The 70,979-nt window shown below is 41.2% G+C and overlaps 5 protein-coding genes across 9 annotated transcripts in view; 2 read left to right on the top strand and 3 right to left on the bottom strand.

Moving 5' to 3' along the window:
* Window positions 1-793: 793 nt before the first annotated feature.
* On the bottom strand, window positions 794-28,077 carry ndrg2 (NDRG family member 2). The gene is made up of 17 exons (XM_044021442.1): window positions 28,018-28,077; window positions 27,613-27,876; window positions 11,725-11,810; window positions 9,855-9,896; window positions 9,086-9,191; window positions 8,868-8,988; window positions 8,506-8,568; window positions 8,087-8,147; window positions 7,847-7,933; window positions 7,323-7,379; window positions 7,034-7,137; window positions 6,499-6,537; window positions 6,355-6,406; window positions 6,194-6,241; window positions 6,040-6,075; window positions 5,063-5,114; window positions 794-4,740 (listed from the first exon to the last, which is right to left on the bottom strand). The coding sequence occupies exons 3-17, from the start codon at window positions 11,797-11,799 to the stop codon at window positions 4,577-4,579; spliced, it is 1,107 nt and encodes a 368-aa protein (XP_043877377.1). The 5' UTR covers window positions 11,800-11,810; window positions 27,613-27,876; window positions 28,018-28,077; the 3' UTR covers window positions 794-4,576.
* Window positions 28,078-39,625: 11,548 nt separating this feature from the next.
* Window positions 39,626-51,694, bottom strand: LOC122766631 (heterogeneous nuclear ribonucleoprotein C). 4 transcript variants are annotated; one of them, XM_044021653.1, is made up of 10 exons: window positions 51,575-51,694; window positions 50,090-50,123; window positions 46,735-46,794; window positions 44,705-44,979; window positions 44,187-44,259; window positions 44,040-44,087; window positions 43,085-43,242; window positions 42,777-42,995; window positions 42,283-42,425; window positions 39,626-41,503 (listed from the first exon to the last, which is right to left on the bottom strand). In XM_044021653.1, the coding sequence occupies exons 3-10, from the start codon at window positions 46,737-46,739 to the stop codon at window positions 41,405-41,407; spliced, it is 1,020 nt and encodes a 339-aa protein (XP_043877588.1). In that variant the 5' UTR covers window positions 46,740-46,794; window positions 50,090-50,123; window positions 51,575-51,694; the 3' UTR covers window positions 39,626-41,404. The 4 variants fall into 4 exon arrangements, with proteins under 4 accessions (XP_043877588.1, XP_043877591.1, XP_043877587.1 ...); XM_044021656.1 differs by having other exon boundaries at window positions 42,882-42,995; window positions 46,735-46,797; XM_044021652.1 differs by having other exon boundaries at window positions 46,735-46,797.
* Window positions 51,695-52,507: 813 nt separating this feature from the next.
* si:ch211-63p21.2 (FH1/FH2 domain-containing protein 1) lies at window positions 52,508-58,140 on the bottom strand. Its single transcript, XM_044022205.1, has 9 exons — window positions 56,098-58,140; window positions 55,363-55,503; window positions 54,984-55,166; window positions 53,818-53,937; window positions 53,566-53,727; window positions 53,229-53,464; window positions 52,919-53,141; window positions 52,723-52,834; window positions 52,508-52,629 (listed from the first exon to the last, which is right to left on the bottom strand). Exons 1-9 carry the CDS (start codon window positions 56,554-56,556, stop codon window positions 52,601-52,603), a joined length of 1,665 nt encoding a protein of 554 aa, XP_043878140.1. The 5' UTR covers window positions 56,557-58,140; the 3' UTR covers window positions 52,508-52,600.
* Window positions 58,141-60,071: 1,931 nt separating this feature from the next.
* On the top strand, window positions 60,072-67,482 carry si:ch211-63p21.1. 2 transcript variants are annotated; one of them, XM_044020318.1, is made up of 7 exons: window positions 60,072-60,292; window positions 61,553-61,658; window positions 63,295-63,387; window positions 63,576-63,650; window positions 64,145-64,215; window positions 64,320-64,491; window positions 65,253-67,482. In XM_044020318.1, the coding sequence occupies exons 2-7, from the start codon at window positions 61,563-61,565 to the stop codon at window positions 65,472-65,474; spliced, it is 729 nt and encodes a 242-aa protein (XP_043876253.1). In that variant the 5' UTR covers window positions 60,072-60,292; window positions 61,553-61,562; the 3' UTR covers window positions 65,475-67,482. The 2 variants fall into 2 exon arrangements, with proteins under 2 accessions (XP_043876253.1, XP_043876254.1); XM_044020319.1 differs by having other exon boundaries at window positions 60,075-60,292; window positions 61,553-61,634.
* A 2,052-nt stretch (window positions 67,483-69,534) lies between these two features.
* The window catches only part of LOC122766121 (kelch-like protein 22), a 5,407-nt gene continuing 3,962 nt past the window's right edge, over window positions 69,535-70,979 (top strand). The window contains exon 1 of the mRNA XM_044020760.1: window positions 69,535-70,979. This exon is cut by the window's right edge and continues 401 nt beyond it. Coding sequence (XP_043876695.1) covers window positions 69,763-70,979 — 1,217 coding nt within the window. The 5' untranslated portion in view covers window positions 69,535-69,762.

Raw genomic sequence — 70,979 nt, forward strand, 5'->3', positions numbered from 1 at the left:
ACATAATTGTGGTTTTCAAACTGTTTCAATGTGTATAAGTTGTTTTAAATAACAAGTTAATGTGACAATTTATTTTCTTTTTGTTTTACAAGCACAAGCTATTTTTGATTGAAAGGCTTTTATTGTACTACAAATGTACACTTTACTATTTCAATTAAATGTCTTTTATAATAATAATAATAATAATAATAATAATAATAATAATAGACCAAGATTACATTCTCACACCGTGTCCAAATGGTTATTGTGTCGTTTTTAAAATCCCATGTTAATTGACATATTTAGTCATGTTTATTCTTTTTACACAGTGATTACAAATGAGTGCTTATGAACAAACTCTTTGGTCAATTCATTACTGTCACCATGTGGTAGAGACGTGTTACTTCAGTTGATGACTTGGTGCAGAAACAACATTTATTTGCTCACTCAACATTTTCAGTTCAAATTGTTTACATTTGTTAAAACAAAATGCTAATAGAGCTTCAAATTTCAACAGAGGTTTAACATTGATCATTTTGGATGAATCCATTACACAACAAGACTAATTTTCAACTGTATATTGTTCTCTCAAAAAATACTATTTTCATTTTCAGACATTTTTTAAAAGCTGCAATTGGAAAAAAAAAATCAACATAAAAAAGCAAAACAGGACACAGGATATTTTTTTCATTCAATCATTTATTTATATTTAAGTTTACTTTTCAGGGTGCTTATTGTGTTACATTGAGAATTTAACCACACAATTAAACTTGATTGTATTCTCTTTACCTTTTTAATTTTTTTTTAATTTTTAAATTTTTTTTATTTGTTAATTATATTATTCTCCCTTATCGGTGCTAATGCTAAAAAAGTTTCACAAGAGCTATCACACAGTTAAGTAAGTTGTGAGCACACTGGGACGGTAAACTGACACTTCACATAGAGCAGAAAAGAAATCCCCCCCGAAAAAAAACACAAGGGGAAAGGGAAAAAAAAAAATAAAGTAAAAATTAAGTGAGACAAAAAATGGACGAGCATTTACAATCACACAGCCCAACGCTCCAAAAGAAGCTCTGCTCCTTTTTCGTTATTTGGATTTTTTTTTTATTCTATGCTTCCCTCCTTTATCCCATTTCTGATACAAAAAAAAAAAATTCCATCGGGGAGGGGCAAAAATATTTACACTCTTCACTCTGGACAGCGGCGAAAAATCCATTTCAAAGACCTTCCAATGACTTAACCGTCACTCTCCTCATTCATGTGAACTTCATCCAACAGGTTTGTAGGAACAGAAGAGTTAGCATGTGGAAAAAAACAGGACATAAAGATGATACTGCTTTTTTTTTTTTGTTAAAAATGCACAATTTGCTCCACGGATACTGGATTGTTTTTAATTTACGGGTCCTTCACACGTACGGTCAAGTCTAACGGCTACATGTACCCGTCAAACGGCAGTGGTTAAGCTTTGTATTGATCTTCTGTTGAAACATGAACGACGATTCAGTGACAGAGACGCAATAACTGATGCTCAAAAAGACGCAACGTGTTTTGCTCACAGCCTTTCTGCCGTAGAAATTTTGAGCCTTAGGTTTTTGGCAGTTGAGTTTGGCAGCGATTCCAGGTCAGTTGCTTCAGATACTGGCTGATTATAGACCTTTGCGGCAACACTTCTTCTCCACCTGGTGGCAGTGAACGGGCTGGTTCATGGTCAGGAATACGGCCTTAGCCACGCGGGAACATAACGTTCCCTGTACAGACGTCTTAAAAAGCTTTCTGGAAACACAGAACAATTTCAAGAAATATGCCAGACCTGTATGTGGTGCTGAAACACCATGTTAGCTTGTGTGCTAGCAGTCGAGGTGCTGCATTTTTAGCTAAATTGAATTTAAAGTGAGACAAAACTAATCTCACTAGCTACACGTTGAACCACAATGAGTGCTAGCTTCAGTCATTAGGGCAACATTTGGGCACTTGTTTGCTGGAGAGTAAACTACGTAGCACCACGTCAAACATAATCGCGTTATGCTAGTCGCGTCTCATCATTAAGGTATGGTTGGGAACCAGAAAATGTCAGCAAAGATGGAATTAACGTGACATAAATACTGATGACAGCACCGTTTGTTCTCTTCCCGATGCTAATGGATTCTTGACGCCCATCTGATTATCACTAAACCTTTGTAAAGGTCCCAGACATTTGTCCACTTCTGGCTGCATCTGTGCTAACAAGACGCACACGCCGCACACTCTTTTTTTAGATAAACTCACACACAGACACACACAAAATTCTCTTGAATTATCTGAATAAAGTCGCTTGTTGCTGGAAAGGAGTGCATGTTCATTTCACCTCTTGTCGCATGCACTTAAACTCAAGTATGCTGGGTTTGTGAGGAGGTATCCATGTACGGGCATGGCTAATGTCAAGTTCACGCCGAACGTGAATTTTTCGCGCTTTTGATGCAAATTCTGGAAAAGGTCGTATTTTGTAATGGGTATTTCTTTTCACACCTCAGTACGCCCGCAGAGAAGAAAACCGCCGTTTTGTGGGGTTTCATAACACCATCCGGAGCCGGAAACAACTTACGGATGAGAACGATACTTTCGTATGACGAGCAGACGCTCCACATATGGGACGAAACGCCTGGAGTTGGTATCACTCCGGGAAATCCTGGCCCGGCCGCGGAACGAAGCTAAAAAGTACGTGACCTCATCCGGAGAACCTCAGTGCTGATTGGTCATCGCGTCAACGCAAACTCTTTGCCAAGGTTGAACATTTCCAACTCGAGCGTCGTCACGCCATTCGCACAGATTGCATCCACTCGCGTCTGTGTGTTGACAATTTTTTTACCGACACTCACGCCCTGTGTGAACACAGAACGGGAGCACAGTGACCCCTTCTGGCCACATCGGACACTACAGTACAATATCCATCCTCGCATTACCACTCGGTGATGTAACGCTCCCTGGTAAGTAGCACACGAGACTGGATATTAGCACGGCCAGCAGTGTTGGAAGCACTATTCAGCGTGCAACTAGCGTTAGCAACAGGGTGCTATCTAGCTAGCTAACGCGTGCAGACACCCTCAGTCTTGCGTCTTTGCGTTTACCTGCCAACACTTTCATCACGAAAAACCCCCAAAACACACCTGCATTTTCAAATCCACGCAGCTCATATAAAAGATCATCTGGTCAGTATTCACATGGGCTGATGCCACGCATGCAACTTCCAAACTGAAAGACAAAAAAAACAACAACTTCTGCTTATACTTCCTCGAATCCAAAGGGAAAACAAGACAGTCGCGTACAAACGGGGCAAATGGAAGACGTAAAGAACCAGGCAACGTTACGCAGGAAGTACGGTCACGGATAACGGGTCCCCCATGTGACCAATCAGTAGCTCCCTTTTCTTCGCTGAGGCAGGTTTACAGATTAGAAAATAGAATTTAAAGAAAACAAAATAAACATAACACGATAATTATAAACTAGCTTAAAAAGTAGTAGACACACATTGTTATAAGTATCTCTGCTATAGTATGTTTTTTTTTTTTTAAATCTAAGTTATTTTTTAAACTCGTTGAGTAATAAAGAGAAAAGTGTTGTTATTTTTTTTTCTTCTATTTCATCAACATCATCATTAATATTATTATTCGCTTCAGTATCATGAACAATAGAACCATCAGCATCAAGAGCTATAACATTTTTTTCTATTGGTTAACCCAAAGGCGAGCAGTCTCTATCGACTGCGACCTTCGTCTTCGTTAAAGGGCTTTTCCATTACACGGTTCTAGCACGACTCGTCTTTTCCATTCACGATGGTACCTGCTCTGTTGAGGTTCCAAGGAAGAGGACCCGATACTAAAACGTGACGTCGACAGACTGCCGGCTACGAGTGTCGTCACTGGAAGAATCATGAGCGCGACGTCCGCCGCAAGAATCAAAGCGAACAATGCCTCGATCGCATGCGTTAATCTCCGACATTTAGCAAAGGAACTGTCTAAAATCTCAATATTTAACAGAGGAGTCTGGTGTATTTAGCGACGGCACTGCTGAATGCCGGCGGGCCGTGAGCCGAATCACGACCCGGTCAGTGCTATTTCAGTTTTGTTCTGTGAACAAATCTTTTTAATGAACTGATTCTAACGATTCAGTTACACCCAAAACAACTGCTTTGACCGTCACTGACTGTTTGTGTTGCGTATTAAAACGCCGCGGCGGCAGTTTCGCGCTATGATGGCCCCGCCCACGTTGAGGAGGTACTATGAAGTCATGGGAAAAAAATGGCGTGACTGATACCAAACGAGCCGAGCCGTGCTAGAACTGTTTCATGGAAAAGCGGAGCCTCCAACAGAGGGAGGGAGAGTAGAATGGCCGCCATTCTTTCCCCACCTCCACCATTTGGCGTTCAATCTCTTCTCAACTAATATTTTCAGGGATTTGCGGAGAAAAGAAAGTGGAGGATTCACTTCCGTCTTCCTCTCTCCCTCCGTCTGTAAACCCACTCGTTCTGGCTCCTGTGTTATTGTCGTGCATCATCAGCTTTCCCTCACTCTCCCTCTCACTCTCCATCACTCTCTCTCACTCTCTCGCTTGCTATATTTCTTCAGCAGGACACCTCCATGGTTTGGGAGGGGCTGGACGGCATCTGGCCGCCCTGCGATCCCTGCGACAGCGTGCGGGAGCGGGAGCGAGAGCCGTCCATGGAGTAGGAGGAGGAGAGGGAGGTGGTGCGCGAGCGGGACAGGCGGGTCATGCAAGATGACGCCACTGTGGAGAAGAAGGAAATGCAAATTCAGTTATTATTGTTGTTGTTGTTGTTAAGGAGATAGGGAAGGAAGCAATGTAGCTCCCTTAATTTTAGCGCCAGGAACCTAATCTTACGATTCAGGTTAATTTGTTTCGGGATGTGACCACAGAGAAAGACAAAAATGAAGAGGAGGAAGATTTTAGGAAAGCAGAATTTCCCTGTTAAGACTGAACCCAGCAGGGAACAAGACATTCTTAACAGAAAGATGCATTCAAATACAATCAAATTTGGTAGTAATTATTTGTTATATCACTCAATTCTTTATCTTAGAGGTCAACTTACTGTAGCCCATGCCCTGGATGAAGTACTTGAACGCCTCGGTCAGTTTAGCGGGCTGCAGACACAGAGATAAAAGACGGCATTTAAAATGTCTGTCACTTATTTTTATTTGTATGACGACCTGAACTGTGGCAAACAAGCGGAAACAGCATTAAATCGACGGACTTTCCACTTAATCGTTTACAGTAAATGTGAACTTGAAGTTTTAGTTCTTTTTTTTGTGGTTTTTGGGGACAAGAAAAGTTTCCTGTATTAGTGGGGTGGTTTTTTGGCAATTTTTTCTTTTTGTTTTGAGGCCAAACTTCACGTGCAAGTAGATATTCTGCTGTCTTAAAGCTGTAGTGTGTAACTTTTAAAGATAAACAAAATTTGACTCAAGTTTTCAGTGTTCCGTTAACTTCGGGACTTGGAAGTCGGAACTTTGAGTAACATAATTTCCGAAGAAAAAAAAAGAAAAAAAGCACGGACGAATAACAAATAACATCTCAGGCTAGCCAGAGTTAGCTATACAAGTCAATAACAATGCTCTGCGTTTACAGAGGGGGCCTTTCCTGTGTAAGAAACGAGCCATCACCTCGGAAATTCCAAGTTCCGATTACAAATGGAACGCATTGAAATCCTTCCCGTCCCCACCTCTCCCTGCTCTGCTGCTGTATACACACAAACGCTCCCTCCGTCAGACCTGATTGAGTCACAAAGACCAAACCGAGGCAGAAAAATAACCAAAAAAACTGCAACAAAAAAATGTTGTCAAAAGTTACGCACTGCAGCTTTAATCTGCTTATTCGGACTAAGCTAATCAGAACATCCTGTTTACACATCGCTTCTTACACAGATTATTGTCTTAAACGGATTATAATCTGAATATTGCTCTTGTCTTTTGTTTATCTTATACAAATTAATTTATTTTAAGCAGGAAAAGACAACAAATCAACAAGAAAACGACAATTTCTTTCAGCTGTGGTGTTAACCCCTGTTACCTGTGTCAGCTGTGGGAGACCACCAGCGTCGGCCATCTGTGGAGGAACAAGAGAGAAAAGGCACAAATATTTATATATATCGATGTAGATATATGAAAAATGACAAAATTAAATACAAAAACAAAGAAAGAGAGAGACAAGAAGAGGATTTTACCTTCAGGAATGAGGTGGTTGTTGGGTCCAGTTTGCTGTTGCACTCCACCTGGTGGTGACAGAAGGAAAATCAATACATTTTTAACTACAATTAACACAATAAGTGTCAAGGCACATTAAGAATATTTGACGTTTCGGGCATAAAAACATTAAGAAACTTACAGCGGCTTCCTCGTACGGAGCCTGATCACCCACCACCAACATCACTGGGCACCTGAGAGCAAAGAAGAAGGAGAATTTATTGTTTATTTAAACGATAAACAATTAGAATATGTGTAAATAAGGAAGTTAAAATCAAATATTTACTTGAAGGTGCTGCTGCGGTCGATGCACAAGTCTCTGCGGCTGAACGTGAGTGAAAAGAAGAAGATTATGTCGTTTGGCGTCGGAAATATTATGATTAACTATTTGATTGACTTATATTTTTTTATTTCTGTTCATTTTTTTAATAGAAAAAATGCACATACAAAGAAAAATTAACGTCTGTGTGGTCGGGGTTAAACAGAAAAGGGACTTTACACCACATATTCATATCTTACTTTAAAGAAAATGGTACATTTCTTTTGACACTAACTTTAGCACTTATATTTCTACATAGTATACATGATCATTTTTACCATTTGTTCATATCTTTAATTTTTGTCCATGTTTTTGTATTGTATTTAACTAAAATGTAAGGTTTCTAACATATTTTTGTAGATTTACAGTGAAAAAAACCCCATGGTTTCTGAGCCGAGAGCCACAGTTTTAAATAATCGTGTGACTTTAACTTGTTCCTGTCCCTGATTTGACTGTTTTTGCCCATGCAAACAAAATTATTATTACAACAATTTGTTTTTACCTGTTGTAAGTTTTCCAGAAAAGCTCGATGTTGACCAGATTCGACGCTTTATTGATCCTGTCTCTGTGAGTGTGCACCAGCTCTGTGTTTGAGCACAGCTCCTCCTGCAGGACAGTCAGGGAAACAATATATCATTATTATATTTATATATATATATATATATACATATACATATATTATATATATATGTATATATATATATACATATATATATACATATATACATATCTATATATATATATATACATATCTATATATATATATATATATATATAAAAAATGTCAGTACCTGACTGAAGAGGTGAGACAGGATCTGATCTGTGAGCGATGATGTCACTGAGCTGAGCTGGAGAGAGAGTGAGAGAGAGAGACAGATAACGAGGGTTAATTATTTAATAAAGTTTATTGAGTCAACAGTTACATAATCAAAGCTTCTCTGAGGAAAGGATGAAGTAAGAAAGGAAGGAAGGAAGGAAGGGAGGAAGGAATAAGGGAGGAACCATCTGACGGAAGGGGAAGAAGAAAAGAATGAAAGGACAGAAAGGAAAAAAGGAAGGCAGAAAGAAAGAAAGAAATTAAGAAAGAAAGAAAAAACATCTGAAGGAAGTGAGGAAGGAAAGAAATAAGAATGAAAGAAAGACAGATAGGATGAAGAGAGGACGGAAGGGAAGAAGGAATAAGAGATTGATGGAACAGAAAAAAGACAGAACTCCTGAAGGAAGGAAGAAATGAAGAGAGGAAAACAATCATAATGAAGTGTAAGACAAGAAAGAAGATACAAGAGCAGAAGAGAGAGAGAAAGAGAGAGAGAACCTTCTGAGTGGCCCAGTCGATCCATCCTCGAGCGTTGGGGTCGATGTTGACCAGAACCAGACCTTCCACTGAATCTGGGTTTGCGAGCTGAAGACAAAACAACATCAACAACAACAAATAATTCATGTTTTCACTTTTCAAATGACTAAAAACTCAAATGACAACTGTTCACAGTCTGAAGATCGGACACGTTTAAGTCAGTGACTGAGGCGCAGAGAAGTTTTATTCAAATGAACTCACTGTGAACTTGGAGAGGATGTACGCTCCCGCTCCAACACCGATGCCAATAACGGTGCGGAAGCTGAACGAAGGAGGAGACCACGACTTAGTTACACACACACACACACACACACACACTGCGCTTACTGGCCACTTTATTAGGTACACTGCAAGCAGGAAAACTGCTGCCCTGACGATATTTTCTCTCTTTTTTTCCCAGACATGTGTCTGTAAACATGAGACATGGTGATAAATAAATAATAAAAGAAAACATATATAAGATTAAGGTTCAACTTTAATCAAGATGGACTTTGGGGGTAAAACGTGTTTGCAATGGTTGAGCTGTCACTCATCGTCCATTTCTAAACGTTCTGACTTTTCCTTCAACACATCACAATAAAATTCCCAATTTCTTTCGAAAACAAACGTCCTTAACTCACTTGAAAAACTGGAGGACGGCGGGAATCATCTCAGCTATGGTGTCCATGGAGGGAAACTGGTAACTGTGAGACAAAAATGAAGAGCAATAAACTCATGACGACAACTGCTCTGGAAACGATCGCGAGGAGAGGTAAGAACGGGGTGGAAGAAGAGAAAGAAGAGCGCCGACTTTCTTTAAACCTCTGGACAAGAACGTATTAGACTCAGATGCGAGAGAATTCTAAGTGTTTTTGGGAAAGCGATTAGGTTTAAGCTAGAGAAGATTAAGATTGTTTTCCACTTCTGAGGAGATTACGCTTGAGGAAAAGAAGGTTACTGCGGGACACGTCGTTAATACGTCATTTTTTTTGGGTTTTTTTACCCCGTTGGGTAGGCAGCGGCGCCCTCTTCTTGTCCCGGAGCGTCGACGTGAATCACGGTGAAGTGCTTGATGATCTCCTGCATCTCCTCGAACTTAAAGAGCGGCGAGAAGCAGCTCTTACCTGACAGAGAGAGAGCGAGAGAGAGAGAGAGGGAGGAGCAAAAACATGAACAACATGAACATGAGTGAGAGATTATGAGAGATGAGTTCTCACGTACCGTCCAGGCCCACGTCGTGGAAGGTGAGGATCGCAGGTCTGCGGGTGGTCCGCGTGCCGTGAAGGGTCACGTGCAGAACTCCATGAGGCGTCTCAACGCTGTGCTCCTGGAGAGAAGAAGGACAAGAGTTAGAGGGCGATAAGGGAGAGGAAGACGGAGTGGGAGAAGAAGCAGTCGTGGAAGTAGAACAACAAGGAGGAGGAGAAGATGCGTCAGAAAAGAAACAGGAGAAGAGGAAGAAGGAGACAAGGAAGAAATAGGAGGAGGAGAAAAAGCAGGAGGTAGAAGAAGACGTAGGAAAAGTAGTAAAAATAAGTAGGAAACGAGGAAGAAGAAGAAAGAAGGAGAAGGACACATTGGTGTAGAAGGAGAAACAGGAAAAGTAGAAGAAGTAGGGGATGGGGAAGAAATAGGAGAAGATGCAGAAGAAGAAGGAAGAGGAAAATAATTAGGAGAAGACGATGTAGAAAAAGAGAAGAATTTAAAGGCTGATGTTGACATTTGAGATTTATCAAGTCAATGTTTTTGCTGTTTTAAGTCTCTGAAGCAACTGTAACAAAACTACACTTAGGAATCAATAAAGTTATTCCGGTTGTGATCAATGAACAGTTTTTGGGGGAATTTCCTGGGGGAAAGACTTAACTATATCCTCTATTACAGTCATTTCCTTTGTTCCTGATTCTCTGTCCGATGCGTCGATGCGTGTGGCTGCCGTGCTGTGCGTCACCTTAAACCGATAAACCCTGATTCTGAAAGGAAACAGTCTCACCTGTCCCTGGTCCAGGAGAATCCGAGCCGCCAGCTCAGCATCCTGTAACGATACGAGGGTGGACTTTTAAACAAGTAGACTTTGTGGCAGCTTTTAAACCTCGTTAAGTTTATGTGGTTGGAACGGGAAACAACAAAAAAACTAAATCCACATCCACATAAATTCGTTTTTATATAAAACATATAAAAATAAACCTTATTCACAAGCGATCTGCTTCAGAGGAACAGGTGGTTATCGAATGGCAGCATTGGTTGTGAGGAGAAGCCATTAAACCTGCTAATGAATTCTTATTGGTGTTGAAAAAGCTCTTAGAATGTATGAATGAGCAGTTTGGGATGTTGCTGTTGTGTGGACGGGCGGGAGAACTTCTGCAGGTTCTGGTGATGAGACATGACTGGATTATATAAAGGTCGCCGGTTCAGTCAATAGAAAGCATATTTTTAAACTCGATTATGGAGCTGAACGTGCGTCATCAGGCCGACGGGGATTCTGAAAGCGTTTCCTGGGGAACAAACAGTGAACCCTAACCAGAGAGGTCTGATTTGTGGTCACATGGAGCCAGAGAAAACCGTTGTCGTAAGAAGCATGAAAAACAGATGTTGATGGACAGGAACGTGGCCCTCTGGTGCTTTTCAAGAGCATCAGCATAAGAATTAGCATTAGAGTTAGCGTCAGATTCTGTACCAGAGATCTGTTGCCTTTGGATTCCCATCGCTCAGTCTTCTACGTTCACTTTAAGTGTGTTTTATGGAAGTGTCTATTGTCAGTGTTGGAGTTCATAGCTCTCGAACAACAGCTAGTTTTACTTAAGTTAATGCATCTTAGTAAACGGGAGTTTTCAGGTGAGATCGGGGCAATTCCAAGTCTTCCGTTTTTATCACTATTGCGCCAACGTCCTCTATTATTTCCGTTGTAAGCCAGTAGAGAGCGCTGTGGAGCATGTGAAAATCCATCTGTGGTTCAACCACATTATCTGGGTGTGTTAGTCAGGCTAACACAATGGGTTTTTTTTTCTAATGTGACGTGTTTACCTAACTGTGATCTGCAAGAACACGCAAACACGGAAAGAGACTCACAGGTTTGGATTAATGCCACAAAATTCACAGCGTTTCTACAGAGCTGTAGTCCCCTATTTGTCCCCCAGGTGTCAGCGGTAAAGAAAGAAAAAAACGTCTCCATTCTGCAGCGGTGCATCTGCACGGCAACATCATCAGTGCAGCAGAGCGGAGGAGCTGCCCCTCGGCGCCTCTGGCCTCTGACGTCAGCCTGATAAATGTGAGCCAGAGCTGCAGATATATGCTCACACACACACACACATTTATAGACATAAACATGTGCACTTGCCCAGCAAGGGCATGACTGCTCACTCACACACACACACACACACACACACAAATCTGCTTCTGAGGACACAGTATTGTCTTAATATTAAAAGACAATACTAATTTTATTGTGATATGTATGTAAAACGAGAAGAGTTCCCCGTGCTATTAAATAAGAAACGGAAATAAAATAAAATTGTAATTGTGCACTGCTTTGTCTCTTACTCTTAGCTTAAAGAGACAAGTTTAATGAAGTGGGTGGTTTTAAAGGTCCTGATACAGAGTCAGTGTGCTACAGTCGGCACAAATGAAAGCCCAAAAAACAAGAAAACAACAACAGTTAGGTTGTTTCCTTTCAGCTTTTTTTGGCCCCAAATCCGATCGTTTTACAGCAAACCATCTACTGATACTGAATCTTGATCTGATTCTTCTATCTGTCGAGATTCAGGGATGTCCAAATGAATAGAAGTCAACGTAGCGAAGAATAGCTGCATAAACCTGTATGTTTTGTGTGTGTGTGTGTGTGTGTGTGTTGCACAGTCGCTGACCTTGGTGGAGTCAGCCTGACCCGTAAGTAAAGGCTTGTCCTCAGTGATGGCGATCTCCTGCATTTCTGTTGTCATGGTGTCGCTTCCTGTAGAGGTGAAGAACAAAACCAGAGCATTAATGAAAACAGAACAAAATAAAAAAAAAACTGCTGCGTGATGTTCTACTGTCTGTATCGCAACATCTAAACAAACAAGTCGACTCTGTGGAACACACACGCGGAGTGATTAAATACAGTGTGTAGCTGTTTCTCCTGGGGGACATGATGAAAGTTAATTAGTGATCAGCAGCAGCAGAGAAGCGCTCGGAAGGGTTTGGGAAGAGGAAAAAAGAAAAACAGGGAGGAGAAGACGACAATGTTTAGCATATTGTAGAAGCCAATTTAAGTCTGATTTAAGTCAGATTTAAGTCTGGAGAAGCTGCTAACTGATGTTCACAGAAGTTGCTAACTTAAGTCAGACTTAAGTCTATAGAAGCTGCTAATTTAAGTCTGTAGAAGCTACTAACTGATGTTCACAGAAGTTGCTAATTTAAGTCAGACTTACAGTAAGTCTGTAGAAGCTACTAATTTAATTCCAATTCAAGTCTGCAGAAGCTGCCAATTTAAATCTGTAGAAGCTGCTAATTTAAGTCCAATGTAAGCCTGTAGCTGCTAACTGATGTCTGTAGAAGTTGCTAATTAAAGTCAGGTTTAAGTCTGTAAAAGTGGCTAATTTATGTCCAATGTAAGTCTATAGCTGCTAACTGATGTTCAAAGAAGTTGCTAATTTAAGTCGTACTTAAGTCTGTAGAAGCTGCTAATTTAAGTCTGTAGAAGCTGCTAATTTAAATCCGTTAAAGCCGCTAATTTAGGTCTGAAGGAGCTGCTAACTGATGTCTGCAGAAGCCAATTTATGACAGATTTAGTAATGTAGAAGCTGCTAATTTAATTCCAATTCAAATCTGCAGAAGCTGCCAATTTAAATCTGTGGAAGCTGCTAATTTAAGTCCAATGTAAGCCTGTAGCTGCTAACAGATGTCCGTAGAAGTTGCTAATTAAAGTCAGATTTAAGTCTGTAAAAGTGGCTAATTTATGTCCAATGTAAGTCTATAGCTGCTAACTGATGTTCAAAGAAGTTGCTAATTTAAGTCGGACTTAAGTCTGTAGAAGTTGCTAATTTAAGTCAGTTAAAGCCGCTAATTTAGGTCTGAAGGAGCTGCTAACTGATGTCTGCAGAAGCCAATTTATGTCAGATTTAGTAATGTAGAAGCTCCGAATTTAAGTCCAATTCAAGTCTGCAGAAGCTGCCAATTTAAATGATGTCCACAGATGTCTTTTTTGCCGTTATTGTACATTTGTTTGTACGACCGACTACTCTACAATAATAATAAAAACAGAAAAAAAAAACAGCACTTTTATTTGGAACAACTGCGATCAAGTACAGGACGTTATCGTATGTGACAGCGCTGAGCCCATTAGGACATTTAAACCTGAAATGTGTCGTCTTCTGACGTCACCTGTGTGTTACTGTGTCCGTGCCCGTGCCACAGTTCACGCTCTCTTGACCCGATGACTGTATGTGAACTGCAGATCTGGAGCTACATCAGAGAACAGGACAAAACCGCTCGATGTGCGTAGAATATAAAGTGCCGCCCGGGGGAGAAACAACTCTTGTGCGCCTTGAAGTCGGAAATGATTAGTCACTAAAGCAACCCCCATCTCCACACACACACACACACACACACACACACTGCTTTTAATGCCTGCCATTAATCTCTCCTGGCCACACACATCTATTTATTAACATTGCACATATTGTACTTTTCAGTATTTCTCTCCATCAATAAAATCTATTTTTCACTTTTTCACTCGCTGAACAACAAAATCGATATAGCGAAATCGTGACGTTAATGCTTTCGAGACAGCAAGTATCAATGTTTTTTAACATATATAATTTTTTTAACCGATACTACAAATTAAAATGTTACTTTGATGGATTAGCGAATAAAAAAAATAAAAAGTCAATTGATGTTTCAGTCCACTAGATGGTGCCAATTGCTCACTCGTTGTACACGACATAAATAGTCAGTATTTTGCAATACTACGATAATATTGTATCGTGGTGTCTCTGTCGAATCCCAACCCTAGTGAGTGCGTCCTGGATGCAACAACAGCTTATGTTGTTTATCGTAACCATAAATAAACAAGTTCAAAGTGTGCTTCAGTTTACTCGGACTGTTCTGGTTCTGCGTCTTCGCCACCACAGTTGTGTTTGGAGACATGCTAACAGGCTGTGGCAGCTGTTTGTTGATGTGCAGCCTCTGACTGATGGTCAGTGTCTGTCTGATACTATTTATACACGTCTGGCATGTTGTGAATTGGCTGCAGAGTGAAACTGTTTATACACACACCTCTCTGTGTATTTAGAAGGCCGCCGGTGTGACGGTCGTCAGACAGCATTTTTACCCCATTACGTCACTTTAACCCTCTTATGATGGATTTATTTTGATTTTATGGCTGGAGAATTGTCCAAAAATGCTCCTTTTTCCAAGAGAACATTCCCTCTCTGTTTAGGAACTGCGGTACTGAGAAGCTGACGTCACTTGTCTGCGATTGGACGGTCGTTCCGCGGAAGTCCTGAGGTTCTACCGTCATGACAATATGAGCCAATCTCAGCTGACACAGGAAAGGCAAAAGGCGGGGTCACACCACGGACAGGTCGCCAGTCCATAGTTTTTGAATTTTCTAGATGTCGCCAACGCCAACGAGAAGTACGCATGCCAAGAAGGGTTAAACAAGCGGAAAACAAAATGCACAAACAATGAATCAAAGTTCTATCATTATACAATATTTTTTAAAGCCAAAATTATATATATACACATTATATTGTACTGACTTATACACATCATATTCTAACACATCTTTGTTTCTCACAGATCTGCACAGATATGACCCCGCAGTCATTTTAAATATGTTATTCTAAGGAGTAAAACATGGAATTATCATTTATCGACATTATATCATGATATGAGATTCACTCATATTTAATCTATTTGGTTTAATCGGCCTAACACTCTCCATCCTTCCTGTGTGTGTGTGTGTGTGTTGGGGAGCGTAATGACTGTTAAACTGCACAGGAGGCGCCGTCTGTCACCGCGGAGGGAGAAACAGAGGGACGGAGAGAGTCGAGTGGAGAGGGAGACTGAAAAGAAAGAGGGTGTGTGTTGTGTGTGTGTGTGTTGTGAGCTGCGAGGAGGAAGAAAAATCCACTCTACTTCCACCTTTCAGCTGTCACATCACAGTTGCCCAAGTTCATCTGTTGCACGGAACAGGCTTCACGTCTCAAATATCAGACGGAGCCGCATAATTAATCCAAGCTTGTTTTTTTTTTTCTTTCTTCCCCTTATCATAATCACAGACTGCGATGGCGCTTGTTTCGTCTGTTGTTGTCAATCCGTCCCCGTTATTTACCCCCTCCTCCTCTTTCTTCTCCTCCTCCTGCTGCTGCTGCTGCTGCTGCTGCTGCTGTGTCACTCAGACTCGTCTCTTGATCCTTTAATGTGATGCAGTGTCACCACACAGTAACTGTGGGTTCAGGCTGCACTCGACTCTCTCGAGGCCGATTACCAGCCTTTCCGCTTTAGCACCGGCTATGGACAATAAAACATTTCCACAGTGCACGACCTTCTTATCGAGCCGAGTGACCTTCAATTTTTACAACCTCAAAACTCTTGTAAAAGTCTTTTCATTCATTAAATAATAAATAATTTCAGGCAGTGGAAGTCTGGATGTTATAGCAAGGCTTTGTTTGTAAACTGATCAATTAATTAATCAACAACTCGTGTGTGGCGTGATGTAAAAATGCACATTTACTCTATGGGGTTTGGTGTGGGAGAGTGAAAAGGCCTCCTTATAGCAAGATAATGAGGCAAAACATGTTTTTTTTAAGACTTAAATAAGTCGAAGCGACATCTTAAACTCTCCAGGCTGCATTTTCAGCATCTATGGACTAATCTTCCTGCTTTATGGTACAGTAAAATGTGAAGACTGAATCACCGAGACAAAAATAAAACAGCCTCACCATCAAATAGCACCTTTTTTTTTGCTTTTATCAGCTCATCATTAGACGCTGTCAGACTGCAGAGCCTCGTATCACACTCCTCTCCTCTTTCTCTCCACTTCTCACATCCCTGCACCTCATCACCCTCCGTCGTTTTGTCAAAGCTGCTGACTTTTTCTTTGTTGTCTTCCTCTATTTTCTGCCAGTCACCACTCCTTCTGCAGCTCTTTGTCTGTCTGTCTGTCTGTCTCTCCCCTCCTCCTCCTCCTCCTTTCTTCTTCTCTGCACCCAACAGCAGGTGAGTTTTTACATTTCCCTCTCCTCACTCTGTTTACCAGCTCTGAACAAAGAGACACACGCAGATTCCGACACACAAACAGCGCGCGCTAAAGTGGGGCACTGAGCATTCAGGGCACCTATATTGAGAATGTAGGCTGACGGCGGAAATGCTGAGTGGTTAAAGCCGTGGCACTCAGGGGGACACGAGCGGCTGCTGCAGCATCTGAAGGTGTTGATGTCGAGGTGTTTACGGCTGCATAACATGGGAGGGTGTAACGCTGAGGAGGTGTTAGTACAGACGTCTAAAAACTCAAATGACCAAAAAAAAAAAAAAACATTTTGAGAAAAATATATCACGAAATAATAATATTTATGATGATATTTCCCGGAATTTCAAAATAAAAGTGTTCGTTTTGACGTGGAATGATAAATGGTCCACAATGTAAACATATTCAGGAAGTATTCATTTATTAAAAGAAACACGCAAAAATAACTCATGTTAACTTGATATTAAGCGGGCCCCAAGTTTGAGACCCCATTTATGAGTAATATAAAGTAAAGAAAGCCACTTTTTTTTTACGTTCAAGTCAACGAGTAATCATTTTAAATAATCATGATTTAAATTTTGACCCAAATAATTGTGATTATGAATTTTTTCCACACTAACCCGGTATTATGCACCTGATTTTAACTCAGAGAGAGTTCCTTGACTTGCACTTGCTCCAAAATGTCCACTAAAGTAGAAGTTCGACAGGAAGAAGTTTAGATAAGATTGACTGGAGCTGTATTATTTTTCCCCTCGACACATTTATCACCTGTCTAACACACACACAGTAGTGAGACCCAGGGGCTGAGGACATAAACACTCTCGAGAGAGATTCTGTCTTCTGCCCCTCAGTAATTAATGTGAGTCTGGAGCCTGTCACTGCTGTCACACCTGGGTACCTCTGTGTGACTCTGCAGTCCAGTCAACGGCGTTAAAAAACGTCGACACCTCCGTGGTTAACTGGTGTAATTTGCAGCTAAAATGACATTTGACATTTTAAAAAAATGGAGCGACACGCTCCTGAACATAGACACAAATATTGCCCCTCTTTACGAGCAAACAAACAAATACATCACAAAGTTGGTTGACATGTCTTCTAAAGTACGCAACAACCGCTTCCCGGTCGACTCGCTGATGCGTCCCAATGGCGCCTGTTAATCCCTCAGACTACGGGATAATTTGGCCAGATAATCTGTTCAAAATCAGTCTAAAATCAGAAGACACTCAGAAGAATTCAATTTCTTCTAACATCATATAAACCAACACAACTGAGTTTTGACACAAAAATCTCCTTCAGACACTTTCACTAGTTTGTTTGTTTTAGCAGGGGACTTGTTGCTAGGTCTGCTGGAAAAACAAAAACACAACCGAGACGACAAATGTCTGGAGGGAGCGGGGGCTCAGTAGTAGCCACCATGGAGACCCAGAGACGGGCCAAACCTCCTCTCTATTTCTTTTTTTTGCTAACTCTCCGTACTCCACACCTCCGCGCCGCTTCCCACGGTGCTGGACGGGCACACGTTGATCACCTCGGGCTCTCAAACGGACACAAGCACACACTCGCGCTCGAAATAAATGAGCAGCTTAGAAAGGCTTGTTTTCTCTTGGCACATCACTCTCGGTCCCTTGTCTCCTCAAATCCTCGGTCGCCCGTCACTCAGAGGATTAGCTCATTTCATTTCCAAAGACCAGCTATTATTCCCTCCAAGCATGACCTCACCTCCACTGAGACGTCCAGACTCTCCGTCTGCCGACAAAGGTGAACTTTGACGAATGTGATCGTTTTCCCTTTAAGAAGATATATTAGAGGCTGTTGCACTTATAAATACAATAAGTATTATAAATTTAATAAACAAAAAGCTAGTTTCACAAATTTCGTAAAAGAAACCAAAACCCCACAGAAAATTTCTGTCATTTTCTGTTTTTATCTTTTATTTTCTGTCACATTGTACAATAACCAGGCATCCGTGTCCTGTTTCAACGTATATATGTATATATGTATGTATATATGTATATATGTATGTATGTATATATACATACATATATGTATATATACATATATATGTATATATACATATATATACACATATATGCATATATACATACATATATATATACACATACATATACATATATATATATATCCATACACACACACACACATATACATACAGTATATACACACATACATACACATATATATACACAGTATATGCATTGATAGCTCAATAACTCTGTAATAGATCGTACCGGAGCATTAAGTAAAACAGTGATAACCTCGGCTGATTACGTGAGCTTAGAAAAGTCAATGGTTTGTTTTGTTCGGGGTCCGCGAGCGCGTTTCCAGCTACACAAGAGGAAAGAATGGAGAGAGAGAGACTCAGACGGCTGCATCGACTGTTTTGATTCAAGCTAAATGCCAACAGATAATCACAGACACACAGATTATCAAGCAACACACACTAAATGACCTTCAAGCTATACTAAATTGATATGTTGGGGCTGTTGTGTAAGAGCTGATACCATGACAAGGAAGATATGTATTATTTCTTCTATCTTAAAGTTTAAATTCACTTATTACCTGTTGTGTTTTTAACCACAAAAATCTTATTTATCCAAATGTACCCCAGGGGTGTCAATTTCAAATGACCTGCTCAAGAGGGGGCCAGACGAAGGAAAAAAACTAGGGGGTGGGCAACATCACATAACATTGCGGTATTTAAAAGAATTTCAAAGTAAAATGACGCTTAATTAATCCAAATAACAATCTAAAATAACGTAAATAAAAACTGTAATAGAAACACTAAACAAATTCAATATTCAATAATGAATGTTGTATATTTGATATTGTGGTGAGTGTCAATGAATGCATTTTTATTATTAATAATAAAATAATACTGCTAACAAACATATTTAGTATTATAGTCTGTCCATATTCTAACACCTCAGCATACGCACTGTGTTTACTGGGCATTGTTTTCGTCATAACATGATATTAAATGGCGTGCTGCATAAAATCAACTAAGGCGCCACATATGGGCCGTGAGCCACAGATTTGAAACCTCCGATATACTCCCTTACAGCAGCTCAACTGGTTAACCTCCATTTTTGGCCTCATGGTATGGTTAACTTGGGGTTAAATGCCTTGCTATAAGGCAAAGGAAGTCATTTTTCACATCCATGTATGGAAGTAAATGAATAATCCTGTATAATTGTTTACAAAAAGGCAGAAATATTAAATTAAAAAAGTCAATAAAACAGCCATAGCAGCCTGTGCTATAACTGTTCTGCATTATCCACACTACTATCTGTTGTGGTATCACACCGTCGCCATCGCGACAGAGTCACACGGCGCGTCCTTTATTTCCACTTCCTCTTTATCTTGAATGAAAGTGATGGTTATCAGAGGAATATTAGCGCACTTCATGCAACTCGGTGATGAAATGACATCAAACCCTCGCTGTTGTGAACATTCCGATGACTGTATTGTCAAAACTGTTGATGGATTATGTGGATAAATTGAATTTGGACAAAAGAAACTGGACTTAGATAAACAGAAACTACACATGTCTTTGTCAGTGTATTCAGAGATTAGAGGAGATGGAGTGAACGATTATGAGGCGGCACCACGTTGTATCGATCGCTGAGTAAAAACCAACAATGAGAAAATGATTAGGAAAACGCAGTTCCTCTGAAAATTGATTCCTCAACGTCCTGTGGACGTAAATGTTGTTTTGGGATCAATCGCTAACTGGATTTTAATCCAGTCTTTGTCAGAGTCAGAGTCTAGCGATTATTTTCACCATTACTGGTCCAGTTATTGTTATCGCTACAAAGTTGTTTACTTTAATTTCTTTTTCTTTGTAAATTGTGTTGAACAAGCACTTTTCAAGTAATGGTGAATAATTTTTCATTACCTCAGTAGATGATGGCAATCCCTTGTTTGTTGTTTTTCTGGATTAATTGTAGCATACATACATTTTGATTAATCGATTCATCATTTTATATAAAATATCCTAAACTACGCCCGTTATGTGGCAAAAATTAGTCAAACTATCAGTCAGTCGTGAATGATTTTATTTTTTATTATTTGGTATTATATTTGGCGAAATTGGAGGCTCAGTGATTGTTGACACCAATTTACATGATAGTTTTTACATCACGCTTCCAAGACAGTGAATTCAACTAAGAAATGAAACTAAATTAAACATATAAATGTTCAAGAACTAAATAAAAATTGTCCGTAAAATGTTGGAAAATAGTGAAAAATGTTCTCCGTGTTTCTCAAACCAGGAAATGATGACGTTCTCAAATATCTTGTTTTGTCTACAAACCAAAAACGTTATATGGAGCAAAGAAAACTTGAAAAGATTTACTTTTTGGCACTTTATAGGCGTCGTACGATAAAACCTCTTTGTCCAGAATTAATCAGATCCACTTAATATAACTTTGATTGTTAAATAAGAAGTTGTGTTCATAAAAAGTGGACACCAACACCTCAACTGCCTGACGGCCTGCTCTTCAGTGGACCTCCACCGTGGCAGCGGGCCCCTGTTGCTAGGAGATCTGAGACACAACTGCAGACTATCTACTCCACAAAAAACACACTTCACACAGATACTGTGTGTACACCAGCAGGGGGAGGAAGGAAGGTACGCCGCTCCGAACATGTTCTGCCCCAACTCGGCTCTCGGCGGTTCTGTTGTCAAACATTCCCGATTATGCAGCGGCAGGAATCGCCTTTTGGCAGCGCCGGACTGGACACACATTTGGACACGTTCGCAGTATAAAGTAACATACTGTACACACCGAACCTGAGCGGCATGAATGGAGTCCGGATAAGAACAATTGTCTATTAATAGGAAAGTGTGAAGAGCTGTTTGGACTGGAGGGAACAGACGGGGGCATTGTGCAGCCCCTGGTCTATCTGTACCTGGCCTCCAGCCATCAGGCAAAAGACCGAGCGACCCCCCCTCGCAAACACATGAATCCACACATCCGCCAGAGAGGCGAGCATTGGAAGGAGCACTCACTGTAATCTCATCCACCTACACAACCCATATACACATTGACCCAGATCCTGAGACTGGTGTGTGCTCACGTACACCTACACAAGACACAAGAAAATCCATATTTTCGACGAATGTGTTCTAGACACAACCACCACTGGCCAAGACTGTGATGCCGCATGAGATTGTACTCGCACAGTCAGAATTTATTCAGACTAGACTGAGCTCAAACACCTACACCATTCTCAGTCATCTGCTAATGTGCTCGCTGTAATTAGGGCTCGGCAATGTGAGAACAAATCTTATCACAAAGTTCTTTCTGCTCCATGTTAGACGTATCACTAAAACTGAATCATTTTGGTTCGTGGAAAATGTGGAACAATCATAACTTGAAGGTTCATGAAAAACTGATTCTCACATTTCAAGGACATTCTTCAAGAACATGATCAACAGATTAATCGTTAATGAAAATAATTGTTAGCTAAACGCAAGTGTGATGTCAAACACGACTTACAATGGAACAAGTGACAGAAAGACAAATAATCCATGTTGTAAAATCCTGCGTACGCCAACAAATTTTGATGTAAAAGAGGTTGAGGTGAACCAGCTGTGCACATCTGTTGTCCTATCACTACATAAAGTTGCTATGGTCAATATATGAGCAAATGTTCGACTATTCATGCATTGTGAGATTGTGCACCAACACTAATCATATGTTTGTGTTCAAAATACCAAAATCGGGCCTCGTATTTTCCCCGAGCACCAAAAATGGAGCTGAAAGGAGCCACAAGGCTTTAAACTGTGAGACAGACAAAAAGCAAGGTTATTCTAAAGAGGTAAGGCTGTAAAAGCAGAACATGGAGCTAAAAGTGATATTGAATTGCAAATAAAAAGTGCAGAGTCGGCTAATAAATTCTTTGTGACAAAGGGCACAAAGCCGGTACCTTGAGCCAGTGTGTTGACGGAGAGAACATTTGATAAATGCAGATTAATTTTTTGATTCATGGGGCAAGCGAAATAAATTGACCACCAGCCCTGCGATGCCTTTGACTTCTCTTCAAGCCGAGCAGTAAACAAGTCTGAAGGGGCAATTACACCGGCAGACATAAACATCAGCTCCCGAGCACCATCGCCGAGACGGCATCACTAACACAGTCCACTTACTACAACACTTGACATTCAATCTGTGGTTTTGGCAGTGATGCAGGATCTTCACACTGACGGCGCCACATACACTCAACCAACAGCCGGCGTGTACTTCCAGTGCCATCACTACCTCAACATAAGAACTGAGGCTGTTCCTGAGCCTGGGCGACACAAAGACGACTGCATTTACCTCCCCGATATCCTAGTTCACTGAAAATCCACACATTCGTGTACATTTCAACCGTGTATTCATAGTTTTTCTATGTCACAGCAGCTACCAGCCCACAGTGGTCCGCAACTGAGATTAATAAAACATGTAGAATAATCGGGATGTCCATGAGTTAATGAGGCAGCGGACAACTTCCTTTTCTCGAGCGGCTCCATGTGAATTATTGTTGGGTCGCTGTCGTAAAAAAGCCCTAGTTTTATGGTGGGGGTCATAAAAACACAACAGATGACAGATATTCTCTCTTAATTGTTTTGGATTGGGTATAGCGCGATTCGAGTTGTCTCCTGCGAAAACAGCGTCCCGCATGTCAAGAGACTAACGCAGTGGAAGCAAGGCTTTAACAGACAAATATAAATTCAAACTGTGTTGTTTTTCCTGTTGCCATTAGACTTCTATAGCGCCCCCTTAACCTCAACATTGGAGAAACAGTCATGCTAACATTTACCCCAGTTTGGGAGCTGTTTGACAATTGAGAGAAACAAGTAGTTTTATGACTTTGCATCAATTATTAAACATGCACATTGTCTTAAAATAGAACATAGACCTGTTCTCATATGGCCTACACGTGCGCTCAGCTTTAAAGTCATAATGACTTTAAGTGAGGAAATAATTCCATTATTCAATACTTTCAGGTGTCCTGTTGACAAAAGAGGGAATTCACTTGGCTAAAAATTAACCCAAAACTGAAACAGAACTCATGATGTGTCACGTTTATAAGGATAAACATAAGGTAAGATGTGTCAGCTACAGCCGTCGTGATTGTAAATAAACTATACTTTAGCCTCACCACCAACGTACAGCCATGACACATTAAACAGGTCAAGCATGTCGTCTTTCCACCGCAGTCAACACTCATGATGGATGAGCAAACACTGCGGGAGTAAATGTTAATATTGGTAGAGTCAACAGGCAAGGTGACAGGCTGGATATGTGAGGAGGTAATATACAGTATGCCCCTTACCTTCAATAGCGCTAAGCAAATGTATTCACTACAGGTGTGCCAATGGAGTGCAAATGTGCAAATTGCAGCTTTTAGAGTCTAGTGTTTCCATTTATGCCACTTTTTAACTTTCATGTCCCTGCTCATTATAGTGCTTTTAAAAGTGAAACTGAAATAACCACTTCATTAGCAGTTTCTCTACATAAGATACAGGCCAAAGTGCCATTCAAAACACAAGATACTAAGGCTAACAATGTCAACAATGGGTCTAAATTTGGCTAGCATTCTCTGCCACCAGCTGTGGCCAAACCTGACCTACTATAGCTGCTCATCTTTTGTCTAAATTCCTGTCCGTTATCCCTCTTAGCATTAGCATGTTTGGCCGGAAACGGAGCTGTGTTGTGGAAAATTAAATCAAATCTACAGTTTGTAGTTTGTTTTTAGGCCAATGTAGCATTAAATAGGTAAAGCTGCCGTTAGTGGGGTTGTGTGTTTACACACTTTTGGCTAACGTCTTAGCACCCCTTTAGCCTAAACCCTGAGGAGTTACAGCGATGCTAATATCTGCCCAAGATGATGATTCTGACGATTCAGTACACCGAAAAAAACCACTACTCCCGATACTAGTTTGTGTGTTTGTGTCGCTTATAAAACAAACGCCACAGCAGCTTCACGCAGCCGTGCTATGGATGGTACTATGAAGCGATGGAAAACAACGTGATGGATGCTCTGTTACTGAGGGAAGCCTAGAGAGAGCAGCCAACAGCTTAAAAATCTATTCATTTTACGATTTTAAGAAAACAGTCCAAAAAAAGTTGGAAATCTGCCAGAGGATGTGTCAGAAAAAAAAATGTGTGTGGAACTGTGTGGATGTTTGAGTGCAGAAGGTCAAACTGGGCAGGACCATAGACGGTACAACTCATCTGTAATGAGGTCAGGCTGGTCAATAGCCACCGGAGTAACAAATGCAGTGGTGCCGATTTGATGACACATGGCTGCCTGGCTTAAAAAAAATATGTTCACTGTCGAAAAAAAGCCTCATCGCCTCGGGAGGAATTAAAAAGCAGATGATACACAGAAAACTAGAGCCTTCAAGTCATCATTTATGGGTGTTTGTGTTTAGTCGGAGGATTTAGAAACATCCAGAGTCTCAATCGGAACAGAATCACACGGCTCCCTCAGTTTAATGATGTCAACAAGTTGAGCTCTCAGGATTATTAGTCGGGCCAGAGCACAAACACTGCAGGGATGTGGCATCAGACCGAGGGGCAACTGTTACTGATGAAGAGTTTTATTTTTGGCCCTGAGAGACTGGCACAACACGACTTTAGATAAACTCCACAAATCAACGCTGTGACACATCAATAGCCTGTCTCACTTAGTGTAGCATCAACTTCAGTCCATGTTCTAGCTGATGGAAAGAAAAAAAAAATGCTTAGGGAGTCAGACAAGAGCTCTCCTGCTCAACATCTGCGTAACCTAAATGACTTTAAAATCAAATCAAATGCACAGCAGAACAATATGTCCTGGTGTTGACCTTCAGAAATACCCAATAATCTATACTTTTGGTGACACTGGAAGAGATTGCAGCCGATAAATGCCCCCCCCCAACGCCATTAACCCACACTTGCACGTTTTCATTTTCCAAAATCAGTAAACACTGATTTCAAGAAATGTCTACTAACACACGAACCCCCACAAAAACTAGGGATAGAGGTTGTGTGGCGACGTTTATTTTCCACCTACGTAACATCCTCTCACTTTGGTTCCTCGAACTGGTGTGAACGCGGGCTGGTTCACCCGAAAGCACCAAGGTTCTGAGGCTCCAGCACGGCACCAGAGCCGGACCCAGAACCGTGTGATTGAAGCTGTAAAATCATGTTGGTTTCAGACCATAAGAGTGAACGGTCGGTGGTTTCTGACAGCTCGCTTAGAGCCTTCATTTCTGATACTTAAGTCTGTGTGTGTGTTATCAGCAGGGAATCCACTTCACTTAAGGAGCAGCAAGTCTCCAAATGTCACGGAACGCAAGCTTTACGGAGAGGGTTTATGTTACCTTCTCTGACCTTTTCTGGTATAAACTAGTGTTCCAAAGACACGATGACCGACAGAGCAGCCAATGAACATTTAACATTGGTGCTCATATTTATTTATTTTTTTGGCCCATATACTTAGCCAATATTCTTTTATTCTGTTTAAGGATAACAAATAATACAAAAAAAAGAAAAACAAAACTGCTTTAGTCCAGAAACCAGTTACTAAACAAAACACTAATGGTCAGTTTTTCCCAATTAATTTTATATCTGCACTGCAGTGCAATTATAAAAGGTATTTTCAACAAAAATCATGAATGAATTACATATTAAATACATGAAGGATTTGTAATAATTGATTAAATAATTGAATAAATATCGAGCTACCTCTACTATAAACATAAAATTATGTTTAAAAAAAGAGGAATTTGTTGTGATCGTTTGACTAAAACTGTGTCACAGCGTATTTTTTTTATGTACACTTTTTTTTAAAGCCCCAGTACAGTTTAGCACTGTATTTAGAAACACGTTAACCAAAACAAATCGCTTGATCGTGAAAATAATCAACACATTATTAAATTATTGTTAGTGACAGCCCTTGTAAACAGTACAGCTTTCAATTTAAATTGAAACATAACTTTTAAAATAGATGCTAACATGTTAATCTGACTAAAATTGCACTAAATACAATTTAACAAAGTCGGAGTACCGTTGGATGTATACGTTCAGTTGGACCAAAGTCGGACTTAAGCCACTGAAGACAACTGCGACAAAAACATCACAAAGCAAATGTTACGGAAAAAAAAACGGGAAACTACCTTAAACTCACTAGCTAAAAGAGGGTGTACCGCCACCTGGTGGAGTGGAGGCAAACATACAATTTCAATAAATTGATTCCCCAGTCGTGTGCTGCACCCGCAGGGGGATATTCAGGACCAGTAGCCCTCATGGAAACCAAAACCTGGTCCTTAAAGAGGCAGAGCCTCATTCATAAAATTTCAATTTAGGATTAAGACGGGATTTGTGGTCAGGTTATGAGCATTAACTGGTTACAGTGACGTTTTAGTCTGTCCAAATAAACGAAAGTCAATGCAGAGTGCTAATAAGAATAGCTGTGGGATTGTGTGTGTGTGTTTTGTCCTTGGTTCTGGCATGGCACACTGACACCAAATATTTCCTCCTCGCTCTCCAAGCAGACTATAAATTATTCCAGTAAGGTCGACTCTTACTAAACTGCACGCAGGGATCCTTCTTTCTTTTGCTTTCTCTTACAGTAGCACATGTTTTCGCCAAGCTGACACAGAGCCAGTGAACACACACACACACAAGGGGACACACCCCCATTTGACATTGACAAACACTGTGTACCCTCCACTGACTCGCCAAGAGCCACAACACCCCGCTCCCCCAACCCTGAGACCCAACTACAACCTCTGCTCCAAAAAAACAGACACACAAATCACCATTTATATGAGGAGAATCAAATAAAAACAGGCTGAAAATAAAAATGTGCTGCTGTGACTTTAGCAGCGCCACAAAGGAGGCGCAGTGATGCGCCTGCTCTGGAAAAGGGGGGGATGGATGGGACGAGGGTTGCCAGGTTTGTATATGATTCAAGTTCATGCCACGCGCCGATGTCAATACTGCCCTACATTCTGTGTGCGGGAGATTTGAGGCACTGTGCCACAGAGCTGTCATCACGCCTTGGTGGGTTTATCACAGACGGGGGTTGGGGTTGGGGGGGTGGTGGTGATGATGATGATGATGATGATGGAGGAGGAGAGGAACAAAGAGCCGCCGGCGGTGCCACATGTGCGCGTGAATCACGCACACGGGCGCGCGTCAGTGAAAGTTAACTGCAGCATTGGAGCGTCTATTCTTCCTTCTTTACTCTACGTGTTTTTGCCGAAATGATGCAGAAATGCATCCGCACCGCTCAATATATTTGCATATTTATATATTGGGTCAACCAGTACGGAAAACAAGCAGGAGGGACGTGTTGTGTTCCCCAAAATCGGTTTGTATGGTGCGTTATTGCGCACCAGGGTCCAAAAATGCATCCATGCACGTGATTAAAACACATTTCTGCCTCTAAAGTGGACGAAAAACCCACTACAACGATGGGAAATGTGCACTGTAACACACTAACAATTAGAAGATAAACTCACCTTTTTAGTGTGCAGAAGGTAAACCAAAAAATCTTCACACAAAAGCAGGAACCTCTCAAATTAAATATTTATATTAATTTAGGGCAAGTCTCTTCCTCCACTTGTCTTCTCCTTTTTTTCCCCAGCCAGTCCACTCCAGTCTTTTCCCACTAATCTGCTTGTTATTATTATTTCACTTGTTTTCTTCCTCCACCTCCGTTATTCTCCTCCTCTTCTGTCCCTCCTGTAGTGTGTTTTTATTCTCGCTTTTCTCCAGCAGCTCTACTGTGAGGGGGAAAAAAAACCAAAACAACATGGAGCGACGGAGTTTTTATTTTAGGGGTGGGGAAAGTTAGTCTGCCACCAAAGCGACAACAACGCGGTTTGTTTTGGTCCGAATCAGCGTGGCGTTCGCTTTGTACTCACCTTCTCTCAGCTGCAGTCTCAGCCTCTGTGAAAACGCCGACACGAAAACGCCGTCGCGTTTCTCCCACCAACCCTCCCACCCCTCCGCGCTGCTCTCACAGTGGTACAGTCCAACCTTGAGGAGCTCGCGGAGCCGAAAGCCCGAGAAACTCCCGACTGGGCGCGAGCCAGCAGGTGCACAAACAAACACACCTGGAGTTAAAAAGCGGGACAGGAAGAGGCGGAATTTGTGGGAAGTGAGGGGAGGTCCAGGGTTCAAGAAGCCTCTGACCCCCGCAGAGGTCTGAGGCTTCACAGCCTCCATGGTACATGGTCAACGATGCACCATACAACGATAGCAATACGTCACAATATCTGTCCAACTGAAGAAAACAAAACGTTAACATGAAAAGTTTACAGTGCAGGTTTCTCTATTTATTCACAACATACAGAATAAAGTGCGTAATATATATATTATCCCATTTTATTTGTTTATGGGGCTCCACGTGTATCCGAGGGGTGTTTTCTGTGTGTTGTATTCACAGTGACTGCCTCCAATGCAGTTTTTTGTGGTCTTTTTTTTGATTTTTCAGCCTCTTCAATGTGAATATTTTGTTGTTTCTTTGCTCCATACGACAAATAAATCTTTGAAACCGAAACATTCTGGTTTGTGGACAAAACAAGACATTCGGGAACATCATCATTTCCATTTAATTAATCGAATTGATAGTTGCAGCCCTTATATTGTCGATTAATCCATGCAGATGACGGTTTACTCAACACACACGGAGTTTATAACCTCATACTGCATATGTTGAGGCATTAACAAACTCCTATTTCCAAACCTCTGAGGCTGTGGTGACACCAGTTCCTCCAACTTTAAACAACACAGTTAACTTCCTTTTCTTTTTTCCCCCTTCTCTCCAGAATAAATGCTCTTTCATGGGAGGAGGAGAGCGGAAAAACTAAGAGTGTACCTCACTGTTTGCACCAATCCAAGCAGAGCTCCTCTCACTGGAAGTGTGGTTATGTACATGTCAGCTCATAGTTTCCCTGAGTGACACAGACACAAACACACATCTGTACTTCAACTGGATGACCAAGCATTTTCCTTCCCAAATGGGAAAAGACAAAAATAAGAGTGAAATACTCCTTTAGGGATTTAGCAGATCGGTGGTGATTGCAGTGACGGATTCCTCCATTAGCTGCATTCTAACCATGTGAATGCAACACACGTCATCATGGATTTCCAAGACTTTCTCAGCGGCAAACTAATAACTTCTTCCCCCAGTGTTTGGATCAGGAGTCAAATGCGCACATGATGTTATCTGCATTAAAAAAAAACAACTCTGCAGCTCTAAATGAACCACCTTATGTAACGACTGTGCTCCCATCATGCATCATGGAGCAAAAGCCAGATATGTTTTTTTTCCACTCCAGCACACTGATGCAAATCACCGACATCTTTTTTTATTACCTTTAGTTGTTTTTCGCTTTAAATTAATGTTATCATTTCTTCCTATTCTTTAACATATACTCGCACGTTATATTGGCGTTTGCAGTTTGGTTTATGTGTTTGTGGCTTTTAATTAAAAAAAAAACCCCAAAACATTTACACAATCTTTTGGAAACATCTATCTTAGCACAGTGTGAGAAATGCCTCTCTAAAGATAGATATTTACGTTGCTATGGAGATGTCAATGTCCTTCTCTGGGTATTCGGTGTGCTACCCCCACTCCCCGTGTATAGCATGTAAAAACTGCATTTATACAACAGTTATAGATCAGCAGTCTTTGCTTATCTGGTCCCAACAGATGCAGCCTGGCTAGATTAAAGGGCTTTCAGGTGACCTAACGCTCCCTCTGGTGGCTGAACTTGAGGTCCGGCAGAAGCAGTGACAACACTGACCTTTTTATACGTTATTTCAAGAAGTATAAAATCACATAACTTTCATCGTCTTGTGATATTTGCATCCCCTTAATAATGACCTCTATATGTAATTGCAGGATAAAAAAATAACATACTACATACAACAATTACTTCATAAAAGCTCTTGCAAAAGACTGGATTTTAAAGATTCTGAAATTGAGGCAGACCTCTGGTTTTCAGAAAGTCAGTTTCAGGCTGTTGAAAGGAATTTGTTTTGTACCGCTGCCAATGTAAAGGTCAGCGAGAGGGTGAGTTACGGTCTTAACCATGTCACGGTGCAAAAAAACAAAAAAACACAATGTTTGGCACACAAATACTCCCACGACATGCACCAAACAATCGGCCTGGAAATGCTTTTTCTTTCTTGTTTGTTTTCTGAGAAAAGGCTGGCTACTGCTGAGCTACAGAGATCAGCCAACAGCTACAGAACATGTGGAGGACAAGGATGTGACCTAACTGCCCATGAATGCCCAGAAACATCTAATTTGCTTCTTTTTATATTCTCTATAGGAGGTATTTTGGACAGCAGCCAGTCAGGTGTTGTGTAATCCACTACAGTGCCATTACGACGATGAAATTTGAGATTAATCATCGGGGACAGAGCGGCGGGAGGTTAGATGTTCATGTAATCAACGGGTCAGCGGTGCATTTCAGCACATACTGTGTTGTGTTGTTCTTTAAGAAGTCTGCGCCCACTCAAGACATTGTACTAATCATTAGAAAGAGAACTTAAAGCTCTCTGTCGTTATGTTATTGAAAGTGATTGCACAGTGCAATGATCATCGCAACCCGATCTGCACCTCGATTCTCTCTTAAATGATTATGAAAGGATTATGAAACAGCCATCACCATTTGACATTTTAACAATGAATCAACCGAATGTTAAAAAGGACAGATTAAGATTGATTGACAGAGCCAAAATCTGGATTCAATTCAATTTAGGTCTTCGGTGAAGTACCTAGAAGACGCGCGCTGTGTGAAACCAAAGAAATTTAGCAAGACTTTAGAATTTAGCTTTATTATTTGTTTCATAAATCTTCCCTTTGTGTGCCTTCAAGCTTAGCCATCATCCAAGTAAATTAAGTAGGTTTTTCCAACCAACAATGGTTTTAATTATCAAATAACCGACCAATTACGGTCTAAATTGTTCGATTAGTTTGGTCCATAAAATGTGAGGAAAAACATGAAAAACGTTGATTGGTCTGTCCCAAAACCTCAAGATGAAGATGTTCTCAATTGTCTTGTTTTGTCTGTCGACAATTCGAGGAGCAAAGAAAATAGAACATCTTCACATTTGAGAGGATTCATTGTCACAGCCTTTTTAAATGTGTCACCAACGCTGGTTATTTAAAGACAAAGCTCAGCCTGTTGCTTGACATTTCACGTCAAGGTGAGAAAACTCTCTGCGAGTCCTCTTCACATGATCTGTGCTAGATCAGAATCTGGTACTCTGTGTTCTTGCAACACACCACAACGTGCAGCCGCAGCCTCAGGGTGACTATCACCTTCATCATCACTGACAACAAATCATCTTCCTGTCCAGCCTCGCGGATCCCCTGGCGCTTCTGTCATCTTCCACAAAGATTGAAGTATCACTTTTAAATCTCGCAGAGGAACAACGAGCGGCGATACCATCGCTTTTGATCCTTCTGATTTTCTGCTATGAGCGTCCAATGAAATGTCTGTACGAAGCCTTTGTCTCCTCCGTCTTGGCTGTTTTTGTGGATATTGAATCACACCGATAGCGCTTGGAGTTAATCTGGGTTTCCATCACGGTCCGGGTCGGTTTGGTACAGTACGATACTGTTTGGGATGGTAAGGCCCTGGTTCAGGCTTGTGTTTTTGCCTGAGAACAGTACCCTTACTTGGTAGGTGTGGTTTTGGCCTGTGCCTGATTGTGCCACAAGTAGACGACAACAAAGAATGTCATCGAACACGACACAACAGACAACAATGGAGGAAATCCAGCAATTCTTTTGCTCGGTTTGTATCTTTGTATGATAATAGAATGTGGGCGTTTGCCCCGACTTCCATGGGATATTTACCAAGGAAGTGATGTTTTTCGGTTCCCCAAACAACTGACTGTCTTGGGTGGAGCCATTCTGGCACCCCAAGGGAAGAGGGCCAAAAAAAGGGACGGTGGGGGCTGGTTATTTTGGTATTATTCCGAAAGGAAACGCATCAAAAAAACCTCTTCAGCATTTTTGTCCTGTCTGTCCTGATTAGTCGATCTGCAGCATCTGCAGAATTGCTGCATCGACATTTTTTTGCCATAGCACAAATCACAACACTGTAAAATATCTTTGTCGTGATAAGTTTTTGTTTTATTTTTGCGGTGCACCGTCCTCCGCACACACACAGACACTCATACCGACTTCAATGCACCATATTTAGGTCTTGATGAAGGATCAGTGGAATGCGTTTGAAGCCACAAAAATCAAAAGAGCATCAAAAATAGCCGCACTGCATTGTGCGTATTGACGCCCTCTTTAAGCGTCGTCTGTGCGAAAGTATAAAGAGGATTTTGGTGACACTTGTACGTACTTGATGTATGTGAAAGGAAGCAGAAGACGGGGAGAGGAGGAGGAGGAAGGAGAGGGAGGAAAACGAGTAAAAGTTACTGCACGTCTTGCAGCAAGTGTACATCCCTGTGCAGAACGCACACATATGTTTGTATGTGCATGTGTGTGATTTGACACATTTGGTGGTGATGGAGGAGGGGTCCAGTTGTTTATCCGGGAGGCGTGTCTCTGCGTTTGATTGGCCCGCTGGGCTGATTCCAGTCTGAGTGACATCACAACTTCGTGGCTGACCTACTTAAAGCGTCTGTGATGTCACAGCTGTCTCTTTAGCTCTTTTACTCCCGCACTTTCCCTCCCCCTCTTACACAACTCCTTTCCCCGTCTCTCATTTTTGCATCCATCACCTCCTTTCTATCGCTGCACTGACAGGCAGAATCATGTAACACGACCAATAACCCAATTTCCAGAGATTAAAGCTCTATTGATGAATATTAATGTGCTGGAGAGCTGCTCTGGACCGGATGATGTGACAAAACGAGGCGGGAAGCTTCCAACATACGGACAGAAGAGACATTTCATGCTGATTTTGGCATTTTTTGTGACTGTTGCTGTTGAGCAATATTACTTTAATGAATAAAAAATACTTTATTTTGACATGAAAAGCGGTGCAAATGTTTAGCAAGTGCATTTCTGGTTGCACCTAAAGGCAGCTTTCATGTCAAAGCATCAGTGTTACTAATCCTATAATGCATATGGAGTGAAATGGTACATCTTGCATGATGCTGGCAAGGTCCACTGAAAATATGGCTGCCAGAGAGGTCACTAAAAAAAGCTAATTAAGGATTAATTAAGAAAAAGCTAGCCGGCTAAAGTGTAGAACGTCCTAAGACTGTGTTTGCTGCTTAGACAGTCCTTTCTGACAGGAAACTAAACTAGTAAATGGTCTGTATATATACAGCACTTTTCTAGTCTTGATGACCACTCAAAGCTGCTTTACGCTACAGTTTCTGCCATTCACTCATTCACAACCATATCTATGTATGTGCAGCACGTTTTTCTACCACTTATCTTTCATACCCATTCACAAGCAACGTGGGGTTAAGTGTCTTGCCCAAGGACACATCAGCATATAGACTTACGGAGCCGGGACTCCGACCCACAACCTTCAAGCTGAAGGATGACTCGCTCTACCACTGAGCTACCTTTATTTAGTAGTAATAGTAGACTGCACACTCTGCAACACCAAAGTCCATAGAGAAAATCATCATTTATACTCTGCGGAGACAGAAGAGCTGCTGTTCTACTGCGGTCTCGTTTGGGAAGTTAGGCCACGTCCAGACGGAAACGGCACGAAACTAAAACAATCTTTTTTGTTAAAAAGGTTCCCCGGTAAAGACGCTGTCGGGGGTTCACAGGGGGTTCTGTGTGGATGGAGATATTTCCTGAAATTAAGGCCGTTGTAGTACACATGCCAGGACTGTAAGTGGCGCTGTAGGGTTAACGCTAAAACAGAGAAGACGACACATTACAGATATAATAACAGAAACTGAGACACAATGAAACAAAGCCAGGGGAAAGAATGGGAAACAATGTCTGTTTGTTTACGTTCTTATTTTCAAAAAAGCAACTAGCGACAAATCTGGCGACTTTCTGACATAAAACTTTCCGAGAAGAAAATACAAAATTCTGCCGCACAAACGAGATCCATCGAACTGTATTTACTGCGGGCGGCGAGTAGGACGCACAATTATCCAATCCCACTTTATTTGTAAAGTACTTTAAAACAGTAAAGAGTAAACATAAGGCAATAAATACATATAAAGAATAAAATAAATTGCTGTTACAATATCATGATGGCATACTGTTAATATATTTTTAAGATTATATCGCCCACCTATGTATTTTCCCACGTTTTTTTTTTTCACTTGACCGTCCCCTACTGGCCAGTCTAGATGCTCAGTGGCCCCCCAGGTGATTTGAGTTCATTATGTCAACGGCGTGTCCCCACTAAGATATAAAAACAAGATTGTGTGTGTGTTTTGAGCAGCAGCAGTTGCTCTGTGACCAAGTCCATCGCTGGTGTGAATATCAATGAGAGAAAGTGGGTTTTTCCACAGAGTAGAGAATATGAAGGAGGAGGAGGACGAGTGCAGCAATGTGCTGGAGGCTGTTCTGCCGCCTGTCTCTCTTTCTCCCTCTGGCCATGTTCAGCAAAGGGAACATGGCCATGTCTCTCTCTCTCTCTGATTTCCTTTATCCTATTTTTTTTTTTTTTAATCTGTACAACCTCCCTCTCTTTACCGTTCTTACCCTTCCTCCCTCCATTTTCCACTCCGTGACCCATGCACCGTTTTTTCCACTTCTACCACCCTCCGCTGCTTTTCCTCGTATCTCCGTCCATCTCTGCTTCCATTTGTTGTTGTCGTCGTCAGGCTTCTATCGCTCCTCTCGGTTCCCCTCCATCCCTCCCCTCCCCTCCCCTCCCCGCTGATTTGACGTGACCCTGCAGATAATCTGCTTGTGCTCGGAAACATAAAACCTGCAGGTTTGTTTCAGTTTGTTTCTCCAGTGTAATGCATTTTAAAATGTATTCATGAACGAGCACACAGCAGACGCTGCTGAGAGCGCCGTGTGGAAAAAAGGAAAGGAGGTTAATTCAGTTTCAAAATCCAAATCTATAATATAATCGAGAATAAACCCATCAATGGATAAATTCTGATTCCAAAGTTTGCCACTAATGTCATGTGACCAGAATATGAATAAGAGATGCACATGTCGACCACACTATAGGATAAACCCAAATTTACTCCAACTTTTGTGAAAATAAATCACATAACTTCCCTTTTTTCATTGGGAAAAGGACATTTTTCTAAGATTTGAAGAGCGTATTGTTGAAGGAAATTGCTTCAACAGTATTTATATTAAAGTTGTCAGGGGACAGAGAGACAGAAAACAGAGAGAGAGAGAGACCACTGGTGTGTGTTTGTCTTCAGGACGAGGGCAGAGTTAATATAACGACCGACAGTTTTTACAGTGTGAACGGCGCGTGACACGGTGTCAGCGCGCGGCAGCTGTAATTATACTGGAGATAATGAGCGAGGCAACGAGGTGAGAATCGAAAATCAAACAAGGAACACACACACACAGAGGTTTGCACAGCTATTCTTCTCAGGACACTGAGTTGACTTCCACTCACTTGGACGCCTTAAAAAAAAGCCTTATCCCCAACCTTAACCTAAACACAATTAAAATTGTCAGGGTTTATGTATCCAAGAAAAGATCCTAAACAGGTAACAAATACAAGAACAAGAACACAGCCTTAACAAAGCCGTATCCCTAACTTTAACCATAACCATTTAATGCTTAACTATTACCACAACCATAACCACAATCTTAATCCTATCAAGTTCCTTAGAAATGATGTTCTACCTCAAGTCTACTGGTGATTGTTTATGCCAGAAAAGGTCCTAGAGAGTCTCCATGAGGACTACTGGTCCTGAAAAGGTCAGTGTTTATGCCAGAAAAAGGTCATAAAGAGGTAACAAATACAAGAACAGACACACACTTGTCCCTCCATAGTTGTGAGGACATAATGCATTCCGTAGTCCTTAACCTTACCCTAAACCAGGTCCTCAAAAGGGCCTTTGAAGTTGTGAGGACCTGATAAAGACACAAGGACACACACACACACACACACACACACTTGGAACCCAACTGAAATAAATCTGCGAGCACCACAGCCAACTTTCCTCTGTCTATGTTTAACTCGTATTTCACTCCGTGTTTTCACAAACTGCTTTTTGCATAGTTTACACACAAACGTCCTCCTCGGCACACGATCACACAGACTCAGCTACTTCTGAACATCTCTTTTATCGCGTTTTTGCCGCACACTCCCTACTTTTCCCTCCGTATGTCTCTCAGCATCTTCATGAGGACACGCGTAGACAATAATGCCTTCCCTAAGAACTAGCCCTAACCTTAGCAAACCACGTAAAAAGACCCTTAAAGTTCAGAGGATCTTCCAAAAGGTCCTCATAAAGATATCTTTAATAGCTCCTCCCATTTAGCAGCATTCATAGTGAGGACTAAGGGTGGGCAGTGACATTTATAATATATCACTACATTATCACCGAATTGTTGTATCGTGATATTACTGGTATCGTGGAGGACCATGTATCGTGAGGTACCCTGTGATTCCTCCTAGACAAAATGCATTCCCTAGCCCCCTTACCCTAACCTTAACCATCACATCTAAGTGCCTAACCCTTAAACCTAAACCCCAAAAACCAGGTCTTAAACCCGAAAAAGCCCCTTAAAGTTGTGGCGCCCAGACAAAGTGTCGCCACATGGATAGGTTTATGTGTTTTTTGGACGTCACAAAGACAGAAATACAAGTAAAAAACCAGGTACTAACACAGAAAAAGTGATGAGGACCAAACAAAATGTCCCCACAAAGACAGGTTTATGTTTTTTGGACCTCACAAAGATATAAATAGAAGTAAATACACACATGCAGTGACAGTGAAAGGCCTAACTATAGGGACAGGAGTTGCTAACAGCTATAATCTCTATGTGCAAAACCATCAGTAATGTACGTGGCAGTGTGAACTAGTGCTGTGGTTACATAAATAAAATAAATAAATTTGTCTCACGGGTGGAACTAATCACATGATTAATGTCTTCAGCAGTGGAGCCAGCAGGGACACAGCAGGTCCAGCTGGTTCATTTCACACCAGTGAAGCTACACCTCAGGTTACCGAAGCTTTGCCTTGACGCGACGAGACGTTTCTGACGACCGCGACAAACGTCTGGGTCGACTGCGGGACAGAAATAACAGAAAAACAGGCTTTTTCCTTTTTTTTAAATCGTTATTGCACTTGACTAGGACTTCCTGTTTCGCCACCTGAGCAGCAGATTCTCCTGCAGTTCCTCAAAATGTCTGTGAATGAGTGTGGCAGAGCCAGAAAGGAAGGGCATTGGTGTGTGTGTGTGTGTGATCCCTGCATAATGAAGGAAAATAACTGCTTTTTTTGTTTATCAAAATAGTTGGCAATTCATTTGGCAATTCCAGTATTCCAGTATAAGCTTTGTTACTGTTATGTTATTTCATAGCAATGCAATTTTACACTTGACTATACGTTTAATAATTTTCATGTGTATTTGTTAATGTCGTCTTCTTATTTATGTTTACAAACATATTGTTCTTTATTAATCTTTGTAAAAATATGACTTATTTCCAGCATCAACACTGATTTGAAAACGCTGCCTCATTTTTTTGCACTTTGGTAAATCAGAGCAAAGTATTTCAAACCCCAAAATCACAGAATGACACATTTGAAGTTATATATGGAGGCAGCAGTGGATCAACAACTCCTGTGTGCTATGATGTAAAGAAAATGTTGATTTTCTCTATGGGATTAGTTGTGGGGAGTAAAAGGTTTACCAAAAGGTGGCAGGTTTTTCCTTGTGGGCACAGTACATGATACGATCACACTTAACTATGACTTTAAGTAAAACACCTTGAGCATGAGTTTAGATTATGTTTTGCTAAATGTATAGAAAGCTGTCTTGACTCATTTTAACAGCACTTTCCACGATCCTCATCCTCCCAGGCTACAAAACCTTCTCCACTCATCCCTGCCAGGCTTTCTTCCATCTGTCTTCTGTGGCCCAGTCATCCGTCCATCCTGTCCCCATGTTTCACTTAGTCTCATTATCCATGTCCCTGAGCCTGTGTCTCTTGTCCCTGTGTCAATCTCAGTTCACCCTGAGCACTGCTGCTTGTTATTGATTAGTGATCCCTCTTCATTCATGCCACTTCTCTTCATCTACTGACCTCCCAGGCCTCAGCAGACTGACTCCCAGCAGGATAATGTGTTTTAATAAGGAAGCTTGGTCATCGGTAATGGAGTTGTGCACAAACAAGCCTGTTAGCTGAAGAGCATTTATCTTAATATCCTTTAACCATGCCTGCATTGTCCACTATCATGCTATCAGCCGAATGCATAGGTAGTAAAAACAGTATTTACTTTGTTTAAAGAAGGAACTCTTTAATTGTGTCTTATATTTTCAACCGTTTGAGACAAAATCGCTCATACTTTTATATAAAGTGACCAGATGTGTTGCATTCAGGAATAAATTGTGCATTAGCAGCTGCCGAAATTAAAATTCTCCGAAAACCCTACCGAGCCTGGTTTTTAGCACATAGCCTTAAATCTCTCACCGTTCTCACGGGAGTAACTCAGTCACGTATGATGACACAGATGTCATTCAAATATCTTCATGTTCAGTGTGACTTACCCGTTCAGGTGATATCAATTCATCCGATGTCCAGTGCGAACAAACGTCCATAAATCCGCTTAGAAAAGTGGCGTTTCATGTTACTCCAAAGCTCGCCTGGGAAAAACCACGTTTTTACTTTTCTTCGATGTCAAACTAGTCCAGTGACAGCTGCGTGGAAAAAAAAATACTACACCGCAAATATGGAGTACCAACAGCTATTTCGGCATTGTCTTCATATCTGAAATATGTCTAAATATAAACAGTTTACACGCTTAAAGAAACGTTGAGCTTGTATTACACAGGGACCCCATAGCGAGATTGTATTCCCCGCCGGGTTAGGGCTCCCAAAGCATTATGGGAAATGATGTTCTGAAATCAAGAATCAAGTTATCCCCAGATTTAAAGACAGGATTATGTCAGGTTTAATGAAATATTAAAGTCTGTCACGTTGTAATGACTCAGACTATGTTTATTTATTTTTATATACCGAATTAAATCTGAATAAGGTAGTCAGAGTAAGACAATTAAGATACTTGTATTATTTTTACCGACATAATCTCAGAATTAAGCCTCAATGAGGTTACACTTGGAGTAAGAAATAATCAAATAATCAGATTAAAGTACTCTAAAGTACTTTTTTTGTTCTTATATTTTATTCCCATTTTTTTTATAGCTATTATTTAATTTTTAACTGGTGCCCATCTATCTATGAATGTATTTTACTCAGATTATAACATCGTATCGGAGTTCTGACAGCAGCTGCCATAGTGGAAACAAACAAGAACAATAATGGAATATTCTGCAAAGTAATAATAATTATTAAAATATTGTTTTACTCCAATTAAAGTCACTGTAATCTGATTATTAGTGCCCACATAAACACAAGTCACAGACACTTTGTAGATGGAGGGATTTATTTTTACAGAAATATTAGAGAAACGCATCAGAATCAGTTGAAATAACAGTAAAAGTAACAAAATGGATGTGTTAAAGGCAGGAGAGAAACTGACGCAGTAAAAGTTTATGACAAGACAATAAAAAAAAACACTTTAATCCAGCCTCGACCCGTCTGTGCAACAATAAAAAACTACATCTACAGCACGATCAACCCCTTCTATGTCGTTCTCCACTGCACCTGGTTTACGAGCCAAACGCATCCAGATGGGCTGTTTCCAAAGATGGACGTGAAAAAAACCCAACAAAAAACATGTTTGTTTTTAACCTCAGAATGACAAACTGAAAACAAACATGGTGTAGCCCTGCATGAGGTCCATTAACGTCATAAGTAAGAGTTGTGCGAGACACAAAGTGAGGATTTCAGTCCTACAACATGTTTTCTACACACTTGCTAAAAGGTGAACAACAGAGATGTGGTTGTCCGGTTGTTGGGACACGCTGCCACCTGCTGGTTAGGAAGCAGCTGCACAACCGTGGGATTAAGAAAGAAAATCTACCATGTCTGGTATTTTGTCTCTTTTCTTACTTTTATTATTTAAAATGTCTGCCAATGTCAATTTGAAATTTGCTAAGATTTTGGCAACAAATCATAACTCACTTGCTTAAAATTTTTTTATTTTTTTTATGCTATAAAGGCTCCGAGTCCTGAGTTCAAATTCAAGTCGCTTTTCCATTATACAGTTCGAGCTCGTCTCTACTCCCTTGTTTTGCTTTTCCATTAGGTACCGATACTAAAATGTGACGTCAACAGACTGACAGCCACTGATTGGTCAGAGAGTGTCGTCACTGCAAGAGTCATGAGCGCGACGTCCGACGCAAGAATCAAGCCGAACAATGCCGAACTGTAGATCAGTTAAAACGACTTAAAAATCCCAAAAACATGCGTTAATCTCCAACGTTTAGCAAAGGAAATGTCTAAAATCTCAGTATTTAACAGAGGAGTCTGGTGTAGTGAGCAACAGCACTACTGAAAGCTGACTCACAACCCGTCCACTTGACGGAGTCTGCGCTCCGGGTCATGCAGGAAGTCCTGAACGATTCTGTGACAGATCTTCTTAACCCTTTTGTGACCGTCATTATAATCAGGCCGCCTGGATTTATTTTGATTTTATGGCTGTAGAATTGTCAAAAAGAATTTCAATGAGTGAGTGCTTCTGCCCCCTTTATCCAAGAGAACTCTCATTATCTTGGAAAACCCTTTAGGGATTACAGTACTGAGAAGATGATGTCACAAACGCACAAACGGTATCCATCCATCCGCCTTCTACCGCTTTATCCTCTACATAGTTTTTGAATTTTCTAGCTGTCACAAACAGTCTAGGAGTTACGGTAATGTACGGACAAGATGGTAACAGAACGGGTAATCAACAGATTCAATACACTGAAAACAACTGCTTGGAAAACAAAGTGACTGATACCAAGTTGAGTAGAGTCAGGCCAAGTAGAGCAAGAACTATATCATGGAAAAGTTTTCCTACATGAGCACTTAATCTAATAAAAAAAAAAATATTACTGCATTAATCCAGTGTCAGGAAAAGTCTAAAAAAAAAATGAGTAAAAGAGACATATTAATGAATCTGTGAGTCTACAGTTTCACTGTATACAAGTGTCCAGTCATCAGCTCGGAAATGTGCTACCACCGTGTGTACCAGTGTGCTGTGGGTGGGGGGAGGAACCAAAAAACATGACGTGACGCGTCGTTTGCATGCGTAGCTTTAGGACTCGTCTCCGTTGGCGCTGTCTCCGTCGTCCTCCCCTTCCTCATGCTCGCCTTCCTCCTCCTCCTCGTCCTCGTCTCGCCCTCTGCTTTTCATCTGTCGGAAAGAAAACAGACGAATGAAACCTGGATATAAAAGAAAACCTTTAAAAAAATGACCATCAGGGGGCGACTTCATTCGTTTTCATGCAAGTCTATGAGGAAATGAGCTTCTTCTCCCTTGATTTATGATGTCCGCAAACATTTTCCTGAGAAGTAAATGGTCACAAACATTAGTTTTGTAAATTATGAGTCCCATCTCAATCCATCCATCCTAGCTCTACCTTCTCATCCAAATATGGTGTCTTCTGGTTTCAGAACACCATGAAGTGTCAGACAAACTGCAAAACTCTTTGTTGCATGCTATGTAATGTTATTGTTATTAATTGTTCCTGGAAGAAACAGATTTTTCATTCATTTATTCATTGCCTGCCCAGCTTTATCCTCAATTCCAGCCGACAGTAAACACAAATTCAACCAATTATCGCAACTTTTGTTATTAGCCCTTTATTTTACGTTATACGAAGAAGAACTGATTTATTACTTTTTGAAAAAGCTGCTGCAAAATGGGGCGTTTTCATTTGCAACAATGATTTAGATTGATGAATTAGATTACAGAGACCGACTGAATTTGGGAACTTTAACTGAATTCACCGAGGTGAGTCAGTCTGTGCTACTGCTGAGTGGAGCGGAAATGAACACCCGTAACCACGGCGACCGTACACAAACGTGACGACAGTTGTCGCCTGGAAGCGCACTGACGACGTTAGCGCTAATAAAACCAGGTGACTCAGTCAGTGACCGCTCCTATTTCCTCCTCCTCCTCCTCCTCCTCACCTCGTCTTCGTCCTCCAGCAGATCTCCGTCATCCTCGGAGTCGTTCAGCTCTCTGTCTCGCTTCAGGCCGTCGTCCTTCTTGCTGGAGGTGGACGAGTGGAGCGGGGACACCTCGCCGGGCTCGGGCTTGGAGCTCTTCATGTCTGGATAAGCAGAAAGACAGAAGGAGACGTCTGAGTGGATCACATTGAATTTATTGAGTAAACTATGATTTATTGATTCATTTAGTCTACAAGCCACTTCATGACCCATTAAAGGTCCACTATGTAACATTTATTTTTGAGAAAAAAATGAATAAATCTATCCATTCCAAATGTGGTAAAATCACTTCAAAATAGAAGTTGTTTGGTTTTAAGCCTGAGAATAAACCTCATATTATGTTCTTTAATCAATATATAGAGTTCATATAAAGATTACTACAGAATCTAAGAACGACATCCTTTCTGATAAACAAAGGCCTCCGTAGTTCCCCTTGTTGCCATCTGCGGTCTCACCATTAGATATCGCCATGTAACTGCTCTCTTTGCTTTTTATTGCAATGTCCCTTCTTGAAACGTAAACATTCCGGTTTACGATCATCTGTCTTCGTTGAGGCTCACCAGACTTCTTGCTGTGGTCCTTCTCCATGCGCTCCAAGCTCTCCAGCAGGTCGTCCACCTTGTGTTTGATCTGCGTGAGCTCTCTCTTGATGTTCTGCAGATCGTCTACCCTCACTGTGGACACGGAGGCAGAAGGGGAGGACAAAGACGTCACACAAGGGCGTCTTCAGTGTGGACGTTGGGACGAGAGATGAGGGACTTACTTGTGCGTGAGGTCCTCTGGTTGCCTTTGGAGGAGGAGCTGGTTTTGGTTCGTCTGCTCACTCCTCCACTCACGCTGACTCTGGGACGCTTTGAGGGGATGACGGCGCGGGACAGAGGTGGAGGTGGAGGAGGAACGCGGGACTGGTATGAGTACATCCTGACATGGAACATTCAGAACAATACTTAATGACTTCACTATGAACAGATCCTTTGCTTCAGATTTGTATTTGCATTTATTCAACTATAACAATCTAGTGAAATACTTTGGTTAAATAACTCTATATTCAGACAAGCATCATTGATCTACTGCTCTTGCTTTGTCGTGATCATGTATCCCACATTTTAATGAAAGAAAATGAGCATTTACGTGTTTCGACTCACGGCTGTGACCAAAATATTAGGATGCATGTTCAATGTAGTAAGCAGTAGGTGGTGCAAAAGCCAATATCTACTCTTGTAGGATGAGGAAGGTTGAGGTAGTCCACGCATTTCTCCTATTGTTCCCCTTTTAGAACAATTTTTAAATTGTAGCGAAACATGAGCTAGCGTGATTTTTTTTCTGTATTTTATCAAATCACCAACTTTTCTACCTCCATCAAGTGTAAAAAGCCTATTTTCTGGTTAAAACAGGTGGGTGGAAACCCAGCTAGTGAATGGGTCTCTCAGTTTCGCAGCTCTGGCAGTTGTTCCCCACATTTTATCCAATCAGGAGTCTAAACTACACAAAGAGACAGTCTCCCCTGCATAAGATGTTAAGCCGTTTGTCTTTTCATAAAATTCTACTTTTACAATGCATGTTTATGAGGTGACAAAGGGAGCAGGAGGAGGGATGCTAACAGCAGCAACGGACGGAAGTTAGCTAATAGGCGGGATAACTGAATGCTGCTTCAGTTTTGATGCAAAACGTTTTATACGTAAGCTAAGAATTAAACACTTAATCCAAAGAGACCTTACCTGTCATAGTAATCTCTTTGAAAGTCATAGTCCAGATCAAAAGATGGACTGCGGGACCAAAAAAAGGAGGAATGGAGGAGAAAGATTAGCATGAACATCACTATGGCACAGCACTGTGTGACTTACGTGTTGCTACGGTAAACACACCTGTACATGTCTCCCGCTGAGCGCTTCCCCGTCTTCGATCGGTGAGGCTTCGGCTCACCTGCCAGGTTTATGTCTGAGGCAGGATAAAAGAAGAGTTAGAGCCTTTTTGACACTAAAATAAGCTGCTAGACCCAGTTTTTATGGATTTCAACTGGGCGAACCCGTTACACAAAGGCGATTAACGACGTTCCCATTGCCAAGAAGAGGAAGAAAACACCAATACAGAGCTGTTACTCTTTAGTATCTTTTACCCCATTCAATTCCAATGGTGAGTGAATAATTTTAAGGCGCTAATATAATGAAATGACAGTAAAAACACTGAATACTGTCCTTGTTGTATAAATGTTAGCTAAAAAAAAACCATTCTTGGCTAAAGGCTAACAGCTATGATAACTATATCGGGTCTAGTTGAGAATACTCTGCATTTATGACTATAGAAATCAATATTTAAGTTGAAATTGAGGATAGAATTTGAGTTATTTAGCAGAAAAACAAAATTCATTCAATACATTCCTCACCTAGAACCTGTCCCACGATCATGCGTCCATCCTCGCCGGTCACGGCGGAGCGGGCGTTCCTCTCATTGGCGAACTGGACGAAGGCGTAGCCCTTGTGCACGGAGCAGCCCACGATCTTGCCATACTTGGAGAAGATGGCCTCCACGTCGCCCTTGGTGACCAGCAGGGTGTTGAGGTTGCCGATGAAGACGCGGGAGTTGAGGGAGCGCGGGTCCGTCTTGTTGGTCACGTTGCTGCTGGCCATGAGGCTGGAGGTGGAGGAGGACGACGACCAACTGGAGAGAGATGAAGAGAGAGGAGGCGGGCGTGGAGGACGGGTGGTAGATAAGGAGGAGGAGATCCATGTTTAGAGGAAAAACATGACAATATCTCAGCTTTTTTGAAATTTGCTCATTTGCTTAATTGATGCACCATTTTCATCAGTTAAATGAGGTTTGTGGCTTAACCACAAAGCTAAAAGTGTCTCTCTCCATGATAAATAAACAATAAATCACAATTTATTAATTTCACAGATCCTACCATTTTTTTATCTTTAACACACAAGACAAGCAACTAAAACCCCTTACCTTAAATGTATGATAAAACACTTCCAACATATTTATTTAAATGTTGAATTTGGCATTTATATTTATACCAACCAACAATTTAGGCATTACTTAACGTAATGTCCCTAATACTTGAAATCCGGGTCATCAAAGTTAAGTCTGAGTCAAGTTTTGAAAAGGCCTCCAGTGTCTCATTTCGAACTTTCAGATAAATAAAAGATCAAATGTCACATATCACAGTTTTTCTTAAGTTTATTAACTGTGTGACTGGAATTTTGAGTAAAATCTGTAAAATCCTTAATGTCCTCAACTTTTGAGTCCAAATGAAGTCAAGTTGTTGAGAAGAACACAAACGTTCTTAGACGTGGGTGCGTTGAGTGGTAGAAAGTTCAGTTTCGGTCTCTTCATATCGTTGTTAAATTGCTGAATTAATGAGTTGTGATAAAGAAAGAAGAGTGAGTGGGCTATTATGTTCCTGTAGTCCAAAGAAGTTTGAGTCATTCAAGCTCAAGTCCACATAGTCTTAAAATAGTGTTTCACATACACTGTTACTCAAAAATACCTTTTCCCTAAATCTCATCCTTCTGTTAAAGGTGCAGTGTGTAGAATCTACTTTAAAATACTTTCTTTTGGCGGAAATAGAAGACAAAATTATTGTAATTAGAGTGTAAAGTGTATTAGAGTCAACTAACTTTTTGGATTGTTGGGTTTTATTACACCAGATTGAGCCGGGTCGGCTCTTTGTAGACGGCCATGATTTTACAGTAGTCCACAAATTTGTTACACTTCAGTCACTTTTACTTTGTTCCCTCATTCATTTTCAATGGTGGGTGAACAATTTTAAGGAGCTAATATGATGAAATGACAGTAAAAAAGTCAGAATACTGACGTAAAGTTGTATAAACGTTAGCTAAAAACATTCAGGGCTAACAGCTAACAACTATGCTAACAGTATTGGGTCGGGTTTTTTTTTCCTTTGGTGAAGAATAATCAACATTAAAGTTGAAATTAAGATTGGTGAGCACTTGGCACCATCTAGTGGACTGGAATGTAAACTGATAAACTTTTTAAAGGTAACGTTAGCGATGAAAACACCTGATTTTAACATGGCCTGAAATGAAAATAGCGTTCAATTTTCAGTGTTGTGAGGGGACAAAGGGGTGAGCTAAACACTCTTGGTAACTTTTCTCTCAACTTTAATTTACCGTAAATATTCGGACTGGATTACTGACAACCACCAATGAATTTTGCTCAATTTTACACACCATACCTTTAACGACATACTATTGTACTCATAATTCTGCACAGAAGCATATTTAACACTGTCATCTGTAGAGGAAGATTCAGTTAATACGGGTGTTTTTCTACAATAACAGTACACAAACACACAAACACTTGGGTTTATAAAAGGGAGACCGGAGCCTCCACAGTCAGACATGAGAAATCAGAACAGTGTAATCGGGTCATGAAGCTTCCAGCACTCACTCCATTGTCTGTACTCGGCTCGGTGAAGGTCTGCCTGCCTGTCTGTCTGTCTGTCTGACTCTGCTGGAGAGAAGAAGGTTGTCGAGGGACTATGAGAGATGGAGTCAGTGACTGAGGAAACATCTACTACACCTCCAGGCCTGGCCGTACACCAACTTCACCAAATATATATATGTGTGTATATATATATATATATACACACATATATATGTATATATACATACATATACATTTATACATATATATATAAATATATACATATAAAAAACACATTATATATATCATTTTCTGGCTTTATTTTCAAATCATAGCAGAACCAAGCCTGTGGAGTTCCAAAAAAATGTGATTTCTGAAGGTTAAGAGGTGATTAAGAGTTGGTACACTGCAACATATTATGTATTTGATATTCCAGAAAGTAAAATAAGCCTAATTTTAAGGAAATTTTTCTAATATTTTGCCAAAAAAAAAAAAAAAGTTTTGCACTTAAATATCTAGTTTTTCTAGATATAAGATAAGAGAATTCAACCTCAACCTTAAATGTTGGCCCGTTTGGTCTATTGTTTTGCTGTTTCCTTGTTTTTAAGGCACATTAACAAAACTAAAAGTGGTTTTATGGTTAGTTTTACGAGCTAATTTTATTCCAGCCAACCCCATTTTTCTTAAAACAAGAACATTTACATCAATTTAAGAATATTTGGCGTGTTCCTAGCAGTGCTGTTTTTGCAGTGTGAATAAAATGATTCAGCAAGAAAGTGGGTGTCCAAAAAAAAAACCCAAAAAACCTGTGGAATAAATGGTGGTTCATTATGACAAAAAACAAATATTGTTTTAAGACTTTTTTTGGAAATTGAAAAAACAAGGTGAAGATGATAATAATAAACAGCGTTGACGCAATAGAACCACATGGATGAAGCTTATGAAGACCAGCAGAAATATTCCTTTTTTTTGTCCAAATTGGGGGGAAAAAAGTAGTTTTACATTTGTACAAATGTCCTCTCATTCAGTAATTGACTATTGCCATTTGTTTTGATCATAAATAAATCAATTAATGATTTAATCATATTATGTTGGCTATTTTGTTAGTTTGTCATTTTAAGGCTTAGGGAAGTAAAAATGAATTATTAAAACATTTTCACAATTTTCTAACGTATTAATGGGCCGCACAAGTAAACAGTTGATCAAAGAAATATCCAAAATAAACATTAAACGGTATAAACAGTTTTTTGGCTATTTTTGGAGATTTCAGGGGTGTTTTTCAGTGTCAAGTTGCACTTTTTATATTTATATTATTAGTTATTTTTTGAGATATTGATCCTTCAACTACTTTGGTACTTTTTGTGCCAATTGTGTGTTCCGTGTTTTTTCCTCATAATTTGTGAAGGTTGCAGACGGCGGCAGCGGCTTCTTTCATGCGAGTCCAGACTGCGGCTGAATTGGGTTATGTAACGTTGCAGTCTTTCACGATAATCCAGACAGAGGGACACGTTGTCCGCGCGTGAAGCACACCCCGTCATTACACTTATATTTCATGAAGTCAGAGGGGAGAATTTCAACTTTTCAGGGTCGTTTTCTTGAGCGTTTTGTGGATTTATTTGTCCACCAATGTCATTTTTCTGTCTTTTAACAAGCTCTTCTTCTTCATATCAAGCACATATCAAACACGATTCTGACCAGTCCGCCAGTGTGAGCAGGGATTACATGGTTTACAGCAGAATATCTGGACAAAGCTTTAACACTCTCTCTGCTCTCTTCGTGCAGACATGCCTAATTTATTTTTCTATTTTTGCCCAATGTATATGATTAATAGTGTAATATTATTAATTAAATATTAATATTATATTAGAGTATATTTCGTATGAACTATTTTAATAACGATATTTTTCAGTTAAAGGAGGTTTATTCAGATATTTCATTGGGGTTTTTTTTGCCTGTAAACATTATTGTATGACTTGTATCAGTCCTTTTTGCCTCAACTTAATCAGTGTATGATATGTAGAGCTACATAAACTGATCAGTTATCCATTGCAAACTATATTAATAAAAAATATTATTCTGCTCTTGATAATGAAGATCATGTTGGTTTTTTAAAGTCGGAATCACGCTCTGGCCTCTTTGTTTGTCTCATCGGTTTCTTGAATGTGAAGATGGTCTGGATTCTAGTTTGAGGACAAAACAAGACATTTGAGGACGTTCTTCTGTACATAACGCTTATTTTGTGATGATGCAAGGAAGAAACTGATTAAATAAGGGGGAAAAAATCCCATAATAGTTAAAAAAAACAATAATTAATGGCATCCCTGATCTTAAATATGCAGAAATATCACTTCCTGGAAGTGGAAAAGTAGCCAAAACATGAGTTTGTAATAATCTTAACCATCAGAACATAAGCTTCACACAGGCGGTGTTTATTGCCAGGCTGTTAACACTGTATGGCTTTATATTGTAAAGTCATTAATGTGTAAGTATGTGTATGTGTGTTGGGGAGGGGCTACATGCTCCTCACATTAAGAACAATCACTGCAGTGTGGATTTTTGTTATAAAGCACTTTCACTTTATCCTCTGCCTCATCTGGGCCTCATAGTGTGACAGATGTAGTTTTATTTTATTCTGTCCCGCTGGTGGTTTTACAGCAGGACGGACAATCGTGCCAGTGAATGATTGTGCTTGAACTGTGAAAGACACTGCTGCTGCAGTTCAATCGAAAAAGTTTAAAAATTGTAAAAAAAAAAAAAGAAAAAAAGAGCAGCGCTGCAGTGGGAACACAAGGACGTCCCAAGGAAAAAGTGCTTTAACTTGATTTTAAAAGGTCACATTGCTACTGACAGTGAGTGTATTTAATAAAAAGGGAACAAAAATCACTGTAAATGTGAATAAAATTGATTCCATATTAGTGATTACTGTGGATTAGTTAGGAATACTGATACTCGTGCTGGTTTACTGGGTCTCAAATTAGAGGGTATGTTGTTGTTTTTTTTCAAATAGATACAAAAATATTTCCTTGAATATAATGAGACAAATCTGACTCCATCTAATCACATGCAAATACCGAAAAAAGTCTGGATTCATTTTGGCTGTGTCGTCCTAAGTCCTAAAATGATGTAGTGGAAAAAATGTTGTGTAAAAAAAAAAAAATAATAATAATAATAATAAGGGGGCCACTACCTCCTCACAGTTTGAAAAAGAAGCAGGCGAATTTCTACTTTCACAGCACAAAATGTGATATAACATAAAACTCATGCTACTTCATAAAGGGGAAAGGGGGGAAAGGAGTATTAAAAGAAAAACAATGCTAAAGTTGAGTTGAAAAATAAATCCAAAAAAAAAGAGAAAAAAAAAAGATTGAGACCAACTTACGATTTGCTGCAGTTCAAAAAAGTGGCTTCAAAAACTAAACGGGGGGAAACAAAATGGTAAAAATTAGAAAAACAAATGCTTTTAAAATGAATGTCAATCTGTCACACAACAAGCAGGAGAAGATGGTGGGAGGAAAATGTATTAAAAAGAAAGTAATAATAGGGAAAAATATATAAGACTCTCCTGTTCTTTATTTCCTATTCTTTGTTTCCTTTGACACTGCTCATACATCCTCATTCACTCAAATTTGACTTATTTTCAAGTTAAAGTTCAAACAAGCAAAAAAATTATAATTCTCTTCAGGAAACAGATAATTATATAGTTTTGTGTCTTGTAAAAAAAACAAAAATGTGTACACATTAAATACATTTAACGAAAAAAATTTAATTGTCAATATTTTCAAAATAAAAGCATCTAAGGCTGGTGCCAAATGCTGACAAAAATATTGTTTTATGTCTTTTTAAAATGACTACATTGGTTAACCACATTTTCCTTCACCAGCAGCTGGCACCAGATCATCAGAGGTTGCAGAAGAGCACCCCCTGCAGTCTGGAGGAACACGGACACTTCGTCACACCCACTTCCTGTACACTGTACCTCCAATTTTGGGGATGTGAATTTGGCCCAGTTAAATTTGAGCACTTTAAATACTCCGATACTATTGTAATGTTTTGAAAATGAACATTTTCACGACTGAAAAATCAAAGAGATGTGAAAAATAGTTCAACTAAGAGGTACAATTTTGATTGAGCACTTTCCAGGCCATACAAAAGGCTTACGAAATGGAAAAAGGTGATTTACTTCCAAAGTCCTGTAGCTTCTCAGGTATTTCAGCGCAAATAATAATTACTAACTAACTGAGAAACCCAATGCAAAAAAAGTGAATTTCAATTCTGTATGAATCCGAGAAATAGACAACGAAATACATCAAAAATGTGTTCATTGTCCTCTTTTCATGTATAAAAAACGCACCCACTTCTCCTTTTGAGGTAAAAACATCTTGCCTGAAAAATAACATCATTCCTCTGAGTTCAGCTGCGGATAATAAGCAGTCACGTCACAGAAAATCTTATGAAAAATTGAAAAACCGGGAGACTGTTTTTTCTTTTTTTTTTACAAAACCCTGCAAAAACAGATTCCCAGAAAAAGGCTTAACCGTCGGGAACACAGTCCAGAAACGACCGACATGGTCTTCCATAGCAAACCCGACACACAACAACACAGCAGCCCTGTAAGGAAAAACCAGTCTTATTCGGAAAAATAAGAGCAAAAACATTGCTTTGTTAGCTACGTCATACTAGTTCCTGTGCCACAACAAAATATACGCCACTACAGCCAAACACAGTCTCAGGTATAATACCAGCCAGGAAAAAAACGCATTAAAAACAAAAACAAAAAACAAAAAATTCCACAGCCGATTAAAAGTCAGGAAAAAAAGAAAAAAAATATGGGGAAAAATAAAATCTCTCGTTTAAAAATACTCACCGGGAGCTTAATACTAAAAACGAGTAAAAGTCAACGCTGTTTTAACTTGAGTAGGAAACAATCCACTCGTTGCTCCGCAGCCTGATTCTATCACCTTGAAACCAGCGAACACAAAATGGCGATTACGGCACCGAGACAACACAGGCGACACGCCCACTCATGCGTCACAGCGTCTTATTGGTCAGTAGCGCCGCCTCCCGTGGGTGTTCGCTTCAGCGATTGGTTGCGGCGATTGTCGATCCGGCTCGTGAATGACGTCAGCCGTCTGATGCCTATGAATGAGGGAGTCAGGGACATTGGAAAGACACTCGCCGCCCACTTTATTAGGTACAGTTAGCTAGTTACGGATCTTAGAGTGTTTATTGGCAGAAATTGAATATATTACTAATTTCTACAAGTGTATAAACACTTTGAATTACAAAAGCGCTTAGTTTTTGTAGCCTCCAGTCAATGTTTACCACTTAAACTGAGAAGTAAGGCATGTTTTTTGGTATGTGTGGTGAAGCTGACGTCTTGTAGGTTCTATTGGAGTCAAACCCTGATAACCTGGATGTTGGAGCTATATTTTATGCATCCAAGCAAAGCACACATTAAAATAAAATTAGATTAATTTCCATAGATAGATTGACAGTCAAATTGTGTTCACTTTTGGCACTTTTGGCAGTTCTAACACGACTCGTCTCAGCACTACGCGTTTGTTTTTGTTTTTCCATTAGTGATAGTACCTGATTAGAGTAGAGCCGAGTAGTGTCAAGAACTGTATCATGGAAAAGCGCCATTTTGATTAGAGCATACAAAGACACAGCCGTTTAGCACATTTCCTATTAAAACAGATTTTTAATACATCTTTGCTTTCAAAAATAATTTAACATTGGATGGCATGTGAAGTGTTTGTCACACACACCCCATTAGACTAGTAAGCATCACAAAAAACAAAAACAGTGATTCTAACAACCTGTCCATTAATTTATTCCCCAGTGATTCTGTAATTGAATGGCGTCATATACAGGACGTCGGTCAACAGGGTCACCACTTCATTTTCCGAGAGAGAGGACCTGAGGAGTGAACAAATGTGGGTTCAGTATAACACGTGTGAAAGACTAAAATATAAAGAATTCAGGGAGAGGTTCGTTTAAAACGTAAATCACCTTGGGTGTCAGCCATCCTCCTGCGGTTTCGAGGCAGAGTGGCGTCCGGCCTCAGCATGGATTCGGGCGTCCTTAGCACTTCCTCCAACTTACACTGCTCCTCACTTTTCTCCTGTAGAAAGAGAGTTTTTTTAAAAAAATTAAAATACTACATGTATTTCTCACATCATCGTAAAAGCATTGTATATTAAAAAACCTGTATGGGAGTTTGTTGACGTTTCCTCCAGCCGGTGGGAGTGTTGGGAGCCGGGCTTTCAGACCCATTTTTTTGTTGCTCCCGCTCTCTCTGGAGCAGAATGCTCTGCCGTGTGGATCTGTACTCCAGAGAAAAGTTACTAATGGTTTTACAGAAGTCTTCGGCTTTGGTGTCTCGCACCATAGTTCGGGAGTAGCCCAGGAATAACAGGAACGAGTGGAACCTAGAAATGCAACACGAAACGCTTTAGGAATGCATCTAGATTCATCCGAGGAGTAACTGCGACGTGTTATTGCTTTAACTAAAACACCTGTTGATAACCCGACGGTGAACCGCTCTGAGGACTTTCAGCTTCCCCTCACACTCTTTCAAAGTGTTCGGCAGCTGGTGACGGAGTGAACCCTCTGGGACTTCATCTCTCCATTTCTCCCCCTTCCCCACTTTCCTCTTTTCCTCAGCTTTATTCAGCATCTTCAGCTGCTCCCATGATGCTTTGCACGTGGCTTCTAGCTGAGAAAGGTTGGACTGGACTTGGGAGTAGTCGCACTGTGAAATAAAAAAAAAAGCACAGGAGATGTTTGTGCACTTTGATGTGACTTGGTTTGAACACCACACACACACACACACACACACGTGCATATACGCACCTTTCCAGCTTTAGTGACAGCACTGATGTCGGAGTAGAGATCCGAGGATTGTGGGTAGAGCTGCAGGAGTAGCACACAGACATGGTGCAGCAGAGGCTGGCGGGAGTGTGTGTCTCTCACCTGGGACAATTTGCCCAGGTAACTCAGCTCAAAGCCGCGAGCCTTGACAAATACATTTTGTGGAAGAAACCCTTAGTAACGTCGAAGACTGCACTGAGGAAGGCATACAATATGAGGTCACAACACACCCACCTTACATCCGTTTAGAAAGTTACCGATTGCTAACACAGTTGCCAGAATACATCTGAACGTGTGGCTAGCTGCGAGCTGTTCCATAGCCAGCTTCAGATGGAAGAGAGGTTCCGCAATTTCCTGGTAGGACAGATATTTCATAACGTTTGTTTTGGGAACATTTTAGTCGTGTTTACATCCTACCAATACATATATAACTATATTTTATCATTTAAAGGCACATTTCTACGTGACATATATTGTTCCACAGTGTTGTAGACAATGATTTCAATAAAGACCATTGTTCTGTTCCTATCGAATGCACCCACCTACCTTCTTCCCTACTTACCTACCAACCAACCAATCTTGTAACCTACCTTCTTGTTATCTACCTACCAACCTACCTACATACCTTCTTGTCTGCCTGCCTAACTACCTACATTCTTGCCTCCTATTTTCCAACCTACCTACCTTTCAATTGCTTGCCTATCTACCTGCCTACAAACCTACGTTCATGCTATCAACCCTACAACCTACCTACCTACCTACCCACCTACCTTTCACTTTATTGCCAATCTACCTGCCAACATACCGACCTTCTTGCTATCGACCCTACTACCTACCTACTGATGTTTTTGTACTACTTACCTAAAAACTACCTTCTTGCCTACTTCACCATCCAGGTTATCCAACAAAGGTTACATTTGTTTTTACTAGGTCAGTTTTTCAAATTTAAATGTCAGTCATCAGTCATCATCTACCACTTTATCCTCAACCAGAGGGTCGCGGGGGGTGCTGTGCCAATCTCAGCTACATCGGGCGATAGGCGGGGTACACCCTGGACAGTTCGGCAGTCCATCGCAGGGCCACACACAGCTAGAGACATTCACTCTCACACTCACTCCTACGGGTCAATTTAGTGTCCAATTCACCTAATCCCCACCCACATTGCATGTTTTTGGACTGTGGGAGGAAGCTGGAGAACCCGGAGAGAACCCACGCACACACTGGGAGAACATGCAAACTCCATGCAGAAAGGCCCTTGTTCCAACCGGGGCTCGAACCGGTAAATATGCAGGTAAAACCCTGTATCTGATTTTCTTTCAGCCTTGATGTACTTGAAGTGTCTTTATGTGTAATAACCTCTGTATTCTGTTCTCTATTACTCTTTAATCCATGGCACTTACCCTCTCTAAGGAATCGTAGTCCAGAGCGAAGGCCCACAGCTGAAGCCTGGAGCTCAGGTGAGAGATTTCCCCTAATGTGAGGAGGCAGAGCTCAGCCTGGGCCAGAGATGCCTGAGGGTTCTGGGCCTTGGCCTCCTTGATCAGAGAGAGCTCCTCTTCTGTTGGGATTAATGTTTGAAGACGCTGTTTTAGAAAGACATGAGATTAGAGTGTTAACTGGTGTGGGACCCTCTGCTGCCTCTGCTCTCCCACAGTGTCCCGCTCAGGTTTCATTAATACACGGACAATAACCTGCCTATGCCCGGCAGAAGCAAATTTGACAAGGTTAATCGAATGCTGACTCTCAAATAAACTCTGGAGGACATGATGTCGGCTGTACCTGAACGTCCTCCCTGTCTAGCACGCTGCTGTCCATGCTGTAGATGGCAGGCGGGAGGAGGCGGGGTGGGGGCAGGCTGCTCAGTGCAATGGTTATGATGTTACTGCGCTTCATCCCCAACACTGAGAGAGATGGTTGCTTCTGTGTTGAGTTGCAAAGACAAATATGAGGTTATTTTATGTAAATGATTTCAAATGTTTTAAAATCACATAGATTAAGCATTCTGCCACCGTTTCCATGTATCCATGGATGTACCACTCTATCTTGTCTGTCACACTTATCCTTTGAGGACTGGGTGGATGGAGTGGAGTTAATGCATATCTGTATGTTAAGTATAAGATGCAAAATAAGCAAGGTTTTTGTTGTGTTCTAAATTCAGTTTTATTTTTAGGGTGGGAGGTGCCATTCTGTCCCGGGATTGAGACAGACCTTCAGGGTCTTCACTCATCCCAACGTAACCTGTGTTGATCGTATAAATTTGAACTCTATAAACTTTTTTTTCCATCATTACAGTCCCTACGGTCCCTGAGGATCCATGAAGGCCAACCTATCACATGGTCTAAAAGGGCCAAATTACCATTTACACTCACATCCACACAAATGGGTGATTTAGAGTCTCTGATTAACTGAACCACGAGCCACATCTTTGGACTATGTGTGTGGACACTGACAGTTAGTGGTGGTTTACCTAAAGGTTTACAAAGTGCCCAGTGTGTCAAAACGGTGGTTCCTTACCTGTCGCCAGGCTCCATTAAAGCAGGTGCTACTGCCTTTAGACTCAAAAAGGTACTCCAGTCGGTTTTTGTCTAAATGGACTGGTTCCAGAGCAGCCCAAATAGTTTGAGTCCCAAAGCGTGTCATCCGAGGAAGGGGTGTCAAACTCTCCATTTCCCTCCAGTGGAGCTTCAAGGTGCGAGATTTGTTTGCACATTTAAGGGATGGAGGGGACAAAGCTGGGGGAAGAGGAGGAGGAGGGGGAGGAAGAGGAGGTGGTGGAGGTGGGCATTGGAGACATGTTGACGAATCGTTGACTGAAGCTGTCCCCTCGTCCTCTGTGCTATCTTCCTCGTCCCAGAGGTCAGAGAAGTCCAAAGTGTTAAGGCACAGACGGGCTGCGGGTTTCAAGATTGAACTCCAGGGTTGGTCGAAATCCCACACCAGTGGGTTATCCTTGCTTTGATCTGCCTCCTTCATCGGCCCTTCACAGTTGCCTCCGACTCAATAAACAGACGTGACGATATTCTATGGCACTGCCATGACAAATAAGGCTATCGTGTCTTTTTTGAACTGAAGAAAAAGTCACTGCAAAACAAATACACTGCTTCTTTAGCGTAATAAATATAAAATTCCTATTCTGATCTGATCAAACGAAAGACATCTGAGTCCTGATGCGCCGCGCAGAAGCAAAACTTCCATCCTCGTCTCCTCTTCTCACTGAGCAGTCCCCACCACCTCACACAGCCTCTGAATGTCTGTGGATGCACTGCCTCACTTGTTGGCCACAGGAGCACATACCTCACACGACCAAATCACAATCTCCGAACCACCTCTGGGTGTTCTCGCTTCAGTGTACCCTGCAATTGCCTTGGGTGCAGCGTTTGTTCCCTTAAATCTAAAATGACGGAGCCGTATTTTTTAATCCAAAAGTCGCCCGTAGCCCGGCTCGTGCGCCAGAGACCTGTGACCTCAGAGAAACATTTCATGTGAGCTGTGAAGGGTTGTGTTTAGTCTTGCATCCAAGTCTGATGGGAAAAAATCCAAGGAACGCATTTGCTCTTCCAGAAAATCCAAATGACAAGCTTCTGCAGCTATCCCTTCACTTTCACCCCCCCTCGCTCTCTTTCTGTGATAGTGAGTGAGGGATTCAGAGTCACACCGGACCGTTGGTGCATCAGATTTGCTTTATTTGCGTTGCACCCTTTCCCTTAATTTCCTTATCGAGCCTTCATCTCCTGTTGGTATTGCAACTTGTGTATACACAAACCTCTCCATCTGCCCCTAATGATCTGTTACTTCCCTCTGCTGCTGCCTTTCCTTCTCCCCCGTGAGCACATAAAACAGCACAAGTGACCACATTTCCCCCTGCGCCCCATTTTTATCCCCCACTCCTTCACTGCAGACAGCAAAGGCGCCTTGATGAGCCAATGCATGTTACAATGCTGAACTTCTCGAAGAAACATTACTCTGCAGAGCTCATTACGCAGCGCAGAGAACAATTATGGAGGGCGGTGTGGTGCAACGTCTTATAAAGGCCGAAACGCTGCAGCCAAACTTGGTAAAACGATAAAAAGGAGGAAACGTCATTTCATTCTTCAAGGGTATACTACGTTTGTCCAAAGCCTTTAGTATAGCGTATGTGATCAGAGGGGTCATTTGCATGGTCCACATGCAGCCATAATGAGGATCCCTCCCTTGGCCATTAGTCCTCCCCCTAATTATACTTTATCTCGTTCAGCGGCCCTGCCGTCTGCAGCGGGGCTCGTGGGACATTTAGGCGAAAATGTGCTTGTTTGGACATTCATTTATTGATCAACAGAAAGGATTTAAACATGTAGTTTCTGTAAATAAACACATTTCTTTGTATTCTTTTGAACTTGAAAGTTACATCCATGTGCTAAAACGACAGTATGCCGTAAAACAAAGTGTCCTTCGTTAGTTTTAATATATTGCAGATGGATTGTATTTGTATAATATTATCTTTTTTGAATGTCATCAACTTTTGAGATTTCCGATTTGAGATTTTTTGTTGAGAAATGAGTATATTCGCGGGACAGCTCAGGTTTTTTATTGGATGACAACCACGACGTTGTCGGCTTTCAGCGGCGCTGTCACCACACGCCTCTGTTAAATGTTGACATTTTTAGACATCTCCTTTGCTAAATGTTGGAGATTAACGCACGTTGTGCAGGAGGACATGAGGACACAAGTAAGAGGACAAGATGGAGGCAGATGATCTGCTGTGGCGACCCCTGAAGGGAGAAGCTGGAAGAAGAAGAAGAAGAAGATATAAATGTCCTCAACCTACCAGGGAGGTGAAAATGAGAGACAAACAGGTTTGAGACCTTATTTATGGCCTTCAAAGAAGAAGAATTGAGTGACTTTAAGTTTCCTTCTTCCTGTGTACGTGCGGGTGGTTTTTGTATGTGCAAACATGTGCATCTCTTTTCATCTGTCTGTCTGTCTGTCTGTCTGTCCCACTGTAACTGCTGAGTGCATCTCAACTCTGCCTCGGCCGCGCGAGATAACGATCAGAGAGAACATTACGCGTAATCGCTACCAGTTTGCTTTGAGAATGTCGAGGCTTTTAAGTTGTTGGACAAACTAGAGCTTCTGTTTTGTCACGCAAAGTCCACTATGAGCTGAATTTTGCGCTGGACACACTTGGCGTTTTGTAAAGTTGAGGTTAAGGTAGGGGCATGCACATCTGACGAGGCGGCATTCAAGGCTCCAACTCTTGAATTCAATTTAATCAGTGCACATCTTCAAAATTTGTGTACCAATCTTCTCAACTGAACGGCTCATTTCCCGAAAGACGAAAACATACTTGCGTACCACACATTCTGTGCAACAATGCAGTGGCAGACGGGATTTGTCATTGTCTGAATGATGATAATTGGTGGGTTAGCAAAACCACTCACAGATTATAATCCAGCGTTAGAATGCTGTCTGGGGTAGAACAATATGAAGAGTCTACTCCAGGAACCCTGGAAACACCAGAATCAATTTATGAACCTCTTGGAGTCACTTTCACATTTCCACAGTGAATCAAAGTCACAACAGCTGTGATTTGGTCCATCAATTGCGTGTGCACTCAATTTTCAAACATATTAAATATGTAGAGTTAGATTTAGGGTGTAGTGATGGTACGTTTCTCTGCCAGCTCCACCCTCTCAACAGAAATGGTCTCTTCTGGTTTATACCCCCCCAAAAGGTTGTCTAAAGAGAAGATAAAGTTGCAACCATATTCCTAAGATAACATAGAGTTACGCTAAAGCATTTCATTTGCATCGGAAGTCAGAAACCCCCAAAAAACATAGACGCAATTAAATGTAGTCGACTAATTAAATGTGAAAAAACAAACCACAAAATTGGCATTGACGATAAAAGCAGTGTTTGTAGGGTGGCAGCCATCTTGGAATCCTAACTCGGGGGTATGTGAGGTTGCTCTGAGTTTCAAAGTCGGAAATCCGAGCTCAAGACCTCGGCGATTCCGACGACAAATGTTAAGCAGGTGTAGATTTCATGGCGTCAAACCTGAACTACCTCACTCGCTACAAAGTCGCTTTTATTTTGAAAGAAACTCTCATCAAGCTAGAAAAGGTCGTCTAACAAGAAGATAAAGCAGCAACATAGAGTTGTACAGCGTTTCGTTTACATTGGGACTTGGAAGTCGGAGCACCCCCCAACCCCAAAAAATCTAAATCCAAAAATACATCAAAAGTGGTATTTACGGTAAAAGTAGCAGCCATCTTGGAATCCAAACTCTGGGTATTTGAGGTTGCTCTGAGTTTCCAAGTTGAAAGTTTTCAGCAGGTTTAGATTTCATTGCGTCAAACCAGAACTACCCTTTTGACCTCACGCGCTTCAAAGACGCTTTTATTTTGAAAGTAAGTCTCAAACGGAAATTCTCCCCTCCCCTCACACACACACACCGCCCTCTTCCGCCGCTCGTGTCCGCGCTCCTGTCTTTTTCCCTCGGGAACACAGGAGCGCGCGCGCGGACTCCCTCCGCGTGTCATCCGCTCGCGCTGACGTCACGTCACACTCGGGATCCGCTACAATGTCAAACATCCACACGAAGCAGCGGCGCGAGCTCATGGCTCCTTCATCTTCCTCTTCTTCCTCGCGCTACAATGAGCGTCGGCGGCGCGTGCTGCTCCTCATCCTTTAAGACACTCGGATCCATGTTCCCGCACAGGATGCGTTAAAGGTACGTCACTGTTTATTTTATTTATTCATAATATGAGTAATTATTTTTTATTTATTTTGACTTTTTTTTCTTCTCCACATTTATACAAAATGACCATATGTTAATACATATATATGTATAAATATTATATGTTTATATTTGAACAACAGAAAATTCCATTCACTGTATGATCATCTTTTCCCTTGATGTGAAAAGTTGTCTGTTGTCGTAGGCTGTTACGTAACACACACACACACACACAGATGTTGCAGAGGTGGTGATGATGCTGCTGCTGCTGATGATGATGATGCTGACAAATCTCTTTTTACAGCATCATCACCAAACACTCAGCACTTCACTGATTCACCACCAGAGGAAAAAATAACATAACATGAAATAAAGTCCTTCATAGTTCAGGGGAAAAAAAAGACCTTACAATTAAAATTGTATGAATTTCATGAATAAAAAAAATATCATTTATTTCCCTCAAACGTTGTCTCAAAGTATCAAACCTTTGTTATATTCCTATTAAAAACTTGTTATCGTTTTTATATATTGTTGTTGAATTATTATTATATATTATTAATTAACATACTTGAATTTGTACCTTTTAATGACACTTTAAAATAACATTAAAATAGTTGAATTCACTTGAGAACAGTGTTAAATATGACTCTTTTAGTGTCATTTTAACGTCAAAAGAGTTAAATACCCTCATAAATATTATAAAATTTGACTCTTTTGTGTAAATTTAACATGAACAACGATAAATACATTCAAGAATAGTGTTAATTTGGACTTTTTTAGTGTAAATTTAACATAAAAAAGCTAAATACACTCGAGAATAGTGTTAAATTGAACTCTTTTTGTTTAAATTTAACATAAAAAAAGACAAATACACTCGGGAATAGTGTCAAATTGGACTTTTTTTAGTGTAACTTTAGCACTAAAAGAGTGAAATATGCTTGAAACGTTTTAAATCTGACTCATATGATGTAAATTTAATATTAAAACAGCTCTATGCACTCAAGAATAGTGTCAAATTATAGTACATTTAACATTATTGCAAAGAGCATTTGGTTCTAATCCGACCTTTAATCAGAATTTGGTGTTAAATTGACTTTTTCAGGGTTACTTCACTTTCAAGATGAGTTACAAAGATATACACAGTTACAAAGCCATGACTTGAAATATAGAATAATACGTTCATTTGCTCATGTGTTGCAGTGTGAAGAGTGAAAGGATTAATTGTTTGTAAACATGTGTGTGTGTGTGATCCAGCTCAGACGTCATGATGCTACAGAGAGAATCTGACTCCCGCCGCCTCTTCTCCTCCGGAGAGACGTTCGCCAACGACTGCGAGGTGAACTTATCGATTTCTGTTCAGGTCAATAGTCTGCACGACGGGAAATGACACAATCTAGATTCTTTTTTGATAAATCGTGACTAATGTGGGAAAGTCGCGGTGTAATTATGGCTCTGGTGTTTGTGACGTCTTTGCCTGAGTCACTTCAGGCTGCTCCATCACTCCTTCACTTCTCAGCAGTTTCAAAATGTGAGTAGGAGGAGAAGTTACGAAGCCACAAATGTCATTAGAATCCACTGAACCGGGATATTTTATTACATTTGATTTACAATCTTTTTTCTTTTTTTTCAGTGCAGATGGCTTCTGCCATTTTTAGACACGCTTCAACATTGTTAAATTGGATTCTTTAACTGTAAATTGAACATTAAATTGAACAGTTAACCCGAGAATATTGTAAAAAGTGGCTCTTTTACTGTAAATTTACCTAGAGAAGATTTAAATATACTCGAGAGTAGTGTTAGAGTCGACTACTTTTGTCTTATTTTAACAATAATTATTAGTCTTGGATCATTGGTTTTATGTCATGATAACTCATTTAAGTGTTTATTGTCACATTTAAATCATTTATAGTCAATTGTATTGACTAGCGACTCAAATTTAGTAGATTACCTTGCCTTAGATTAACACCGAACTCAACAACCGCTACAGATATACATGCACAGGTCATTAAGTTTCCTCTGTCTGTAGCTAAAATGTACATAATAAACAATAATAGTTAGAGAAGGGTCAAGGGTGTAGCAGCCAGTTCAACGTACTTTTGTAATTGTTCGTCATATTTGGGGGATCTTGGTCCGTTTGCCGAAATACAATAATTAAATGAGTCCTTTATCGGGACCCGTAGGGTAAGTTCCCTCTCTGCTTTTAACCCATCCTCTACTAGAAACCCTCCCAAATTAGGAAGGTTGAGTACCTTGCTCAGGGACCTATGGGAATTCGAACCTGCAACCCTTCGGTTACAAGCCAAGATCCGCTTTCCACTTGTTCCACTCTGTTCAATGCATTTCAAAGCCAATATCGTGCCGCGTTTTATTGCTCACAAACCGCGTCGCAACGAGAGCAAAACAGTGATTCCCAAAGACTGGGTCGGGACCCACAAATAGGTCACGGCAGAATTTTTTGGGTCCCCTTCTCCAAACTTTTAGTCAGGGTTTTTTTTGGTGCATATGTTTCAAATAACATGCATACAAATTATTACGGTACGTTTAAATGAATTTACCAAACATTTCTTGGAAATGATTAATTTTCCAGGTCCAAATGATATTAGGTGTTACAGATGAAGTCGGACCTCGTATAAAAAAATATGAGGAACTCCCCTGAAAAATGATCTATTTTAAGAAAAACTGTCGTTATGTCCATCAACAATATACAGTTTTTCTTTGTAATTGAAAGAGATGCTTAAACTATGCTGCCATCTAGTGGTGGGAGGCCTTAATACACCATAAAACCACTGTCAAGAATATCTCCAAAGATAATATCAAGCCAATATGTTTGTGTGTAGCCATTTTCTGAACCCTGATATTATTTTTAATAGATGAATCAGCCATTTTAAATAATAATTAAAAAAAAGTGCTTGGTAGGAAATAAAAAAGGAGGACAATAATCTTGTTGTTTATCCTCTCTGTCTCTCTCTGTGCCTCTGTGTTTTTTGTTCTCTCAGATGGGGGCGAGCTGTGTCGAGGTGGATGTGGTGTGTCTGTGCGAGGCCGGTCCCTGTACGCTTTACCCAGAAGCACACACGCCGCCCACGGCGGTGAGTGCTCCGTCTTCCCACTTCAGCGTCTGAGGCCACAGAGCGTTCCTCCGTCTGTAATTGTGCTCTAAATACGCGCCTTTAACGTCCAACCGACCAGTCTGTGCAAATCAAAGGAAATGTCCAGTGTTTGTCAAATGATGATTTCTTACCCGTCTCCCCCCTGAACCTTTTTCCTCCCTCCTCAGGACACACTGCTGTGTGAACACTGTGGAAAGAGCCGAGCGACGGTAACCAGGTTCTCTGAGGGATACGGCACAGAGGTAACGTGTTTTATCCTCGCCGCGCCACGTCTTTAACGACACGTTTTGCAGCCTCGTCCCACTGTTGGCCTTTAAACGGAAGCGTGCAAACCACGCTCTCACCTGCGCCAAACCCCCATTGAGAAAATCCTCATTTTTAGCATGTTGGAACGCAGGAGCTGCTGCTCTACTGCTGCATCGTTTGGTTACGTTTTTGTCACTTGGGTCAATCAGAATGAAGGACTTAAAATGCAGACGTTACAAGACGGCATAGTTAAACCTACTGGTGGAAGTAACAGCGGATGAGCAACTCCTGTGTGTTGTGACATAAAATTCATGATTTTCTCTATGGATTTTGGTGCAGGGAGAGAGTGACTTACAGAGTTTAGTTTCCAGCAAGAAAAAGCTGCAAACTCCTCCTATAAGCACAATAAATTTGTCACAACAGCTTGTGCGTTCACATATGTTATATTTAATTATATATCATTTATTTTTCTGTCTAAATTCCTCTGCAGGAAGAGTGTTTGTTATCGGATCCTCAGGGGGAGAGTGACGCAGATGCAGATATAGAGGATACAGACTGCAGGTGTGGTGTGACGCGCTCATTCACAGGTGAATGTCGTGGGTGCAGTGAATCTGGTGACGCCCTCTAACCCCCTCCGTACCTTTTGCGATTTCAAACCGGCTCAGACTCCACGAGCCTGGCTCTCTGCAGCGGATCAGCTCGCGGCGGCGCAAGCGGCCACGGGTGGCGCGGCAGGACACGACGGAGAGCGAGGACGACGGCGGGAGGAGCCACACGTCCCATCGCTGGAACCTGAGGCTGAGTCCTGACAGAGCACACAGCAGGACAATCCTGGAGGTAAAAGAAGCAAAAGAGAGTCATGAGAAGGCTTTTGCATTTACAGGTAGATTTTCCTCACTGTGTGTTTACAGTGACTCTTTATGAAGATGGAATTCCCAAACTATCCTGATTGGATTGCCCCCTGGTGGCTGGCTGCAGTATTGGTCATAAACCCAGAGTTCATACACGTTTTTACTTTGCTCTCCGCAACATTTTCCGTAACTTTAAAGGCACATTTTCACGCCCATATACTCTTTGACATGTCTGAGTAAATATAATAATAAATACAATAAATGAAAATGGATATTTGAGCTAAAATAACATTAAAATGCGCACCAATGTATCTGTCAATTGCAGGGAAGTTGGAATTAAAGAGCACAATGAGACTTTTTCAGATGAAACTGCGACCCCTCTACTGTTTTTTTGTAAGTTGTTTTGCACATCTTACATACAAGTTCCAAATTCAAATTTTATAACCTTCATGGTCGACGGAGTTGAAAAAGCGGAGTTGGCGATCATTTTTGTTCATTGCAGTCAAAAGGTATCATTAAAGGGACACTGTGGTGTATTTTTTACCACTAGGGGTGCTATAGCAATATAAATGGTGTATGGGAAAGAAATGAAGACAATAAAGGCTGCCTCTCTGACGTTGGGTTCATCATTCGTCTTCAAAAGTCGACGACTGACACGATGCATTATCTAGATAAACAGTAGGAGGCAGTGTTTGGGGGGGGCGGGGGCTCAGTATTTGTTTACAAAATGTTCTCTGTGTGTTTCAGGAGAGCATATCACAGGTCAGGCCGTTGATCATCTGCCGGCCAAACGCAGAGAGGCAGAAGAGCGAAGGGGAACTTCAGCGAGGCTCCAAACTGACGTCCCTGTGGCCGCCATCGCTCTCTCTTCCTCTCATCCTCCTCCTCCTCCTCTCTCTGCTGCTCTCCCTCTCCCTCATCATCATCCTCGTCCTGTCTTTCCTCCTGCCGTCCTGGGCCAGCGCTTGACCCCAAAATTCAATGAGAAACACACCCACAGTTTATTTCTTCCTAAAGAAAGTGGCATCGAGATTAAAATCTTTTACAGGTAAGACATAGCTGCGACGCGAGAAGATGAAGAACAAAGCACAAGGCAGCAATAATACTTCATTCATTTATCTATTAATTAGTGGCTACTCCTACTTCTATGTTTTTAAAAAAAAGATCTGGACCGGAGTAAGAGACATAGGACACTTTAAACTTAGGCCTCGTAAGAAGCCAACGCAAGGACGTGAATAAACGCGAATGTTCAAAAAAAGTCGTTCAAGTTACAATATTTGAATTTGAGTATGTGGACACCCAAAGCGAGCGAGAACGGCGGTTAGCCACCAGGGGGCGACTCCACCGGTTTCAATAAGAGCTCTGTTTGAAATGGAGGTCTAAGTTCCACTTAGGGTTATAGCACATATGAGTAGTGAGGTGGTGTTGTCCAATAGAAATCTGGTTTTAGGTGACTAAAACCAGATTTCTTGCCAGGAGATCGGCCTCCCATGTCCTTCAGTTCTTTGAGCGAGCAGTTGTAGATGCGTGGGTCCCAGAGGACCTTCGAACAGAAACTCAAGTTGCCATGTACGTGCACAAGAGTGCGCCACCAACTGGAGGATTTCGAGTTCGGCTTCGTACCTGAGTTCATTCCAGAACCAGGGACTGGAGTAAGAAATGCTCAATTTAAGGCACCGTAAGGCACTTTAAACCGAAGCCGACTGTGAGACTTCGCGACATCGGCGAGAAATCGCCACTGGGCAGCGCGGATTCTCTAAATGTGGGAAAAGATTTGAAGAATTAGAGCCAAATACGACATTTTCAGACCTCGGTGTAATTATAGCTTCTTTTTTTTCTTCATATTAAACCACAATTCAGACGGATTTTAAACTTCTCGATGCGTGTAAGCTCTGTAAATTTACATCCACAGTGTTTCCATAATGAGCCTCAACTCGTCGAATCTCACCTTCCGTCACACTTCCTCACCCCCACGTTTGTATAAATAGACCTCTCATCTCGCTCCTTTTTATAAACGAGCGACGCGTGGAGGTGGAGAATGTTTCAGAGCCGCGCAGGTACACTCACCACAACCCCACAGCAGCACTCAATATGAAAACACGATACCACCCAACTATGCAACTCCTCTGCTCCTACTGTCTCCCGTGTCCTTGGCACTGTCGCCACCTTCTTGGCCACTATTCTCTCTCATGAATTTACTTCACAAATGCAGGGACTTCTAAAATAGAGCATGACCCAATTAGAAAAAGCAATAGCAGGAGGGATGTGATATGGAGCCTGTGGTGTTAGATCTACCGTGCATCTGCTACCCGGTGGATCCGCTGTAGTTTTTAGTCAAACACTGGCTCCCAGTCTTACACGTTGTGCTTGTGTTTTTAGCGGCACGTCCGTGTTTACGGATTATAATTTGAGAAGAGGCTTGACAATCAGTCATGTAACTTTAAAATACAAACAAATGTCCCGTTACATTCAAACCACAGTCAAATACGTCTCACCAGCTCTCTGTTTCTCAGTATGGCGGGGTTTAGCTCTCGTGTCGCCCGGCTACACAGGAGGCGAGTTGTTTACTGTTAAGACAGACGGCGGCAACAGAAACACTGTGTTAGCAAAGCAAGACGCGTTCTACTGCAGTCACAGACACTCCCTCGTTCAGGTCTGATAGTTTTGCCTGACAGAGACAGCAATACAAGCATTCTTACGTCGATAATAGTATAAAAACATCAACAACAAAGCTCAATGAAAGTCAGGCACTGCAGCTTTAAGTTAAAATAACCCTAAAAAGCCATTTCCTCGTACTTTAGAAACAACCACAGCCATGCTCATTTCTAAAATGAACACCATTGAAATAATTGGGTTAATGTTCAGGAATGTTTTTCTTTTCCCTTTCGTTTCGTTGTTTTATTTCCACGTGTGTGTGTGTTTTTGTTCGCCTCTGTTTCATGAAAGTTCAATAAAACTAGATTGTATTTTGACAAAAGGTGTCCCTATTCCTTTAAGTCTATCTTCTTTAAACCAAAGTGGGAGTAAATGCTCAAATCAACAACGGCGACACCTTTTCTCTCTGCTCTCATCAGCCTCACGTCGCTGCGGCGCTCGCTCGCTCTTGAGGAGCCGCTCGCTCCCCACTCCTCTCTTCAGCATTGGTGCGTTGTCACGGTAACCGTCACAAGTGCGGAGGAGAGCGACTTTTCATCTGCTGAGTGACTTAGTCACATAATAGCATAACTCAGGATGTGTATGTAAAAATTAGATGCGTTGCTAGGAAAGACAAACCAAACCAAACCATTTCACCAACGGGGACTGTAATGACGTATTCAAGTACTTATACAGTACTTTAATATGGAGTTGTTACAAACTTTTGCACCGATTACAGCTTCCACACTTCTTGGAAGACTTTCCTCAAGATTTTGAAGGGTTTCTCTGTGAATTTGTGTCCATTCAACAGGTGTGACTTCTTTCCGGCATATTCAGAATTTTGTACCAGCTTTTCCTTTGCACACAACGCACAACTGTACTTTGTCTTCAGTAGAGCGAACAAGGAGGATTCAAATAGGCTTGAAGGCCGCACACGAGCCAGGAGGCCGATCTCGACATGTACATGTTATGTTACAGTTTAAGTCGCCGCAGTGACTTCCTCTTTCCAAAGCTGTCAGGGATGAAGCCAGGTGCTATTTCTGTCAACACAAAGGGAGAGCATATCTGCGACGAGTCAGCTGCTTGAGACCCATGAAGCTATTCTCTGTAAAGTCAAGGTTACAGCGTGACCCAGCTGTTTGCTTTGTCTGTCGGCACAAAAGCCTGTAGACGTTGTTGTTTTGTCGGACCCCCTCCTCAGCCTCTTAACACTTGACCCAGATACCACTGTGTTTGGCCGTGGAGGAGCAATGTGATCACACTGTTGACCCTCCAGGCATTTAATACTGATCCCTGTGTCATATGGCTCTGGCTACAGATGCCTGCCAAGGCCTCTCCAGAGGTCTTGAGGCACTTGTATTGGTGCCTCGGGGGATTATTTTCTTGTTTATTACTTGCTTGAGTCAAAACGTTACAGCATGAATTACAGAAACAAGTGCAGTAACCACATCTTGGGCTTCACCTGACTTGGCATCACATGCATGGCCCATTGCCTTGCGTATCCTCTATTGGCCCAACTGTCATGAAAGTTATCGAAGGCAAGTATCAAAGTTATTGATAAGGCAAGAGTTCGATGGGGGCACTGTACGAGAGATGGGGCGGATTTAGCAGTTTATCTCGACCGATATCTCTTGCATTCTGCACTCTTGCAGCAAACGGCTGGACAGTTCTGCGGTTAACAGGTGGACGGACATCGAGAGACGTAAAACAAAGTACGATATCTCAACTTTGACTGTCTACCAATACCGTATGTTACAGGCTTTCCTCCAGTTTTAAACGACAGTAAATATCACAGTTTCATCGATATACTGAACAACAAACTCAAACAAGGTTGAGCTGAGGTTGGCACAGCTCCTCCCCCACGACTCTCCTGTGGAGGATAAAAGTGGTAGGGAATTCCAATTCGCAGGATCACATATTGGAAAAGAGGCAACACGTTGTATCTGTTATGATCCAAAAGTGGGAAGATTCCATTGTATCGGAGTGAGATTGGTATCTACACTAAGTGGACATCGCTCTTCACTACACTGCCAGACTGTGACACTAAACCGTTTCAGAACATGCAAGTTAAGTTAAAAGGAAAGAAATTAAACAATCATGGAAAGTTCATTTTTAAGTGCTTGACCTCAACAAACCAATGTCATTTACTCACTGAAAAAATATTTTCCTTATATGGACAATAGAGTCTCTAACCATCCGTGTAAATAGTTGGGTGTTAGGCCGAAAAACTGGCAAGAATTTCAAGTACTTAGTGACACAGAACACTGCATTACATCACGTTTGGTTATACAAGGATTTATGGGCACTCTGGCCCCTCTTGAACTTTCTAGAGGAGAGGGAGACAGAAAGAGAGAAGGAAAGAGAGAAATCAGAGATAGAGAGAGAGAGACAGACAGTGAGAGGTGGAGGAGAAAAAACAGATGACACAGCTAGTGTCTGAAGGGAGGATAAAAAGTGGAGCTGCTTACACCAATAACTGCAACAGTGGATTATCTTTGGACACACATGATTTTCTCAGTGCAAAACAAAGTAAGTTGCTCAACAATCCTTTGTCCAAGACTTGTTAATGTGTTAAGATTCAGGATTAGAGGGATAAGTAGAGGTTAAAGTTATACCGGTCAGCATGGCAGTAGCTAACCCATGCTTCCAGAAGGAAGGGTATGAATGGACGGAAGTTAAGAACAAGACGGGGAGGCGATGGAGGGAGAGGGGGAGACAGAGGGCAAAATTGGAGGTGAATGGGGAAGATGGAGAAGAGGTGGAGGAGGGTGATGGGGAGGAAATGGAGGAGGATACAGGCAGTGAGGAAGTGAGAGAGGAGGCAAATGAAGCAGGTAGGAATGGAGAAGAAGAGGTAGAGATGAACGTGGACAAGGAGGTAGGAGAGGAGGACACAAAGGAGGGAGAGCAGTTAGAAGATGAGCAAAATGAAGAAGACATTGCAGCTCAAAGAAATGGAACAGTAGATGAAACAGATAAGAATGGAGAAGAAGAGGAGGGAGAACTGGAGACAAAGAGGGAGGAGGTAGATGACCTGGAGGATGGAGAGGAAGCAGGAGGAAATGAGGCAGAGGTTTGGGAGGACAGGGTCGAGAGGGAGGTTGGAGGGAGTCAGGAAGGGCTTGATAAAGAGCTATGGGAGGAAGAAGGGGAAATGGAGGAAGAGGTTGAGATGAATGTGGACAAGGAAGAAGAAGAGGAGGAGACAACAGAGGGAGAACAGGAAGAAGATGACTCAAATGAGCAAAATGTAGAAGACAGTGCAGATCAAAGAGATGGAACAATAGATGAAGAAAACCTTTCAGATTCAGCAAAATCTGATCATGAGGATTTTGACTGGAGATCTGAGGGTGACATTGATGATTCTGAAAGTGATGATGATGATGATGATGATGAAGAAGAAGAAAAAGCTTCAGAGAAACAGAGCGATGACCTGAAGGAACTGGACGATTTGCAGGAACACTCAAGTACAAATGAAAGCAGTATCCGAGAAGCATGGACTTCCACTGAGGAAGATGTGAGTGAGAAGCTGCTGGATGAGGAAGAAACGGCGACAAGATCATGTTCAACGCATGAAGAAGACTTTCTGGACTATCAGGAGGAAGAGGAAGACTCTACAGATGATGAGGAAGCAGAACATTCATTGTATGAAGACGTGGATTGTAGTGATGAAGGTGCCATGATGAAGATATTCCAAGAAGACGATTATCCCAAGGATATATTCCGGACTTTGACAGAGTTCAAGGACTCTTTCCTTCTCACTGACCTAATTATTAGCACAAACGACGGGAAGACTTTCCAAGTACACTCCCTCGTCCTGGCAGCTGTCAGCTCCCTCAT

The sequence above is a fragment of the Solea senegalensis genome, linkage group LG3 (assembly GCF_019176455.1).
Source record: "Solea senegalensis isolate Sse05_10M linkage group LG3, IFAPA_SoseM_1, whole genome shotgun sequence".
Taxonomy (NCBI): domain Eukaryota; kingdom Metazoa; phylum Chordata; class Actinopteri; order Pleuronectiformes; family Soleidae; genus Solea; species Solea senegalensis.

Bases quoted from the DNA above. Each gene is read 5' to 3' on its own strand.
- ndrg2 (XM_044021442.1), bottom strand. From the start codon at position 11,799: ATGACAACAGAAATGCAGGAGATCGCCATCACTGAGGACAAGCCTTTA. The intron at 6,242-6,354 runs GTAAGTTTCTTA...TGTCACCACCAG, and splicing joins CTCCGTACGAGGAAGCCGCT to GTGGAGTGCAACAGCAAACT. The intron at 4,741-5,062 runs GTAAGTTGACCT...TCTTCTCCACAG, and splicing joins CATCCAGGGCATGGGCTACA to TGGCGTCATCTTGCATGACC.
- LOC122766631 (XM_044021655.1), bottom strand. The intron at 44,088-44,186 runs GTGTGTTTACCG...TTGGTCCCGCAG, and splicing joins TCAGCGGGAGACATGTACAG to TCCATCTTTTGATCTGGACT. The intron at 41,504-42,282 runs GTGAGGAGGAGG...TCTTTCCGACAG, and splicing joins TGCTGGAGGACGAAGACGAG to ATGAAAAGCAGAGGGCGAGA.
- si:ch211-63p21.2 (XM_044022205.1), bottom strand. From the start codon at position 56,556: ATGAAGGAGGCAGATCAAAGCAAGGATAACCCACTGGTGTGGGATTTC. The intron at 55,167-55,362 runs GTACAGCCGACA...TTTCTAAAACAG, and splicing joins TAGACAGGGAGGACGTTCAG to CGTCTTCAAACATTAATCCC. The intron at 53,465-53,565 runs GTGCGTATATGC...TTTATTTCACAG, and splicing joins CTGTCACTAAAGCTGGAAAG to TGCGACTACTCCCAAGTCCA.
- si:ch211-63p21.1 (XM_044020318.1), top strand. From the start codon at position 61,563: ATGATGCTACAGAGAGAATCTGACTCCCGCCGCCTCTTCTCCTCCGGA. The intron at 61,659-63,294 runs GTCAATAGTCTG...TTGTTCTCTCAG, and splicing joins ACTTATCGATTTCTGTTCAG to ATGGGGGCGAGCTGTGTCGA. The intron at 63,388-63,575 runs GTGAGTGCTCCG...CTCCCTCCTCAG, and splicing joins CACACACGCCGCCCACGGCG to GACACACTGCTGTGTGAACA.